Here is a 72,089-nt window from a genome sequence, read left to right as displayed (position 1 = left end):
TTTCTGTGTTTTATTGCCTGGGGTTGGGGAATGAATAGGGTGAGAAGTTCTATGGCCACCAGCACAGCAATGGTGGGTCAACCTGGAGCCCACAGTTTGCCAAAACCAGCACAGTGCTGAGGCAGGACTAAGGCCAACAATTTTGTGTGCTGCCTTCTCTAGGGGTAGATTCATGGCCCAAGGTCACAGCAGCAAGACATAGGTGATACTGGCTGAGTAGCAATACAATTGGCTGAGGTCACTGGCTCTGGGGCTGGTGCAGAGGTCCTTCTGCAGTCACTGGCCTGGGGACAAGGATAGTTAATATCTGCCTACTGTCAGGTTTCATTAGTCCCACACTGAGTTCTAAGCTACAGTACTGTCTTGCTTCTTTGTTCCAGTCCTCAGTGCGAGGAGTTCTGCTCCTCAGAGTCTTGTCCCTGGTTGAGAAAGGGGTGCTAGAGGCCATCCCTTGGCTGCCCAGGATGATGCTAAGCTGAGCCATTGGTGATTCCTGGGACATGACCGGCAGTGATACAGGCTGAAACATGAGTCCATTTCCCAGGGAATCAGGTTTCTCCCTGATGCAGAGGCAGGTCTAGAGGCTCCATCTATGAGCACTAGCCTCAGAATAGGGGATTTTGGGCTCTGACGCTGGGTCTCAGTATAGCAGGCCTGGCACTGAGCTCTCTGGCAAAGTCCTATGGTCAGTTTACTACATTATTTGCCAGCTGGTGGAGTCTTGCTCTTCACTCTGCTGTCCGAGGTTAAGGGATGGGTAGTGGTGGCAATTCCTCGGGTATCCAGTTAAAGAGGGTCCAGAGGCTCAATTCACAGTTTCTGGGGTTCAACCATGGCAGGCCTGGTACTGTTTTTCAGGCCGAAGGTCTGGATTTAATTCCTTCTTCCTGCCCCAAGCAGGAGGCAACTCTCTCCTTAATGCACTGCTTGATTCATTGCCACTTTTCTCATTATTTTGCTACAACCAGGCACAGTAGTCTCTCAGTTGGTTTTCTTAGCTTTTGTGAGACAAGAAATAGTTGAAGGAACATCTTACCCAACCACCTTGGATCCAGGGCAAGGTAGTTTTTACTTCCTCCTTTCCAATGTGGATGCTCTTCATTTCTCTAATTATTTCAGCTGGAATTTCCTGTGCAATGTTGAATAGCAGTAGTGAAGGTATCCATTTGTCTTCCTCATTAGGAACAAGACAAATCTGTCACCACTTCTATTGAATAAAGAACTGGAAATCCTAGTCAGAGCAATTAGGCAAGAGAAAGAAATAAAAGGCACTCAAATACTAAAGGAAGAAATTAAACATTCTCCAGAAAACATCATTTTATATATAAGAAACTCTAAGGACTCAAAACAAAAAAAATTTTGACAACTGATAAAGTTGTATAGGGTACAAAAATCAACATACAAAATCAATAGTATTTCAATACACTAAAACTATCTGAATAGATAGAGAAATCAGGAATGCAATCTGAATTACAACTACAAAAAAACCACTTCAGAATAAGTTTAACCAAGGAGGTGAAAGACCATTGTACAAAAAAACTTAAAACATTTGTAAAAAGAAATTAAGATAGACTAAAATAAATGGAATGATATGCTATATTCATTGATTGAAAAAGTTAATATTTTTAAATGTCCATTCTACCTAAAGTGATCTACAGATTTAGTATAATTCCTATCAAAATTCCAATGACAATTTCATAGAAACAGGAAAAAATCCTAAAATTTATATGGAACCATAACCTGCAAATAGTCAAAGCAAGCCTGAGCAAAAAGAACAAATCTGAAAGCATTAAACTGCCTGACTCCAAAATATACTATGAAACAATCATTATAAAACAACATGATACTGGCATAAGAACAGACATAGAGATCAATGAAACAGAACAGAGAGCCCAGAAGTAAATCCACACATTTATGATGAATTCATTTTCAACAAAGGTGGCAAATACAGAAAATGGGAAAAAGACAATTTGTTCAATAAATGTTGCTGGGAAAAAATGGGTATCTACAGGCAGGACAATGAAATTAGACCCTTATTATCACATCATATACACAAATAAAGATAGATTAAAGATATACAGAATATCTGAAATTGTAAAATAACCAGAAGAAAACAGGGGGAAAGCTCCATGATATTGACCTAGGCAATGATTTTTTTTAGTATCCCAAAAGCACAGGCAACAAAAGTGAATATAAGCCAGTTGGGTTTTTTTTTTAATTCAGATATATTGAACTTTGTTTTTTTCTTCTCCTTTCCAAATTTTATTTTTTAATTGTTTATTCATTTATTTATATGTGCATACATTGTTTGGGCCATCTCTTCCCTCTGCCCTCCGCCCAGGCCAGTTTTTTTTATCAAACTACAAAGCTTCTGTACAGCCAAGGAAATGATTATCAGTGAAGAGACAACCCACAGAACAAGAGAAAATATCTGTAGGCTATACATACATCTGTAAAAGGATTGATATTCAAAATATATTAAAAACTGAATTCAATATCAAGAAAACAGATTACTCAATTTAAAAATAGACAAAGGGCTTTAACAAGCATTTCTTAAAGGAAGACATATGATATTCACAGCTGGGATACATTGAGAAACTCCTTTGAACACTGACTTTGGAATTAAAAATGAAGGACAGAACTATAAAATAGGTCCTGTGGAGTGGTGGGAGGGAGGAGGGTGAATATGGTCGATGTGCTTTGTATACATATATAAAATAGAACAGTGAAATCTTTTGCAATTGTTTTAGGTGAGAGGAAGGGGGATAAGGGGGAGAGATGGTGCGGGTGAACCTAACCAATGTACAATGTAAGGATATTTAGAAATGTCACAATGAATTCCCCCCTGTACAGTTAATGTATGCTATTAAAAATGATTTGAGAAAAAAATATAAAGTATGCTCAGCATCACTAATCATCAGAGGAATGAAAAATAAAAACAGCAAGATATCACCTCATACTTGTTAGGATGGCTATCATCAAAGACTAAAAATAATACATGCTGGTAAGAATGTGGAGAAAAGGGAATCCTTGCACACTATTGGTGGGAAATATAAGTTAGTACAGGCATAATAGAGAGCAATATGGACATTTCACAAAAAATTAAAAATCTACCATATGATCCAACAATCCTGCTACTGGGTATATATCCAAAGGAAAATAAAATCAGTACATTGAAGAGCATTGTACCACTACTTATAATAACCATGAATGGAACTAAACTTTGTGCCCATCCACTGATGAATGGATAAAGAAAACGTGGTATGTCTGCACAGTGAAATACTATTCACCCATAAAAAAGAATTAAACCCTGTCACTTGTGACAACATGGATGGGACTGGAGATTACTGTCTTAAGTGAAATCATCCAGGAAGAGAAGGAAATACACATGATCTCACACATAGACTCTAAAAAGGCAAACACAGAGAAGTAAAGAGAAGAATGGTGGTTACTAGGGAATGGTAGATGTGGTAAAAATCTTTCCGCACGTGTGATAGATGTAGTTTGGCTGTTTTGTGAATACTTACATGCCTTCTCAAGCTGCTAGCTTCTAAAAACGTTTTCCCACATATGACACATATCAGTTTGGTCTTAGAATAATTCTGCTCTAGCTCTTTCCTGAATCTGTCCAGCTTGTAAGGATTCTTAACCCTAGCCATATAAGACACAGTTTCTTCCCTCAGCCATTTCACCATTATAGTTTTCACAGAGATCTCTTGTCCTGGGAACATATTTCCTACAAGTGACATCACCATGAGTATTGAATTATTTCTTTGCAACTTGTTCTGTTACAGGTGTGGACAATTGATATCTAGAAATATTTCAATATTTGCAACCTTTGAAATGTCATTAAGATCAAGCATTCTTATTCTGTGCGCTGGAAGTTGAAATTTTTCTTCAGTTTGAGATGCCTTTGTTAAAATCTCTTTTTGAGAACCAGCCTACTGACATAAATCTGACTTTAATTCTGTTTTTCAACTCTGGAATTAAGAGTAATTTACCTAGAGCTTTTTAAACTTTTAGGTGGCTTGATGTGTTCCAATAATTTGTAATTTAATGCCTTATACTCAGAAAAATGTGACCTCTTATAACTCTGTTTTAGAGAATGAGATTTTTCTTGATTGTTTAAATTTTGTAAATGGTGGACATTTGAAAAAGTACATTTAGTTGCTGTGAAGTATAAAGTTTCATTATATGATGATTTAACCAAGCTGATATTAATATTCACTATTTTGTATGTCAAAATCAAAGTTGTATTTGAGTAATATGCAAAAGTTTGGGAGAATTCTGATGTTACCTTTATTGTTTACCTTTGTGGGCAATATTTTTCAACCCTTCTGCCCCATTGCTTATATAGTCATGTATCCCTTAATGACAAGGATATATTCTGAGAAATGTGTTAGGTGATTTTGTTATCATGTGAACATCATAGAGTATACAAACATAAACTTAGATAGTCTCTTGATGCAGTAAACATTAGATATACAAAGCGGCTGCCAGTGTAACAGGGCATATTGCTTTTATAAGTAGAACTATGATAAAAAGTATAATATGGTAAAAATGAACCAGTAACATAGCTATTCATTATCATCAAATATGTACTGTACATAATTACCTGTGCTATGTCTTCATAAAAATCCCACAGATTTGTTTATGTTAGGATCATCATAAACATGTAAGAAATGCATTGTGGCATGACAGTTTGTATGCTGTGTTTATACTATAATGTATGTTATAATTATGTCACTAAGCAATAGGAGTTTTTCAGCTGGTCCATTATAGTCTTATGGGGCTGCCATCATACATACAGTAGGTCTGTTGTTGACTAAGGCCTTGTTATTTGGAGCATGACTGTATCGTTATTTGTTGCTGCTCTATTGTCTCCTGAATTTTATTGTTTGTTGCATTTGTTCTTCTGGTTTTCCTCACTGCATCTCCTGGCTCTAGAATTCACATTTCTTTTACTTTTATTTGAGATGGAGTCTCACTGAGTACTGCAAGGTGACCTTAAATTCAATATCCTCTGGCCTCTGCCTCCTGAGTGCTGGGATTATAGGCATTTACCACTATGCCTGACTTAGAATTCACATTTCTTATGTGTTAGCTGTTCATCTCCTTATCCCTCTCCTCTGAATTCTAACATTTCTCCATTGACTCAATTTTCTGTATTCATTATCTATACTTGTATTTTAAAATTTAGGAAAAAATTACTCTTCATTTGAATGCAACCTTTCCTGATCTGATTGTTCTCTTTTTGAGAAATAACAACACTGTTGCCCATTCTTTTGGAATTAAAATTAGAAGTAAAGTTTTCTTTTCTCCTTTGTATAGAATGAGATTCTATTTTCAGAATGCTACAATTTTGTATATGTTTGCTGATTTTAAAAGAATTTTTAAATGCCATGTGAGTCACACTGCACAAATCTTTTAATATCCAACAAAAATGAAAAGACTACTTCTATAATTTTATTTTTCTTGGTGGAAGTTACTAGATTATAAAATAGTAGAAAAGTTGGGAAGTTCAATGTTTTCCTAACCATTTGTATTTGGTCGCTCACTAAGTAGACAGCTGTGAGAAGTGTTTCAGGGTTGAGGGGTTGAAAACCCAATCCCTGGAATCCTCAGAAGGCCAAGCAAGTTTTTCTCCTGCATTCATTGTGGTTCCTTATACCCCTCAACTAGTGGCCAAATAATTCTCCATAAGTGCCTTCCTGATTTAATGAACCATGGTGCCAAATGAGCTGCAATCTACATGCTTCTGATCCAACACATAGACCCTTCCATTTGCTTACTGCTCAGAGTTTGGGGGTCTTCATGAGCTCTGTTGTCCCCAACAGACTTACTTCATAGGTTGACTTTTCATGATAGCTAGAGTTTTGACCTGGCTGACACTAGCTGCTAATGCCCTTAATATATCCCCATCTGCCTCCTGTCATTTCTGACCACATTAGAGCACCCCTCCCTGTTCTCCAACTCTTACAAAAGTTTTTGTTAGTAATGGCAGTGGCATTTGGGAAGAGAAACTGAAATTGTAATCTTGAAAAAATAGCCCCATGCCACATGTGACTATTTGATTCACTGCCAAATAGTGTATAGGGAATGCAAGCTATCTTAAAATGCTAACTCAGTTTTCTCCTCCTCCCCAACATCAATACCTTTCAAATAAATATCTTCGTTGAATCATACACAACCAATTCAAGACTACTGTATTCCTAGTGATTAAAAGAAAGCAAAGTTAGCCAGGCTGTGGTGGCTGAGATTGAGAGGATCCTTGAGGACAGACCCAGGCAGAAAAGTTTGTGAGACCCCATCTCAACCAATATCTGGGCATGGAGAAATAGGCCTATTATCCCAAGCTACAGAGAGGCTTGAGATCTGGAGGATCATGGTTCCTGGGCAGCCACAGAACCTCATCTCAGCAAAGGAGAAGCTGGATGTGGTGGTACACGCCTGTCATCCCAGCTATGGTGGGAAGAAAGACTAAAATAGGAGGATTGCAGTCCAGGCTGGCCAGCACAAGAAGCAAGACCCTATCTCCAAAATAACCTAAGCAAAAAGGGCTGGAGGCGTGGCTCAAGTGGTAGACCACCTTCCTGGCAAGTGCAGAGTCCTCAGTTCAAACCCTAGTACTGTCAATTTAAAAAAAAAGAACTAGGGGGGGATTTAGAAATGGCTATAAATGCTAGCAGTTTTCTTTTGTGGAACTGGGGTTTGAACTCAAGGCCTCATGCTTGCTAGACAGCCTCTGTACCATTTGAGCCACTCTACTAGCCATCATTTATGTTAGCAATTCTTGATCAAGGTAACAGAATTACCTGAAAACTATCTTGGTCCTTGTGAGAGTAAATGCACAAAATATAAAAGAAACCAAAGTAATATAGAATGTACTACCTATTTATTTCTAAACCACAATGCTAGGAAGGAAAGTAGGCTTTATTACTTAACATTCCTCCCACTACATATTTACCACTGTTATATCATGAAAAGTAGCCAAAAGTATATCTACCAATGTCCAAAAAGCATGACAAGTGATATGATTTCACTGCTCTAGAAACTAGAACTTGCAAAACAAAAATCTCACCCACAGGTGAGGGTTATAGCTCAATGATAGATCATCTGCTTAGCATGCTCAAGGACCTGGGTTCAATTTTCAGCACTGAAAAAATTCACACCCACATATTATATATACTATTTAGTATCTTTGAAATCTTCATCATAAACATTGTCTGGTCAATGTCCTAGAAAGAGGCCAATGGGGTTCTTTAGAAGAATGCAGGTGAAAGACCAACACTGAGCCATCCCTATACTTCACCCAACATTTGTCAGTGTTCTGTATGGAAACCTGAGCTGGTCAATACCTGAAGAGAAATCATGATGTGGATAATGAGATTATAGACAGGAAACATAGTCCACACTGGTATTGCTACAAAGAAGAGGACCATAGTGAACCAATGTTGTAGTAATCAAAAAGTCAATTATTTAAGAAAGACAACCTAGGATATGGAAATAATGAGAGTATGAAAAATATTCCACATTCTACGTTTTTTTATTAGTGTATGTTGTACAGAGTGGTTTTGTTGTGATACGTCCACAAATGCATTTAATGTGCTTTGATCAAATTCACCCCCTCCATTGGTCTTTGTGGTCCCCCTCCCTCTTTTTAACCAGTTGTAATGGGCTTCACAATACTATTTTCATACCTTCATATAAAGTACTTTGATCTTAATCCCCCCATCACCCTCTCCTTTCACCTTCCACCATTCCACTGGTTCCCCTCCACAAACAGTGCCCATTCTACAATCATGTAATTCTTTTTAGCCTACATTCCACATGTGAGAAAGAACATGTGATAGTTGTCCTTTTCCTTAACATGATGATCTCCATTTCCATCCATTTTCCTGCAAATGACCATCATTTCATTCTTCTGTATGGCTGAATAATATTCTAGTGTGTGTGTGTATCACATTTTCTTTATTCATTCATTGGTTAATAGGCATTTAGGCTGATTTCATAGTTTGGCTGTTGTAAATAGTGCTGATAATAAAACTGGGTATGCAGGTGTCTCTATTTTTTGCTGACTCACATTCCTTTGGATATATGCCCAGAGTGGTATAGCAGAAATTTATGGTAGTTGTATTTTTAGTTTTTCGTGGATCCTCCATACAGGTTTCCCTAGTAGCTGCACTAATTTACATTTCCACCAACAGTGTATGACGGTTCCTTTGTCCCCACATCCCCACTAGCATTTGTTGTTTCTTTTCTTGATTATTCTGTGGCTTTGGTGTAGACTATTCCATAGATGACTGTTATGTTCATTTTATCTATTGTATCATTTAATTCTGGTTTCCTTATTATTTTTTTTTGTTCAGCACTTTTGTTTAGCAGTGTTTACCTTATTGAATTGGGTATGCTGACATTCAGTGCATATGTTTACAATTATTATATCATCTTGATGGATTGTTTGCTTTGTCAATATGAAGTGACCCTCTTTGACTAATTTTGGGTTGAATCCTGCTTTCTAAGGGATGAGTATAGCTACTCCTGTTTGGTTTTGGCTTCCATTTGATTGTAAAATCATATCCTATCCTTTCACTTTAAGCCTGTTTTTGTCTTTGCCAGTGAGGTGCATTTGTTACAGGGAACAAAGAGTTGGATCTTGTTTTTTAAACAAATCTGCCAGTCTATTATGTCTTTGATTGGAGAAGTGGGACCATTAACTTTGAGTTATTATTGAAAGGTATGTAGTAGTCCTAGTCATCTTGTTATTTTTGTAGTGTTTAATTCTTGCTACTTCCTATTTGCTCCTTTATTCTTCTAGTCAGATTTATTCTTTCAAGTATCTTCATGGCTGCATTTATCTTCATATTCTGTATGTAGGATCTCTTTAAGTATCTCCTGCAATACTGATGTAGTGGTCATGAAGTGTGCCTTAGGGTTTTTTTTTTAATCATGGAAGGTTTTCATTTCTCCTTCAATTATGAAGAATAGCTTGGATGGATAGAGTAATCTACATTGGCAGTTGTTTTCTATCAGGGCTCAAAATACATCATTTCATGCTCACCTTGCTTTTAAAGTTTCTGTTGAGAAATGTTACTCTGATGAGTTTGCCTTCATTGGTGACTTGGCAACTTTCTCTTACAGCTTTCAATATCCTTCCTTTGTTCTGTATACCTAATTTTTAACTGTAATGTGCTTAGGAGTGGTTCTTTTCTGGTCTTATCTGTTTGGAGTCTTAAAAGTCTCCTGTATCTTAAGGACCACCTCTTCATAAATTTGGGAAGCATTTTACTATTGCTTTATTGGATATGTTTTCTGTGCCTTAAGCTTAATCCTCTTGTTTGTCTATTCCCATGACCCATAGGTTTGGTCTTTTAATTGTGTCACAGAGACCTTGCATGCTATGTTCATACTTTTTATCTTCATCAGAACATTCTAGTACATCTATCTTCAAGCCCTGATATTCTGTCCTCAATTTGATCAAGTCTATTGGAGAGACTTTCAACTCAGTTTTTTGACTTCAGCTTCATTTCCAGAATTTCAATTTGATTTTCTCAGAATTTCTTTATCTTTATTGAATTCATCTTTCATATCCTGCATTATCTGTTTTATTTCATTCCACTCTTTGAGTTTTCTGGAATTAATTCAGGCACTTTTTCATATTTTCTTTAATTTCATTGATCATTATTATTTTAAAGATTTTTTGAGATGTCATTCACTTCACTATCCTTGGTGATTGTTAATGTGGAGTTGTTGAGTTTTGGAGGAATCATGTTAAGAGTTTTTTGTTCCTATTTCTTGGCTTCTGCATTGGGATTTGTGTTATTTGAGGCCAAGCCACTGGTTGGAAGTTCTCTTTACCTGTAGTCTTTCAATTGAAGCATTCACAATGTTCAGGCAGGCAGTGCAGTGGCAGGGTTGAGGTGCCGTTTCTTACCACTAGACTGGGAATATGGTTCAGTAGCCAAGCATTCATCTTCATGCTCAGGGCTTTGGGCCTAATCCCAAGTCCTGTTCAGGTTGAGGTAAACTAGCTATATTCTTTTATAGTATGGTTCTGGGCTACTTTCATTATAGATGCTTCCCTTGTTTGCAAGGCACTATTGCCACAGGGAGCTCACAGCCTGTGTGCCCAGCACATTCCCATTTGTTCTACCAAAATCCCCCCAATTCCAAGCCTAGGGATGTACCCCAATGAGGGGGGATGAGGTGAGGCAAGAGCACTGACTTCACTGGCAGGATAAGAACTGAGACACTGCCTGCTGGTCTCAGTGGTTCTACTCCCTGCCCAGCAGTTTACTTACCATGGGGGAGGGGTAGGCGTCTGGAAATCATGTGATTTGGCAGGCCTGAGTTTGCAACTTTTAGTCTCACTTGGCAGCAAACATGCTGGGGTACATTTCTTGGAGGTTTCAGTGCTTCCACCCCCATCCCCAAATTTACCTCCTTTGGTACTTACTTGAGGAGGCTATTGAATTCACATGATTTAGAAGGCTTGCACTCTGGGCCTTCAGAGCTGCTTGGCAGCAAACACAGAGATGCAGGTAGCAGTGCTTTTAGACCCTGACTGGCAGTTCATCTTCAGTGCGGAGGATGAGGCTGTGGAAGTGTGATTCAGAGGATCTAGTGTTTAGGTCTTCTGACCTACCAGGCAGAAAACACACACTGGGGTGCAGTTCCTGGAAGGTGCTTTTGCACTCTGCCCAATGTGGGAGGCTGTGAAAATCACATGATTTGGGATCAACCTGGGCTCAGGGCACTCAGACACATCCCCCCATCCCAGAAAGGCTAGATACATAGCCATGAGAAAGGTCCTGTAGGCTGAGTACATCAGCAGGGAGCTTGATGTTACTTGATGTTACTTGGTGCTTTGTTTAGACATGACCGGCAAGTGATGGGACTCACAGGGAGCAGGAATGATTTCTGCTCACTGGTGAAGTTCCCTGCTATTTAACCTTTCCAGCAGGACCACAGCAGACCCTCTCCTTCTTCAGGACATCACACCTCTCACCCAGATTCAGTGGCAGGGTATCCCAAAACAATGATCCTTGCTTGTTTCTTTTTTACAAGGCCCCAGAGTAGCTCAGCCTTGATAGCCTGTCTCAAGATGGGTGTCTTGCTATAGCTGAGACAAGGGGAATACCTTTTTTTTTTTTTTTTTTTGCAGAAGCTAGCCTTCCACACTGGAATAGTCTTACCAAATCCTGCACTGGGTATAAGGCTTGTGGGGAGTGTGGAGCTTATCCAGTACTACAATCGCCAGCCTGTCACTAGGGCTGTTTGGCTTACCTTGTGATTGTGTGTGTGGGTCCTCACCCATAAGAGCTAACGTAGGAGCTTGGGACTGTTTTTCTTTTCTATTTTGCCTGTTTGTCTGGTTTTCAGCTGTCCTACCACCTCATGATCTCCAAAGCTCTTCCTCTCTTTAGAATGTATTTTCCTTTGTTACCTCTTTTTCATTCAGAGTTAAAACAGAGGGCACGTCTAATCTGCCATTTTGCCCCACTCCCTTCAATACTACTTTTAAAGACATTTTGATGCGTTTTTTTGGAAACAAATTTTGCTATGTAGCCCAGGCTGGCTTCAAACAACTCTGAACCCTCCTGCCTCAGGCCTCTCCAGTGCTGGATTACAGACTCCATGCATAGCCTGATGTTTTCTACTATGTAACTGTAAGATGTGGTGGAGAGTAAATAGTTGATGAGGAAGTTTCCTTATGAAGCTATCCAGGTTAATAAATGATCTGTGATAGGCAAGGAGGGAGAATGCAAGAATACATATATGTCCACAAAGACTTAACAGACATATTATGTTTCAAGTATCCCATTCAGATCCTAATTTGGAAAACTTTATTTTTTTTAAAGTCTAAGACTTACTGGGAAGACTTAATACTGGACATTCAGTATTTGGAAAGTGGTTTTGTAAGGTATGACACATATAATGTTGTGTTAAAAAGTTTATTTATAAATGAAATGAAAATGATATGTCTGGGATTAACTTCAAAAAAATCCAGGGAGATAGATGAAATAAGAATGCTTATATACACAATTTTAGAAGCTGAGTAGTAAGCAAATTGGGTATGCCTTCTGCATAACTGGGATGACAGGTGTTGATTGAGTTGGGGGTCTTGATAACTTTTTGCCCAGGCTGGCCCCAAATTGTGATCCTCCTAATTTCTGCCTCCTTAGTAGCTGGGATACAAGCATGAGCCACCGTGTTTGACATATTTTTTTAAAGAAAATTATTCTTTTGTAAATCATGTTAAATGTAATAAAAAGGAATTTTCTAATTTTTATATAATGGTGCTTACATGTGCACTTAATACCCAAAATCTGAAACTACTACATTTTCTAGTAAAGAATGTAAAATGTGTTAATTAGGTTTGTGAATCTATAAATGTTTGGAAATAGAGCTAGTTTGATACTCTAAAATATTTCTAACTACACAGAAAAGATGCAGAATGTAGTGCTTGTTTTTAGTTTATTAATTTATTTTGCAGAACTTTGACTTTCTAAATATGTACTGTTTGGAGGTACGATGCATGCATAGCTTTTAAAATGCCTTTGTACAACTTCATCTCAAAATAACTCATTCACAGCATACACAGAAATCTAAAGGACACATGGTATTTACAAGATTTAATAATTTCTTGCTGCTTTAATGAAGAAACTGATCAATTCTTTTACAGAAGGGAAAGAAACATGGACATTGGGTGTTGTTATAAATAAGAACTCAGAATTGTTCAGTCTCAAAGCAACTTTTCATGGCTTTAGAAATTAAAATTGAGTCATCATTCTATTAATCTCTGAATGCCCAAGCCATGCAAAATCTACTTGTATTAAATATTTGGGGAAGCAAATAATACAGAAGAAAATGGTGAATGTGAAAACATTATCAGAATTAACTTTCACAATAGGAAAATACTGTTAATTCTTTCAAAAAGATACAGTAGTGGTGCAACAAAGGCAGTGACCAATTTTGATTTTTTTAAAGTAACATTTCAATTGTCCTTTCTCTACAGATACACACACACTGTAACATGGACTCATTCAAGGTCTAACAATGGTACAATATTAAAATAATTCAATTTATAACTATAAAGGGTCATCTTCACATTCCAGGATACATCATTGATATTTTTAAAGAACAATTCTATGCTTTATATTCTTGCTTTCTGTTTATACTGTCAGAAGGACATTACAATAACCTTTTAAAAGACTATTTAAGCTTGAGTTGCCACAAAAGTTGGATATGAACCCTAGGTAACTGTGACAAAGCAATGACAAAAATTTAAGGAAACATTGATTTCTTTCATAATTAAAAGGTACTAAAGTTGAGACCAGCTCCTTAAAAATTAAACTGCTTTTCACACTTCCCATTTCTTTTAGGGAAATAAACAAAGTAGCAACACTTTCCCCCACCATCATTAATCTGCTCTAAAACTACATTTTTTTTACTATGCATTTCTTTAAAATCCCTCTACTTTCTCTCAAACTAGATCAATATGAACTTGAAACATTTTACAATGTTTAGAAGTTTCTGGCTCCTCTATTTCCACTTTAAACTTTTTCAGAACTCCAAAACTTATGGGGCAATGCTTTTTTAACAGAATGTCAAATGTGCTTTCTAAAAACCCAGTTTAAAAAACAGTGAAACGATGCAAAGTGTATAGTCAGGTCTATGTTACCAGATATATCAAACTAGGATTTTAAAGAAAGCCTCTTATAAGAAACGAGGAGTACACCACCTGATCCAAAGGGCATAGGCACCCCAGCAGTCAGGCATCCCCCAATTTCATAATCTGTTTATATGCCAACTGTTTATGCATACCATTCTGAATAGGAGATCCCTCTGTAAAGCACCTCAAAAGATGGGTGAATTCTTATTCAAACTGGTCTTAAGCAAGAAGCAGTCTATATACGGGACACAGTTAAATATATCAAATTTATCAGTGTCAAATTATTTTGCTCACTATTACAAACTGAATACAGCCAATGTTGGCATATGAAACTTGTACACAATTAAAAATTAACATGTTCAAAACTTCCATAAAGTCAATCTCTGATGTCTCATACCCCACTCTCCACACTTAGTAAATCAACTGTTTCCTCACTTCTCCTGGCAGGTGAAAGCAATGACTGATTAGATGTGTCATCAAAGGACTGAAACCATGCATTTACTGTATGATAACAGCATATTAACCTTGATGTATTTTCATGCAATAGTTTTAAGGTCATCTACATGGTTTTAATAAAGCATCAGATGGTTTTCAGACATGCTACTTTCATTTTCAACTGTCAACTGCCAAATTAACTGCTGCCATTTCAACATCACACTATGAATACTGGTAAACCTTTTAGCTACAACACCAAGCTGTGTGTGTGTATCCCCTACACTGTTTCCTAACATCAAGTAGGATTGACCATCACTAACGAGATATGGAACCATACGAGTGCAAGGCTGTTATTAGAGACTGACGGAGACCAGTGTTATAAAAGCCTTTGAAGAATGCTGTTTTCAAGCCCATGCTTTTAAGCCTGTCTACTTTCTCACCATTATTTTCACAGTTTTGCTGCAGTTGTATGAGAGATGCTTTATCAGTATAATTATGTAACCATGCTTACTTTGGGAAACGAGTGGATATAATATGGGGAGTTTTGCACATAAGGAAAATTTTTTGAATGCTCTAGGTAGCGTGTGAAATTCTGATTCTGATGGAAAACTATGATGAGTTATGCCTTTGGTTTCATTATGCTATTAAGTGCAGCTTGTTTTTCCAGGTCTGCCAGAGATTACTGCTAAATTACAATGACAGCACAAAGAGTGTGTTAGTGTACACAGGGGGACATCTGGTATTCCTAAGGCTACAACCTCAGGTAAAATCCTTCAGGACGGGAAAACCTACCAACTTTATTGCTGTTTATGTTCACCAAAATGGAAGGAGATTCCAAAACCCAAATCTGAGCCAAGAAGGAAATTCATCAATGGCAGAGAAATTATTTAAATGTGCTATTAATTTTCCAGTAATGAATTGTAAATCATGTGATTTTATCTCTTCACTTTATCCACACTCACAATTGTTTCATAAATAGTCCTGGAATATTATCTAAACTATCTTAACAAATTCAGTATTTCTGAAAAGTTGCTTTTCAATTTTTTTCTTCTTTGTGTGTGGGGGTGGCTGGTATTGGGGTTGAACTTTGGGCTTTGTGCTTACTAGGCAGGCATTCTATCTGAGCCACATCTTCAGCCCCTAGTAGTATTTCTTGACTAGCCTTCTCTTGCTAATCCTGTGCACTTTATGACATTGGCCAACTACAATTTCCTTCACTTCAGTTTATTGATGTGCAAACACATCTTTGTTGAACAGGTCATACTGACTTTTTTCAGCTAAATTAGGATTATGACACAAACTATTATCTGTGCTGTAAACATTATGAATTCATCACAAAGTTGGAAGGAGGTGGAGACAGGCCCTATGAGTTGCAAATATTTCTTAAGAAACACAGCTGAACTCAACATGTCCACATGGGTTTTGGAATGGACTTGCATTTGGCATACACTCACTGTGCTACTGGCAAAGCACAATTTTATGAGAATGTCATTTATTAAATCATACTTTATTTTTTAAACCAATGGTATAATAAAAACATACAGTAACTTAAAAAAATCTATCTCTTAGTTACCAGTGTTGATATAGCTTGATGAATCATTGTACAAGCCAAAGGGATCTTTACACCTCTGATTGTACTTTGCTACTAAGGGCCTGATAAGCCTAACTCCTGACTGCTACAAATCACATTTTAAAGTATATTGTTTGTGTATGTATGTGTGTTTGAAATTACCTCTGAAAAAAGCAGCAATTACAAATACCCTCATTATTTTGCCAAAAAAGAAAAAAATAATCCTGGGTGCTTTTTCCTGCCCTTCCCTTTACAGGAAGCAGCAGGAAGAAGCACAGAGAGCCTTGGTTTTCCAGAGAGCTGTGACCAGGTAAGTCTGCTCTGGAATTCACAGTTTGTCTGCATAAACTGTAACATTTCATACCATGATTCAAAGATTGACTTTAAACAATAAGGGCCACTCAGCAGTAACTTAATAATTGGGATTCTACAGAAGACCTCTTGACTTCTCTGTGTACATTCTTTCAGGAGTGAATCCTTTCCCAGTTTCAAGTATCCCCTTCTACTTCACACTCTGCAATGAGTTAAGAAAGGAAAAAAGAAAGACCTCCCTATTTTTCCTTTTGTGAGCAGTGGTCATAGTGCTGTTCCTCCCCCCCCCCATGCAATCAGAAATGAAAAGGCTGGGCAGATGAACAGATTCCCAAGGTTTCCTTTTCTTCTGGTGGGTGCTTAAAGTTTCACTCTCAACCTGGTGCCAACTTTTCTGAATTCATGTGTACCGTGGCATTTCGCACTGCTCACAGCGATTCAGCGCTGGGTGGTTGAGAAAGGTACAGCTGTCACAATTCCATGGAGCTCCTTCATAGTCTTCATCTCGAGGTTGTGTGTGAGGACTCTGTTTGGAGCCACTTAGATGCTCTAAGGGAAATGAGGATTAAAGGAAAAGGGAAAATAGATTAAAAATGTTCCCAAATATAATGGGAACAAATATAATGAAAAACTACCAGCAAAGGGAGGTGTAATTTTCTACCTTATCTAATGGGGTAAGCCAATTAGTAAATCTACCTACTGGAAAAGCATAGCTAAACAGAAATTTTATAATATGTGAATTCTCTTTATCCTAAACAGTTTGACTTTCTTGCTGTAAGAAGATGGACAGAAGTCAAGAACAGGTTGCCTTCCTAGTTCACTATCCATACACAGCTCTATTCTAGCCAAGTGAAAAAAATGAATTCTGTCTCCTCCACAGGTTTTCCCTAACAACTGCAGCCTACTTTGGCTTTTCCTTTCTATATATTCACAGTATAATAAACACCTTATGCAATGTGTGCCATCTTCCATGATATACATGTGTTTTACATTAATGGTTCATAAATGTCAGGGGCAGTTGATAACAAACTTGTTCCCAGAATAGTGAAAAAAAGATTCTAGTCATTCATAAAGCTAAAATTCATTCAATATAAGAGACTTTTATTCCCAGATTCTTTCTTACCTCTTTGGCACTCAAGTGTCCTTCATGTATCAACTGATCATCAGGATTTAAAAACTCAAAATTTGTATTTCTGATAGACACTTATTCTCTCTGGCCTTGTGTTCAAAAACAGCTCTGCTGCAGTTAATTAGTAAATCCCACCTTTTAGGTTCTTATTGAGAATGGAATCAGTAAATAGAAGTCTAAAGATCTGCAGATGGAATTTACCCTAGAATACGGGGCAAGGTCAGGAGACTGAGAGAATCCACTGGAAACCCTGACTGTGAACTGGAAATGAGATGAAGATCTAAGGTAAACAACCTTTCCAAGTAGATAACAAAAGAAACTGAGGTCTGGGGAAGCTTTGTCAGTTACTGTTTTCAGCTGAGCATATCTTCCACTGAAAATTAACTAGCTGACTTCTGGCTTATCAATTTGTCTTTAGTGGTGAATGCCTCCCAAAAGGTAAAGGCCTTGAACTTTACCCTATGATAAGATTCAACCTCAATCAGGAAAGACATTTTAGTTTTACAATAGGACAGAAAATTACTAGGTTTCTTTAGTCTAGTCCTCTGACTACAAACAGAAGATGAGCTGTTTCAATTGCCACTTTTAGTTGCCATCATCACCCATCTTCTGTCTTATGACTCCAAAATATGTAGATTAATTCAGTTTCTTTTGGGTCTGATAAAGAAGAAAAAGCACACTGTGAAAGTCTTCTGTAATAGGAAAAAATGTTTACCACGCCATTTCCAGAAAAGATCCTCCCTTATACAGTAGACTATCTTTCAGAAGAAAAATATGCCTGAAAACCTAACATTTAAAAAAATTAATACATTTCTGTTACTAGTTTTTATGCAACAGGCTCTAAAAACTCAATTTTATCCTTTCCTATGACAGGTGACTTGTTATTTTATGAAGAAGTTAATTCCCAATGTAGTCTTCAACTTTAGATTGTGGCAGTGCAAATATTTAATATGAAAAGGATTTCCAAAGTAAAATTTATAACTGAACTAACTAATCCAGGGTATCTGGGAACTGTCTTATCTGTTTAGTACCGTGACTATTTAATTTGGAATAATACATCATTCTGAAGTAACTTACCAAATATAAATACATACAAGCAGTACTGCAGTTTGAACTCAGGGCTTTGTGCTTGCTAGGCAGGCATTCTACCACTTGAACCACTCCTCCCCAAAAGTTTACCTTTTGTTTGTAAAAAAGGTATGTTAAAATAGTACTTCTCTATGATAAAATTAGTCATGTCTGTCTCATTTGATTTTCCAGGGCAGAGGGGCTCAATCTTTTATTTTTCATGGCATGAAAAACTTTCATGGCATATATAAAAACAATTCAGTAGGTTAAATTTCTATGAAAAGCCTCACAAACAACTTTTTAAAAATGTTAAAGTACTTGTGTTTATTAAAGAAAAATTTAAAAATCAAGTAAGTCTAATACTCAATTATATATCAAAAATACTAACATCTATTTTCTATTTACCTTTTCAATTAAAAAATGTTTCCCTGAAACAAACCGTAACAGAACAAAGTCCAGTACTGACTACTTATATCAAAGCAGGGTGAAAATCAACTCCTGGTATTTTATTCAATTAGTTTCTTATCCATAGACTTCTCTTGGCATTATATATTTTCCTACTTGCCTGCACTAAAATAGAGAAATAAATTTACTCTTACAAGACAGGGATGGCCACAGTAGCTGATGGTGACTGGTCTGAGGTGTGGCCCTTCCTCACAAACAAATTTTATCAATATTGCTTATATAGTAATTAGAATGCAGTAGACGAATTGCTCAAAAATACAGAACACAATTTTTTTAATTCTATTTTCTACCTAAGTTTCAAAGATAAGTGAAAAGCTCTTAAGAAACTTACTTTTCCACATATGCCAATGGTAAAGGAGAAAGGAATTTTTAAAGTAGTTTCATATGGCTTTTTTAAGGAGGGGATCTTTGCACATTAAGGGAATTTAAGTAGAATATTTACCCAAATGCCACGAGGAAGCATTAGAAACTAGAGAGAGAAGTTTACAAAATCCAGAGCTTTCAAATCATTCAAAAATTTGGCTTTCTTTTCTATATACTATTACCAGAGAACTGATCTATCCAATATATACTTTTTTTTTTTTGCAGTACTGGGGCTTCAACTCAGAGCCTTCACTTTGAGCCACTCCACCAGCCCAATTTTTTGTGATAGGGTCTCGCAAATTATTTCCCCGGGCTGGCTTCACACTCTGATCCTCCTGATCTCTGCCTCCTGAGTAGCTAGGATTACAGGCGTGAGCCATCAGTGCCTGGCCCAATATATACTTGAAATGTGGTCAGTCTAAATTGATATGCTCGAGGTATACAAAATATTTCAGTAATTTTTTTCCATTTTTATTAGGGGGATTCACTGTGACAGTTTTGAATAGCCTTACACTGTGTATCAGTTAGATCCCCCTCACTAATAATTGCATAGCGTTTTCATATATACTGGGTTAAAATACATTACAAATAATCTCATCTTTTTTAGTGTGACTACTAGAACATGTTGAATAAAGGTCTGGTTTTGCTTACAATAACTATGTAGGTTAACACAAACTCTGGACACACAAGTACAAACCATCTGCGGCTGCTGCCTGGGTGTCATGGACATCTGCCTGTACTTTGGAAGTCACGCTAATTCTTCGGGCTTTTCTCTCAATTGTGCAGGGGTCTGAGGAGTCTGCGTAAGAAGAAGCAAAGCCAGTAAGAAAGGATCAAGTGATTCTTCAGCAAGAGTGAACAGGCTCACAAGGATTGCTGACGCAACCCACGGCCATGTGTGTTTATTCTTCCTATTGCTTCATGTTACCTTCAGTTCTCCTGTGAGGGCAAGTGCTACATTTAACACTGCTTTACAACCTATGCAGAGAAGTGGCTCTTACAACTTTTTCCACTCTTTCCAATTAGTTGGAACAAATGCCCTATTTCACGAGATTCCCACTTTTTAGTGGATTAGGGGTATAAACTTAGCAATTAAATGTTGATGTGAAAGCAAAATTTGGGAGATTATATATCAATTCTCTGAATAGATGACAGTTAAATAGTTTATGGGGTGAAAATACACAATGAATTACAACAAGAAATTTAATAATCAAAAGAGTAAAAAAAGTATTGAAAAATCAGAAATGACTCAAAATAATGCTATGTACTGGTGGGCACAGTGGCTGAAGCCTGTAATCCTAGTTACTTGGGAGGACTGTGGTTTGAGGATTGCGTGGGTGAAAAGTTCAGGACCCCCATCACATCAAAAGCTGGCATCATGGTCCAGGCTGGCTTAGGCGTAAACGTGATATCCTATCTCAAAATAACCAAAGTCACAAAGGGCTGGGAGCTCAAGAGGTTAGAGTGCCTGACTAACAAGCATGAACCTTAGGTGAGTACAAACATGTGTTCCCAAATCATTTCATGAATTCTAATTGCCTAAGTATGCAGAAGCTCAGCAGATACTGTGCAACACAGATAAGAACTGTACGCATCCCAGTTTTTTATTTTTCCAGTGGAACTGGTGTTTCAACCCAGGGCTTTCTGCTTGCAAAGCAGGTGCTGTACTGCTTGAATCACACCTCTAGTCCATTTTCCTCATGAAGTCTCTCAAACTATTTGCCTGGTCTAGCCTCAAAGTCTCCCAAGAAGCTAGGATTACAGGCATGAGCCATGAGCCACTGGTGCCTGCCACATCCTGTTTCTATGAATTCATAAGTTATTATGTAAAAATGGCAGACTAGTTATTCCAATCGGTTCTGAGCCCATATGCAATCCCCTACTACAATCCACCTTTGGAAATTATTGCTCCAGAATTCTAAGCATAATGCTTAGGCATTTAAACTTAACTCCATTATCAGAGTAAATAAGAGCAGAGTAAATGTTTCCTTAGGTTCCAAAGAGTAAGATAAAGCTCTAGATTTGTAAAGCACTTTTATAGCATCACATGCCTTCATCTCACTCACTCTTACAAAATCCTTCTAAGATACACAGGTCAGTATTTGAGGAGATCACCTTTGTGTGGTAATTGATTAGATCTGAACAAGGTCAGGTGGCCAAGATGTCAAGGAACAGTGTTCAGGTCTTGTGACACCAAGGTCAGTGCTCTTGCCCCTGTGTGATTTTCCAATGAGGGTTTGGGGAGACTTACTCACTTGAGGAGCTCCCACATGCATTGTATTGCTAAGCTGCAAAGTCCAATTAGATAAAACGTTCCACTATATATCTATAATAATGCCAAGACATTTATTCAACCCAATAAAATTAGTCCTACTTGTTTATATTAGCATTGTACTGATTTTTGTTGTTGACTGGTATTGCAAGTCAATATGCACTAAATTAGATGTACTTCTTTTTAAAAGGCCCATTTAGTTTAAGAAACAAATGAAGCTAGATGTGGTGGCTCACATCTGCAAACTCAGGAGGCAGAAGGTTTATGAGTTCTAGGCCAGCCTGGGCTATGCAGAGACCCGGTCTCCAAAATAAAAGAAAAAAAGAATATACAAGCACTTAACAGAAAACAAATCTGACTTCACAGACACAACTGAACAGCTTTTTATAAATCTGTGATGCATTTGATACATGTTTAAGAAATGGCAGCCAGGCACAGTTGCTCATGCCTGTAATCCCACTTGTACAGGAGGATCCTGCCCAGGCAAAAATGGGGAGACCCTATCTGAAAAATAACTAAAGCAAGAAAGAGCTTGGGGGCATGGGTCAAGTGGTGGAACACCAAAAAAGAAAAGACAAAACTATCAGTTTTAAAAAATAAAACTGAGCCATTGAACACAGCCTTTTGACACATTGTATACATTTTATTAAGGATTTTTGTTATTGTTTTTATGCTCATGAGAAGTTGGACTATAATTTTGTATTTTTTGTGGGGAATGGGTATATAATGTCTTTATCAATAAGGGTTCTGCTAGCTCTGTTAAAGGATGGGGCTGGAGGTATGGGCTCAAGCAGAATGCCTGCCCCAAAGCCCTGAGTTCAAACCCAAGAGCCACTAAAAAATAAAATAAAAAGATGGGGTACAACACTAACAATGACCCCTAAGGAAAACTATGACTTTGGGTATGGTGTCAATGTAAATTATTCAATTATAACAAATGCACTACTCTGATGGGGGATGTTGGTACAACGGGAGACCATATGTGTAGGGGCAGGGGGTTGTGGAAATGTTTTGCTACAAACATAAATCTTTAGGAGGGATTAGGGGCATGGTTCAAATATTCAAACACTTGCAAATATATTTTAGGGAAAAAGATGGGAAGCATGCCCTTCTCTTTTTTGAAAGAATGTAAGTAAGACTGATAGAATTCACTCACTAGCAAACCAAAATTTTGATAATGGACTCAATTTCTTTAGTATATAGCTACTACCATTTCAGAGTTCACTTTGTTTTCAATGTTGGTAGTTTATATTTTTCAACAAATGTGTCCACTTTATGTAAGGTGTTATCTATCATTCCTGATTGTGGTGACTTAAATTTCTTTCTCCTTTTTTTTTTTAAGATCAGTCTGCTTTGGAGGTCATTGATTTTTAGATCTTCTTATCTTATATAGGCATTTAAAGCTGTAAGTTTCCTTAAGCACTGCTTTACCCTTGGCATAGTAAAGAATTTGGCCTTGCCCAAAGAGATGTATAGCTTTATCTTCTGCTACTGGGAGATAAGTTATGTGTCGTGGGCTCACAGGAGACAGACTGTCCACAATTCTGATCAGTTCCTCCACGATAGCCCTAGAATCAATTAACTGAAGTTCACCTGCCTGATTACTGGTAATTGATACTTCCTGATGCTCAGATAAAATCAAACCTAGACTCATTTTTGAACCTTAAAGGCTAAAGTAATCATGATATGTATATATACATATATAGTATATGCAGGGCAGTGTCCTTTAGCATGAAAGCACATGTAATAGTGCCAACTTTAGTACTTGGCAGTCATCCTCTAAGACTACTTTTTATGCTAAGTTTAGAAATCAGGCTATTTCAAATGCAGATCAAATGAAACATCCATTGGTAGTATTAAACAACGGGTCTTGTGTTGCAATCCTTAAATGAAATATAAACACTGTACTGAGCTTAATATACACATAGGTCAGGTTACATTATTTAGATAGAATCTATTTATTCCCTAATGAAAAATGTTACATATTCAAATAAAGCTTTGGCATTACTGGGGTTTAAACTCAGGGCCTCATGCTGCCTAGGCAGGTACCGTTTATGCTTTAGTTATTATTCCAGATAGAGTCTCATATAAAACAAGTAATAAGAATGGGGCAAAGCCCTACATTCAATGGCTCAACATTTAAATAAAAGTACTAGAATGCCAATTACACATTTACCTAAGACCTGGGAGAACAGATTAGATATCTTTAACATCTTTAATGTCTTTAATAGTTGTTTAGTAACAACTATCTGAAAATAATTCCTCCAAAACTTGGATATGCAGGATTTATACCTAGTTCCTATCTAATTGTCAGGCTCACCTTTTGAATATACAAAGATTCTTTTGTTGTCTGAAATTGAACTTTGTATTTTAACATTAGACCTTTAAAATCTTCATTGTTTTATGAGTTATCTCTTAGGATTATAGTTTTAACCTTAAAATGAGTAACTCTTAAAAATTATTATGAGATAATTTTTACTGTGTTTTTAATACTTTGGGCACATTTCATTATTGCCACAGTAACATCAATACAGCAACCTTGTTTATGCTGAACAAGTCAATGAATCTCTCAAATGAAAATTTCTTCAGATATTTGTGAAATCCTAGAGGTTTTTTTTTTTTTTCTTTTTGGTAGTGCTGAGGTTTGAACTCAGGGCCTCATGTTTGCTAGACAGTTGCTCTACTGCTTGAGCCATGCCCCAGTCATCCTATTTATTTTCTCTAATGCTTGTGTCACATTCCCTACTCACCTTTTTTAGATGGTTTTGGTGGTACAATTGGGCCAGGTTCTATGTTGTCATAAAAATTATTCATGGCTTTGGGATCAAAGTTTCCTATAAAGAAAATCAAATCACAGGCAGTTAGGACTTTTGATTTTTTTCAAAAGAAATAAATGAAACATGTGAGAAAATGTTTTCCAGAGTTTCAAACCTCATTCTACTATTCCTATCCTCCTCCCACTGAAGTTGTGTTTTATCACTGTGACAAAATATAGAAAAAAATAACCACACCAATATTTGTATATAATATGTTATCTGAGGGAATGCTTCTAATTGAAAAGCTAGTCTCTTTAGGCAGAATTAAAGCTTGTGGGACATTTGAGGAAGTAAATGAAGAAGAGAAATAAAAGGGTGCCTGACTTGTTTGCTCTTTTATAATTTATCTTAAAATTTTATGTATAGAAGCCAAATATATAAAGATTAATCAAATTATATTTTGAGATATCTGAGCACCCTGGATAAATATGAAACATCAGTAGCTCATGGATTCCTATTTTCAATGAAAAGAGAATCTGAAATTCAATGTTAGATGTTGCCTGCAAGATTATTATATGAGAAGATTACACAGTACCAATTTCCAAATAGAACAATTTTTTCACCTCTTAAAATGTTCACTCCCTGATGTAGTATATGTTAGCCACATCTACTGTGACTCTTCCAAGGTCAGTTTGGATCTACTATCAGTTTTGGGGCCTCCCTTCACTTCCATGAACCTATCTGTACTATGTTCATTGTATACAAATCCAGTTAAGCTTTGTAACTGTACCCATGTATATTTAGACAGGATACCATATAGTACTAACAGTTTAACAATAATGAATCTCTTGTTTATCTAGACTTTTTTCCCAGCAAAAATTTTCTTTACCAAAACCAACAATTAAGCTGTTTTTCATCAGTTCATGTACCACTGACTTATATCTAGTCTAAATGTTGAACCTACCCCACCCCCAACAAAAAAAGTTTAGATTTCCACTGTAGCTTAAAAGTTTTCTAGAGTGTGGAAAAGTAGAATTTCATATTAAATAGTTATGTCTGGTCCCCTTAAGATGCCAAAAAGAACTTATTGTAAGTTTGTCATCATCAAATGCAGACCAAAACACAACTCTTGGCTTATAAAACTTTAATAATGGGTTTTTTTGTGCAGGTTTTATTAAAAATATTTTGAGTTGGATATGTCATTTGCTTTTAAGAGAATTTTCTAAAAACAATTCCTACAATAGCTTGTAAAAGTCACAGTGCTATTTGGTATATTAGAAGATGCCATGGATCTATTTCTTCAATTACTTAAGTTACAATTGATCCCATAAGGCTTAACAGAAACATCCTAACCAAATATTTCAGTTAGTACTTCTTATTTTGCTTCACAAACCAGAGAAGTAAAAAAACTTGACACGTAGTGACTCTTTCATTGCTTAAAACTAGTAGGCTATACAGTGACTAGGCTTCTGAAAATAAAAGGGTATCTGACTAGATAGGTCACTTTTAAATCTGCCTGTTTATTGTTCAGATAGTTCTGTAACTTTTGAGTTCACCTACCTGTACTGTTTAATCTTGCCTAAAAATGTGTTATATAAAGTACCATAGACACTTTCTTACCTGCCATAATTAAAAATAGTATGTGTGGGGGTAAGGCTGATTAAAACACAGAATTAGTAATAAAAATTATATATCAACTTTAATGTAACAAAACATGAATATAGCAGTCTTTTCTTTGCAGTGCTAGGGATCAAGCTCAGGGCCTTGTGCACACTAGGCAACCGCTCTGCCACTGAGCTATATCTCCCTAGTCAACATAGCATTATTTTAACGTTTGCCAAAGATCTTTTCTTTATGACTCAGTTCCACATTGTCTTACATAAGCCACATTCATGATGACCTAAAGTAGAAGTCAGTAAACTTTCTGTCAAAGGCCAGATAATAAATATTAGACTTTGTGGACCTGTAATATGATCTCTGTTGCAAGCACTCAACTGTGCCCTTGAAACACAAAAGTAGCCAGGGACAATATGTATGGGTGTGGCTACTATTTAACTAAAACTTTTATTTACAAAAACAGGCAGCAGTGGCCCTAGTTTGCTGAACCCTGATCTGTATGTTCTGATTTCTTCAGAATGTAACACGAAAGATACCAATAATGCTTGTAAATCACTCTGACCTTTTGGATTCTTATGATTTTCTCCCTCGACCCTTTTTGTTTATATCTGATTTATAATCCTTATATTTTGACCAATTTGCCTTTGAGTCTTAAAAACAATTTTCTTTGGGTTTTATATAAAGAGAAGCTTTCTCCTGCATTCAGGGTAGTTAGTGAAATATTAAAATTGCAGAAATACAGTAACTGCCATAAACAGTGTTGGGGACATAACTGACATAGTAGGCAGTGATTTCAACCAATGGAAGCAACATTATATGGGTATGTGAAAATGTTGCCTATTAGTCAAGAGTGTATAGCAGCTTTGTACACCAGTCGGTGTATTTTTCCAGAGAAAATGGAGACCATCTCTAATCTGGTGAGCTGGATGAATGAAAGTCAGTTAGAGAACTTCTACTGTAAGAAATTCAAAGATCTACACCATGATTATACACTTCCCATGACAAAACATAAAATGCCATATAGAATTTATTTTAAAACTGAGAACTTTTGATACTCTAATTTGGGATCCCTACTTTTTTACAAACATTTTAGATGACTATCATAATATAAACTCTATTGTGTCATTGAATTAAAACCACCAACTTATAAAATATTGAAACTGAATGACTAAAAGAAGGTAAATGCAAAGTAACAACATAAAACAGTCTAAATCACTGCCAAAGTAAAACTATTTTTGATCCCCCCAATCTGGCCCATGACTATGGGGGCATGGGAATCTCTTAAATCTACAAAACCAAAGTTATTGCTATTTAAGTAGCTTAAAATACCACACTATTACTTATGGGATTTAACCAAATAATCAAGTCTATACCTCTAGATTGAAGGAGGTCAACTTCTTTCAGTGTACAGTCAACATTTATCTGGAGTTGTCTGTTCGTGCTTCTCAATCTTGTCATTTCCTCAGGCTAGTAAGAAAGGACCCAAAACAGCAATTGTGGGAAAGTCATTAATTATCAAGCCCAACATTTAAGAATTGTGTTTCATGTTAATCGTTCTGATTGGGTATTACCAAGAATACGGCCTTAGTCCATAGGAAGGAGGGCATGTTTAAGAAGTCCTTATGTGTTTTTAATGGAATAGTCAGATAAAATAGGGACATCAAAATGGCCGCATATAAACAAAAGTTGCATATAGTGGCTGGCTATAATGCTGGATTGTGTTTTATCATATAAGATACTATCATTTTAATCACAGAGAACATTGTATGTTTCCATGGTAAGAGAAATTCTAAGAACCAACATTTTGATGATTTTAGTCTTGTCTACCTTAGTAAAAATTACCAAAATACGAATTTCAATTGGTGCTTACTGAGTGTCAGGCACTCTCATTTCTTCTTCTACACAATTCATTAAGGTAGACAGCAATGTCACGCCAATTTACTGATGAGAAAACTAAGGCATAGAGGTTAATTTCCTCAAAGTTATAAAAGCCAGTAATTGGTAAAGCCAGGGCTTACATACAAGTCTTCCACATGGATTCCTAAATCTTTTCTTTAGATTAAAGGAAGTACTTAATCTAGTACATAAACATTTCAGGCACAGTGGACTCCTTTGTTTCCTCTTCTGCCTCAACCTTTCCAGCCCAACTAACTCCTTAACCCACTCAGTGCCAAGAGTCACTAAAATGGGAACAGAACCAAATCTAAAGTTTTCTGGAAGCCTTTGATTCCCATGCTATTCTTTGTCCATATACATAAACAGTAAAATCAGTGTTTGAACTCAAGAAGCATGATTACTGAAACAAAACTTTCAGTACAGCCCAGGTATTAACTCAATTACTGGGATTATTTTAACTACATAAAAAGTTACATATCTACTACTATAGGAAAAGAGAAAATCCTACTCTGCTAAAAATGAATTTTGCAGAAAGGACATCTTAACAAAAATGCAAGATCTTATGCCCTTAGGTGGTACCATCAGAATGTTAAATTAGGGCTCAAAATTTCAAAATAAATGATAACTTGCTATGAACTACAATCCCTTGGAATGCTAGAACAACAAAAATCACTTGTAAATACTTATTAGGAATTGTTTTTTCCTCCTCATTCCTGAGCAAGTTATGTGATATTAATGTGTAAAATGCTTACATACCTTGCCTACCAAGCAATATTGACAGTTTAAAACATATACTTAAGCATTTACATTTAAAGAAAGCACTTAGTTAAGAGATCCAAATCATGATTCTATATTCCTAGGGACATGTAAAAAGATGTGACATGGTTGATATATTTGGGGGAGGGGTGAAGAAAGAGGTTTCAGCTATGGCGGCCCAGAATAGTGGGGCCACTATGTAACTAAGTATGGAAATACAATAATATACACTACAGTCAAGAGGCTACTACACTTGTTTATAACAAGCTCATTTCCAAAGATGATAGAGCCACTGGAACTCACTCAACTCAGGGTTTGTAAGATTCCTATGTCTTTTTTTCATTGCTTCTGATTAAATTGAGAAGGGAAAAAAGACTTTCTCAAAAGTTACTACCATTTATCAAAAGTACAGTGTGTTTTCATTAAAAAAAGTTTTCACAATTCACCATGCATATTTTAGGTTTGCTTATAACAGGATGTGTGCCACCATGCTAGGCTCTGTTTTGGCACTTTAAAACAGTTCTCTCGTGGGACCAACCTTAAAGATCACTGATGTTCTTTGTTAGCTTGGCCTCAATTATATATCTGGGATCTAAGCTGTGGAATAGTCCAAAAATTCAATGAGAACAGGATGAGGGGGAAGGGGCAATCAGTAACTCTCTGCTTATTAAAATCTTACTTATCCTTCAAGGTAAAACTTATATTCCCTCTCCTCCATGAAACTATCTCATGTCTGGATCTTATTAGCAACTGGCTAATATTGCTTTCTCTGAGCTCGGAAAGTGCATGCATCATTATCATTTAGCTGGTCAACACTTCTGATTTACTATAATACATTACCTTTTCTCTTTTTGTAAGGACATTTTAAATAGCAATTTGAAGGAAAATGACACTACTGTTCATCTCACACTTCTCTCCTTAGAAAAGGATTACTTCACTGCCAAAGTTTCTGCATCCGCACATATAGCCAGTTACAAATATACATTCCAGTTTCATTAGGCAAGAACTTCTAACCAATTTTTTATACACTGCTTGATAAGAAATTAATTTGTTTGAAAATTTAAAGGTGGAAGTATGTACTTATTAGCAGAAATGTCAATTCTCTATTGGGTATTCCTATAGACAAGTGGGACAATGATAAGAATAGTCATTTTCTAAGTACTTACTCTACCCCAGGCACATTACATACGTTGTTTCTTTATATTGAATGTACTTGTACTTGTTATAATTCCCTTTGATAGGGAAAATCAAATGCAGGGAAGTTAGGTATAGCCAGTGAGTACCAGAGCTATTTTGTGGATACTCAAATGAGCCTTGATGAACAAAAAGAAAATTATGAGTAAATTATTTATTTCCCTCATTAGTATACCCTATGCCAGAAATGTTCTTAAAAGGAAATCAAAGTTTTGAAAAATGCTTCAGGTTTGTGTTATGTGTGTATGCATATGTGTATATATGTATACACATATGCATACACACATATATATCTTAAGCAAAATCTAGTGTTTTGTAATCAAGCTATTTTATAAGAACATTTACTATTTGCTGGTTATTGTGCACACAAGCTTTATACATAAGAAAATAAGCACAGAACAGAACAAGATAGGAACTATTATATACTCTTACACTTACTGGACACAATTTGTAGGACTGGTATTATTTCTAACTGAACTTTGCATTTATGCTTTGGCATGTGTCAAGAATGTCCTTTCTTCCCTACTTCTTTGGAAAGCTTTTGTACTGTCAAGACATAATTCCTAAGTCACATGCTCCACTGATGCCTCCATTCTTTACCTGCACACTGCTAATATAGTACAATGCTTTACATGTGTAAAAAAGCAGCACAGAGAATGTTATTTATCCAAGGATGTATGAGTGACACAAGTAGTGCACCTCACTTGAAAGTCCACTCACTGTCTTAACACCATGTTCAAGTGTTCCTCAGCTATGTACTACCAATCATCCTCCATTTTACTCTAGTCTGGCAGCAAAAACACAAGGCAATCATATTCTGACTTCTTATCTCTTATTACCCACATGAATTATCAATATCTAAAGCTGGGGGAATGGCTACACCAGGGCTTATTATACTATTTTGCTTACTTTATTTCTCTATAATAAATGTTAAAAATAAACTAGATAGTCCTTGGCAAGCATGGACTATTATAGGTTCACTAACTTCTTTTTCCTTTCTAAAAATGACTTATCAATCTTGGTGCTTTTTTCTGAAGCACTGGACAGTTTTCTACTTCCAATCTTAAAAAATCAGGGTTTTATTAAGCAGTGATTATCATGCAGCAAGTAGTTGCTAACAAAGCCTATATGGTTATTTTAAAGAAAATTATTTCTAAGCTAAAAGATTTATTTATGGTCTACAGGTACCTGAGACTACAAAGTGCCCAACCCCCATAAGTGGATTTCCATATGGGTCATAAACTTCAGTATCTTCTCTAAACAGAGCATTCAATTAAGATCTCAAATGGAAAAAATAAGGTACAGATTTGATTTACATTAACATGACCTTTCAATTAGCTTTGTAATTTTCCAAGTGTTTTACGTAATTAAAACTTTTTCTTCTGGGCTGGCGGAGTGGCTTATGTGGTAAAGCACCTGCCTAATAGGCATGAGGCTCTGAGTTCAAACCCCAATACTGCAAAAAAAAAAAAAAACCCTCTTCTTTCACTAAACTGGGGAATACTGCCAACAGAAAAAAATGAATATACTGTTTCTCAAGAATATCTTCTTTCAAAAACTTCCACTAGTTCTGTTACCAGCAGAATAAAGTTCAAACACCTTGATGTAGTGTCCAAGGTCTAAGCCCTGTTTGACCTCATGCACATTAACTTTTGTAAACTCCTCAGAAATTTTACTGCCTCCCAAAAGTAGGACTCTGTCTTTACTCCAAGCCTTTATTAATTATCTCATGTTCTTTTCCCTTCGAAAATGTCTTTCCCTTTGCTCGCTGCCTGTAGCAGTACTATCTAGCCTGTAAGGTAGTGGCTCCTCATCCCTACTTCTATCCTTCAAGCCAATAACCTTATAAAAGTTACATATGCAGCTCCCATATAATCCCACATATGAAGCTGCATATAATTTCAGGGAATGCACAGATCCCCTCTGAAGCCAGGAACCTCAAGCAAAAACTTCTCTGAGAGAAAAAAGCTGCAGCCGTGCTGACTGCAAGAATTCTAACTTAAATGCTCACTTCTCTGAGAGAGATTATCCTGTTTTTAGAGAGGGGAGGAAAAGCTACATGGATAAAGTAGAGGGTAAGCCTTGAAGAACAACATGATTTGTATGTGTAGAGCTTTAGAGGGGCATTCCAGGAGGATCATGTGAGACAGCAGAAAAGTGCACTGAGTATATGCACGTGTTTTCTCATTACCCGTGAGCATATACAACACTTACCACACTGGAGTATAATATAATTAGCTACTGATGTATCTATTTTTCCCATTGGCAGGTATATACTAAACTATATGCAAAAAATGCTTCTTGAATACATTAGTGTTAAAAGGTGATATAGTAGGTTGGAGCATAGAAAGTTTGTGAAATCTCAAGATTTTAGGAGAAATGTTTCAGAATTTTCAGAGTTGTTTCAGATTATTATAACTCACATACATTAACAAACATGTTAAAAATATCCAAATCTTTTCACCAGAGCAGTTCCCTTTAGGATCACTATCAGACAATATTTTCATCTTAGTTTCTACAATCACACTTAACAAAACTGCTTTGCTTTAAGATATTCTAGTCAATAGTCTCACAATTAGTATTTATTTTGTTTGAACTCATATGAATTAAAGTACTTAGGATATACATGTTTTTCAAGGTTTAGAAGAATGAGTACATGGAAAACAAAATTTTTGGTCAAGGGTTCACTTTTTATTTCTGTTTTGACGATGCTATGCTTTATCAGTTTTTGAAAATATTAACGAGCCTGTGTAACTTGCACATGTAAAAAGCATCACATTATTTTGACCAGAACTACTGAAGGCAAAAGTCCTGCATCCATTAGTAAAAAAAAAAAAAAAAAACCAGAACTGCCAGGAATAGAACCTAACAGAAAAACAAACGACCTGGACAGCCAATGTCCTCACATTCCTATCAATGCACCCCAACAAATCACTTACCGTGGGGATTGCAGTAGTGCAGCTGACCCTTCTAAGCCGTCTCTGCATCAGGTCATGCTCCATACCATTAACTTCAGCCTTCAGCCGCTCTAGCTCCTCTTTTTCAAGTTTCAATTGCTTTGCTAACCTCTCCATCCTTGCTCGCTGATGTAACAGCAAAGCTACAGCATTACAGATAAAGTCATAGCAGAGAATAACATTGAAAACGTGACTGGAAATTTTCTATATACATTGGTTGGCATTTACTCTAAGGTTTTTCTAATGCCATCCTGATAACTATTTATCACCAGTACAGCACTCTTGTTCTGTCATCTTCAGTTTCCCTAAAATTCTCTTTAACTGTACTTACATGTGTTTTAAAAGGCTCAGTATCAGACATACTGAGTTATAATCACTTTCCCTTTTATATTTTGAAAGAATGCCAAATTCTCAAGATATCTTGAAACAATCTAAAATAATCTAAATAGACTTTCTTAAATCTCCTTTTCTCCTTTTGATTTAGTGAGGTCTACTATTAGCTATTCTGACAATGGTCTTCATTACTAATTTCACTACTTATAAATATCACTATGCCTTTCAGGCCATCCTCTTTAGAAAAGATACAAATTCTTTGGTGAACTGTAGTCCATCCTGTATGAATCTTTTTCCCCCAGTCTACAGTTTGTACTTTTGACAATATCCATTTCATTTGTACGTATTTTTCCCAATGGATGATGTTCCCCCACGCAAGAGAGTCTGATTAGGTCATAATTATCATGCTTGCAACTTCATATTTTAAAACAAAATCTGCAGATGACTCTGAAGCACTAATCTTCTTTCTTTTAATAGCAATGCTATTGTTCTATACTTAATAACTAAATATTCAATTAAAAATGGCTAATATAGTCTGCTTTGTTTTGAGTAAGAGATTGCTACTTTGCCACAAAGATAAAATTTCATAAAAGGACTAAAATTTACCTTGTGTATAGGCATAGTCATCTGATCCAGAACTAGAACTTCTCTGATATTTATGGCTTCCCTTTTCTCCTCCAGAGCCTGGTATCACTGAAATGGGCTGAATAGGTTCTGGTGCTGCAGAGCGCTCTTCTTGGTCCACTAAATTTAAAAGGTTTTCGGTCGTTGCTCGGCCTACGGTAATTTTAAAAACCGTAGTTGGGTTTGGTATCACCCGAGGAGATGGCGACGGAGGTCCAGTTGGCTGTGTATATGTAATATACACAGGATTAACACTAAATGGTGGTTTTGGTTGATTGCATATCCCTCTTGAAGGAGAACTTGAAGGTGGTGTGGTAGCTGTGTACAGTGAATGCTGATTCCGTGGAGATGGCTGATTACTGATGGGTGATGGACTCCTAGTAATTGCTGTCCCAGGTCTTTGAGAAGGTTCAACTGTAATTTCTATCTTCTTCATGGAACCTTTGGGTAAGCTAGATGCTGTGTATGGGAGATAAGCTACTGAATGGCTTCCTTGTTTCTGATAGCTAGGAGCTCCTTGTTGATATACATGGGGTGGAGTAGTGGAAGGACTAGGTGGCATAAACACGTGGGAGCTTGGGTGGCCCAACTGGGAAGGTTGCACTTGATGCTGTGGAGAGCTGAAAGGTGAAGGACACTGAGAAGGAGGTGGTGAATGGTAAGCTGACTGTGGGATCTGCTGCTGTTTGGGAGAATACTGAGAAGGTTGATAGTTCTGTTGGTGTGGATACACAGGTAAAGGACGTTGACTGTAATGAGGCACTGGGCCCTGTGGTGAGGACTGCCATGGCGTACTCTGAGGAGTTTGTCTTCCTGATGAGCTTTGAGATGTCTGTCTAATATAAATAGAACCAGGAGACCCATAGAGATTGCTTGGAATTTGTGGAAGAATCTGTAAAGCTCTTGGTACAGTCTGTCCAGAAGGGAGATTCTGGGATACTGTAACAGTAATTGGATTTGTACTATACCGAGGTATGTGCATGTATGATGGAGGTGGTGGTGGTGAAGGCCCTTGCATAGCAGGATTTATTCCTGTTTGCATGGAAGATGGTTGCTGAGGTGGCTGTGAAGGAGGAGTAGCTGCACTTCTGTTCTGTTCATTCATAAAAAATGGATTGTAGTTGGGAGTAGCAGCCACAACAGCTGGAGCTGAGTGTGGTTCCTGAACTAAACAGATCAGCTGTTTACCTGCTGTATGCTGTGGATCAATATGTCCATCACTTGAGCTATGTACCAGTGTTCGACCACCATTAAGTTGAGCTCCATCTCCTGGGTGGTAGCTACTAGGAGAATGGATACCCAGGTTAATATGCAAAAGGCGATTTCTATTCATTCTATTGTCATCTGGACTATGGTACTCCATATATAAGTATTTGCTACTCTCCTGGGAAAGGGCTCGGCAACAGGCTTCAAGATTGTTGTTATTCTAGGGGAGAAAAATGGTAAAAGCAACATTGGCAAAATTAACAAAGCTTAATTGGTGGAATTTGGGCTCTGCCAGAGAATTATGCAAATACTATTGTCACAGAATAAATAGAGAACACTACAAAAACCTTCATGGTCATCTATCCTGAAAAGGAGATCCCAAACAATTTATATTATTTTATAAACACTTAACTCACATTACTAGGACTACCACTACTGCTACTGCTACAGAAATGTAAAGTACCTACTAATGAACATGTGACTCAACCCCAAGTTTTCTGACTCCAAATCCAGGACTCATTTTATACTTGTTGCATCTCAACAAATTAAAATGTTGGGCTAGTCTTGGATTCACCACAATTGCTGCAATATATAAGTAATATCCATCATTAATATTTAAACTGATAAACATGAAAGTAACGATGCTTTAGTTTTCAAAACGCACTGAAACCACAAAAGGAGAAAAAAATGATAAAATTCCTGAAGAGTTAAAACAATGAAAATTCTAAAGCAGCCTTTACTTTTCTTTCACCCCAACATATTCCTATATAACTTCAATCTATAGCAGTATGAAAGACTTAAACAAAACAAATCAGTAAAAACAAACCAACAAAAAACCCAACTCCATATTTTGAGCTATGGCTCTTTGACTTTGCCAGAGTTAATGATAATATAACAACAACCCCCCCCCCCAAAATCTGGACTACCTTAATGAATTCAGTCCCAGTCTCAAAATTTTTATCAGCTGAAAAGTGACTTAATATACTTTCAAAACCACTGAGGGATCTAAATTTTTTTTAGTTATACATACAAAGATAGTAATAGCAAACTGTCATTTTAGAAGTTCCAATCAATAGTAATCAAAGAAAGGTTCCCTCTTTTAAGAAAGTATATAAACAGTTTCCTATTAAAATACAGAATATTTAACTATTTTGAGTAAAACGTATTTTTCTCTGCCTTTGAAACAATCCATAAATTTCTTAATTACCATGACTATCTATTTAACTTATAACAGATATGCACATGTATATTAACATACAATTATTGCAGGGAGAAGTACATTTTAAATAAAAATGAAAGAAAACACTTTATTTCTACTGATCACCAAGTAAGTTAAGGTTAAACCTAAAACAGGATATAAACTGCAGTCATTTTTGAGTTGAGACAACTCACATTTAGAGATGCAAAAAGAGAAGTCTGAGAAGTGATATGACTTGACAATAGGCATGGAACTAGTTAACTGGAGAGCCAGTTCTGGATTCCTGGTCTCCTGCGTCCCAGTACTTTTTTCCACACAGTAATTTCAAGGGATAGGATGTTTGGCCAAAAGGAGATTACTAAACCAGAGTGTTAGGAAGTAAGCAATTACATTCAGTTAAGCAAAGCTTTGCAAAATGAAATCTAAGGAATTTAAAGAATTGGCTTTATCAACATTCCAACAGGTAATTTTTATTTTCCTTGTATAAAGCTTTGACAATAAAATCCAAATACTTAAAGTTTAGGAAGAAAATAATTAAGGTGCAAAGATCTGATCTCTTCCTATTACCCTGCTTGAAAATTATGCTGAGCTAGCAAGAGAAGGTATATATTAAAAGCAAATTTGGAGCCAAAGGATTCAGACTGATTGACAACTAGAATATATCACTGACAGATATTTCAAGTAAGTAAGTATGAAAAATGAAAATAAATCCTTGATGTTTTTTAATAAACCTATGGAAAGGATTACTATTTGATGTTTTTGTTAATAATCTTGAAATTTCATGCTTTCTCTACTGACTTATGGAGTCTAACTAGTATCCTCACTAAAAGGATCCTAATTCAAAATGATAAAAAATTGGATATCAGCCTATCCAAATGCATATTTACAGTGATAAGTTGAGTAAGCTTTCCTATGAAGAAAAATTTTAAATCACCAAGTCTTCATCCTCATACCTCCCTAAGTATGTGCCATGTCCATCTAAATATTATCTTTATGGAAGTATTGTAAAAAGAATACCACCAAAATAGTCAAATGTCTTTAAAAAAAGAAACTAAAATTGTTCAGTTGGATAAAGCAAGCTGAATTTTTAAGAGGCATACTCTTGAAAGGACTGAAAGAAAAAAGCATCATACTCTCAAAAAGTGATCCTAAACTAAGAAATAACAGCCCAGAGGAAAAAAGTCAAAGACTCAGGGCAAGGTAAGTATAAACGAATGTTCACTGAATTGAATTTTAAGTTCTAGTCCTTCAGTTAAGTGGCATCTAATTAGAGGCCAAATTAAACAAGGTCAGAGCTAGGTGGGGCCATAGGATAGGTGAGGAAAGTAATTGTTAGGAAGTGGTTTCAAGTTAAAGACTCATCCTGTTTGGTTTCACTATAGTACCTTTGCTCTACCAGAAACTAAATTGGGGCTAAAGTAAAGAGCTGAGATTCAGATTGATAATACATTAGAAAAAAACAAAGGCAAGCTGTAACACAAAAACCTTAAACCCAAAGACCCAGTAGTGGGTTTCCAAAGGAAATACCTCTGTTACCACCATTGTTCTGTGAGTCTCTACTGTAATAAACCTCCCTTGTATATAGGTTTATAGTATATTCTCAGGAGTTCACACTGCAGTTAAGGTAGTGTGAACATGAATACTGACTGTGTATAAGGAAGACCAGTAGGGAGGGTAGAAGTGCTGCTCCTATAAATCAGCCACATAGGGAGTACCATAACCCAAACAACACTGAGATCCTGTGAAGGATGATACAAAACACAACAGGGAGAGCAGTAGGTCTGTTTCTCTGTAACCCCTGGGGGGGAGATACATTTTATATAAGAAACAAAAGATTTATTTCAGTTTAAGAGAACAAGACAAAGGGAATGATTCTGAACTAAAGAAATGTGGTTTTACACTAAAAAGTAGCTATTAGTAAGGATTTACCTACTAGAAACAGTAAGAAAAAGAGCTCAAAAAGCATACAGTCCATTTCTAAAGAAGTTAACATAAATTTGAAATTCAAAATTCAACTCTGGAGGTACAGTTCTATAGTAGAGCTCTTGCCTAGCATGCATGAGGCCCTGGGTTCCATCTCCAGGACCACAACAAAGAGAAAAAATTCAGCTCTAAGGATTTGGGGACTGATGACAATCCCAAAAGTTCATAAAGTTAAATGTAAGAAGATTCTTTTTTTTTCTAAATGCCTTTACTTTTCTCAGTATCAGTGGTTCTGAATGGGGAGAGACTATGCCTTTCATGGGACATTTGGCAACATCTAGAGACATTTTCCATTGTCACAACTATGCAGATACTACTGGTTGTGTGGCTGCTAAACATCCTACCAAACACAAGCAGAGCCCCACAGCAAAGAATTATTTAGCACAAAATAACAATGACAACATACCTGAGAAATACTGCTCTAAATGTCCCCCTACAAATATACAGCTAAAAATTTGAGTTCTATTCACCACAATACAAAGCTAACTCAAAGAAAACTTTAACTTAGTAGTATCACTGGCACTGGTAGGAAATTTACCTGTAACATGCACTGAGACACCACACCCTCTGGAATTTCAGGGAAACGTTGTCGGAGGTCATGAAGAACCTGAATATCAAGCTGTGGACTGCTTTGCGCCATGCCAGAGCAAATGGTGGTCAACTCTCTCGCAGGAAATGGATGTTAACCAGCCTTCCAAAAGTAATGATCGTCCAACATCACAGACATTTTCTATTAAAAGAAATTAAACTATGGTAAAGCCTAATTACATATTTTACTTTATTCAAACAAATACCATCAATATATCGAAACTGAGAAACCTAAAATAAGTATTCCTAACTTCAAGGCTAGAAAATGGACAAGTTCAACTTTGACAGGATTCTTCTGATATAATGTAGCCAAGCAGTGGTTCAAAATTAAAACAAAAACCTAAATGTTGTTTCTTTTAATTCTAAGAAAAATCAGTAGACAGATTAAAAGTAGAATATTATTATTTGTTAACCCTATTTTTCTAGCCTTGAGAAACCCTACTTGTGCATTATCACTCATGTTTACCCAAGGGCTATCACATCACTCCTCTAAAGCACAGTAATCATCTTTGAAGTCTAGAATAATGAAATAAGAGTCAGGTGCCACTGGCTCATGGTACAATCCTACCTACTCTTGGGAGGCAGAGATCAGGAGGATCATGGTTTGAGAGATCCTATTTTGAAAATACCCAACACAAAACAGGGCTGGTGGAGTGGAAGTGGCAGAGCATCTGCCTAGCAAGCATGAGGCCCTGAGTTCAAACTCTATTACCACAAAAAAAAAAAAAAAAAAAGAAAAATCACACTAGATTTTAAATACAAATCTTTTGGCTTCAAAATACAGGTAGAATGTAAGGCAAATAAGTATACTTTGTGGTATTATTGGTGAATCCTTCTTTCTTTTGTGGTACTGGGGTTTGAACGCAGGGCCTCACGCTTGCAAGGCAGGTGCTCTACTACTTGAGCCATTCTGCTAGTCCGATTTTAAAATCTAAGTAAAGGAAACCTTATGTCTAAATGAAACAACTGGGCAAACAAAAAAAGGAAATGTACTATCTTTTTTTCAAAAATTATGCTGGGGTTTGTTATTAGGCACACATGCCTAGCTAGGCCTTCTTTTACTTCTGGTGCCACTGGCACAAGCACTAAGCCTGCCTAGCAAGCAACAGGCCCTGAGTTCAACCCCCCCAGTACCACCCCATCTGCAAATGTCAAGGTCATAAAAGACAAAGGTTAGAAAAATGTCCCACATTAAAGGAGACACAGTCATAACAACTAAACTAATATCTGATCCTATACTAAAGAGGAAAAATTTTATGAAAGAAACTAATGGATCAACTGACAGATCTGAAATGTGGACAGTACATTAAAAGTATTCTATATATGTGAAATGTGTTGAATTTATTGTTTATTGAAACCATAACTGTGCTATAAAGTTTCATGTAATAATATTCCTAATTTTAGGAATTAGATAATAAAGCCTTCAGGGGTAAAAGGCATACAAGCTATTCTCAAATAGGAAAAAATAATATATGTGTGTATATATACAAGATCTGCACAATGTTCACACCTAGAGTAGGAACAAACTAAAACAAACAGAAAAATGTTAAGAGACGAATCTGGGTAAAGTTTACACAGGATTTTTTATGTAAGTTTGAAAAAAAAATGAAAACGAAAACAGTTTAACTCTTCTATCTATGCCTCATTCACTACATTTCCAGAGACTGACCCAACGTCTGTTCAAATATCTGTTAAATAATGAATAAATTTTACTATACTCAAATTCAAAGAAATATGGATGCATCTTGTACCCTTGCCTCTTCTCTCCCTCCCACAAATGTTGGGAGAGTAGAGATCACCCATACAGAGCAATTTGTGAATGCTAAGGGAAAAAATAGGCTTAGGCTACCAAATCCATGGGTACCTTTTGTCAGTTTGCCGCTTTCAAAATGTCCCAAATTTTAAAAACTAAGAGATTCTGCTATATTAACAATTTAGGCTTTTACTTAGAAAGTGTTAATGTAACTATTTCCTGAAACAAGGCTCGAATTATCCATTACCTGCTATTTTTCACAGCAAAGCCATCTATAATTTGTACTAGCCAAAAGACTCACAGCTAGAATAAACTTGTCAAGTGACTAAGGTGCTAAGGCAGCTCACTATAATAAAAATATAAAACAGGATATATGTACGATTTAAAATTTTCTAATGGCCCTATTAAAAAAGGAAAAAAGAAACAGGTAAACTTAATTGTAACACTTTTAACCCAGAAAATAGTTTTAATATGTAACCACACTAAAAATTATTGCTATTTTACATTATTATTTTCAAGCCAAATCCTTGAAATCTGGTACTTTATACTTATAGCAAATCTCAATTCAGGCTGGCCAATTTTCAATGCTCAGTAGCTACCTGGGGTTACTGACTAGTAGACAGTGCAACTCTAAAACTTTAGGATCCTCATTTAAGTAATGGGCTAAGACAACTTAGATTCCTGAATTCATTATACATGGAGAAACCCTAATATAAAAATCCAAAACCTGAATCTGTTTTGAGCACAAACAATTTCTGGTTTGGGAACATTTTAGATTAGGAATGCTGTACAAATATTCCAAAATCTGAACTCTGAAATATTTGTTTCCAAGCATTTTGGGTAAGAGATACTTAACCTGTATCTCCTTTAAGGGTATACCACTGACTCAGCACAACTAGGTATTCCATAGTTAGCTATTGCGTGAAGTGGAAAATGAATGAGTCAAATTTAATGGTAAGTGACTTTAATCAAATCTGTCAGTATTTATAGAAATAACAGCTTTCCTACCAGGAAATGACCCCTCAATATTTGAGGCTGGGGCTGACCACATTCAGAACAACTCATGACTACTCAATCAAAAACTTCAATGAAGGGCTCTGAAGCATTCAAATGCTTGACTTGAGATTTCATGGTGGCTCTTTTTTCCTTCATTTCCCAAACCTTAATTAAGAAGTCTTTAAGCAAATACACTTGTCTTTTTATGAGAAAGAAGAAAAGACTAGAGTCAACAAGAACAGATAGGCTTCAGGTGCAAGAGCATATATTTGACTCCATATACTTGAGAGGACTTTGGAGCTGCCAGCTCTCAACTAGCTTTGTCACTCTCCAGAACAAAGTTATCATTAATTTTATCACTATTATCAGCAACCATTTACTAAATAACTATGCCCTCAAAGGTAACTCTAATTTATTTCCATTTTACAAATAAAAAAATGATCTCAGAACGAGCATATGGCAGAATCATGACTCAAATTCAAGCCTGCCTTGTCCAAAGTTTGTGACCTTTCTATATGTCACTGTCCTTTATATCTAAAGGACATCCCTAGGACACATTTCCAATGATTAGCATCTTACAGTTTATCATCCAAATAAGGAGGCAGAGATTTATGGGGAAGTGCATAGCTGAGAGGAGAGGAAACAATTCTTGTACAAATTAGTTAGCTGTTTTAGGCTGCATAAAAGGCAGTGCTTAAAGAAGTTGCTTTTTAAAAAAATGGTTACAAATACTTGCCTTTGAAGAATCTTATTAAAGCACTTTTCAAATTTTTACATACTTACAAAAATTGCTATCATCTAAATAAATTAATAGTAGACTGACTTTTCACAACAAATAGGAATATAAACTGATAAAAAAACCATATTTTCCTTAAAGGATTATGCATGTAATCTTAATATTGATTAGCATTCTGCCTTTTGCAAATAATAGCCACATAAACACTTACTGATAAGGATAATCACTTAGTATTTCACAGTACTATATAACAATCTCAAATAAATGTAGTAATTTCTTGAAGATTATAGAAAGTTAAAACACTTATTTAAAAAATAATTTCCCTTTTGTTCCCTAAGAGGTTAAGCCAACAGTTTAAAGAGAAAACATTCCTGCTAATAGTCATCTTCCTTTAAAAACACTTTAAAGTTTTACAATAAAGTACTATATTTTTTTATTTAGTGCCATCACAAACAACTAAAATGAAAATGTCATATAGTGTCAAATTATATTATAGCTTTGGCTAATATATATATATATATATATATATATATATATATATATATACACATATATATATACACATATATATGTGTATATATATATATATATATACACATATATATGTATATATATATTATATCTCAATATATGAGCCAACTACTAAGATGCAGAAGACATACTGACTTTGTTTACTAACATTATAATGGAGTGCTACTTCTTATACAATATCAAAAGTAATAAATGATGACTTGACATTTTAAAACCAGGCAGAGGACACAAAGCAGTTTCTGAGCTGTAGAGACTAGGGTCAGATCTGACCAAGTTCCTGGGACACCCTTGAAACACTCGCACTGAAGCCCAGGTGGCCACAGCTGTGGTTTGTTGAGTTGTGTGGGCAGTAATCCTAAATCAAGAAAGAAGAAATACTTACAGTATCACATAGCTCAGGAGTCACATGAACCAGGAGATTCTACAGGGGTAACCTTTACCGCCTGTTGGTTTTGTGGGGACTCCGCATTTTTGAAAGCAAGAAAAGAATGGGGGCCCAAATACTTTACTTAGCAGTGGCATCATGGAGGCTTCCACTGTTTGTACAGCCACCTCCCTAATTTAGGAATACTGGCACCACGAGGCACAGCAGGTTCTGTTCCTGGAAAAGTAGCTGCTAGGACTTCTCCAAAAAAAAAAAAAAATTCCTCCTCATAATCAGAGGAAGCGCTCCCAGAGCTCTGCTCTGATACCACAATTCTCCATGCTCCAGAAAATGATGTGAACACTTTAGTACTGTGTTTCCACAGCCTTTTCTGAGCTCAGCAAATACATAGGGTGGTGCCATTATAGATCAGAGTATTTTACCTCTATCAGAATTTTAGCTCACTTTCTAAAATAATATCAGAGGTTGCCTAATCCAGCCCACAGAACTGCCTGGTTTGTCCATGTGTTTGAAAAAAGTTGAGCTACATTTTAAAATAGGAAGACTTCATATAAAAATTAGACATCTAGCTTTTCTCTGAAAAATCAGATTATCTAGCAACTGCAGGCAACTGACTGAAGCTGCAGTACCATCCCTTTACTTAAAAAGGTCAATCTGGTTCTATTTCCCTAGTTCCTACATTCTGTAGAGGTCCTAGATACTGAAGTCAGACCTTGTTTCACTTACTTATGCACCTGCTGGGTTTGTGGCACCTGAAATGGGTTCTATACAGATGTTTAAATATACTACTGTACACAACAGTTTAGGGTGTCTAATGGCAATAATTTAGGCACAATAATTCTTCATTGTGTAAGACTGTCCCAGGAAAGGAAAGGTATTTAATATCCTGACCCCTTCCATAAAATCTCAGTAGCAGCTGTCAGGCTTCAGAGAAGCAATAATACGCTGGCTGGCAACCACTGCTACCATGTTAAGATTGGTGATGTAAGCATATCCAGGTTTGAAGAAAGGTTCTCATTGTCTGGAGAGGACTTTTAAGATTGAAAAAATGAAGGAATCACTCATTTGAGTAATTGGTCTAATCCAGTAATAACTGTTAGGCCAAAACAAGAATATATAAAGCTTTGAAACTTTCATCCATTGTCTTGCTGCTTTGGAGGTTGTGATTTTAATTATTTACTGGACCACATCTATGAACTAGGCACGGTGCTAAGTACCTTACCTCATTTAATCCACAAAATAATCCCATAAGAGAGGCAATAATATCCACATTTTACTAATGAGGAAACTTGAAGCTCAGAGAAGGTAAATAATTTGTCATGTCACCATTATAATGTTAATAAGTAATAAAGTTAGGATACAAACTTGAAGTCTATGATGATGTCATAACCCTTAAGGGCAGGTTAAAAGCAAACCTTGCTTTTAAAACAGCAGGGTATTCGTCTTAGAACAACATTTTTCAAGTTAAACAGCAACAAGAAATGACTGATACTGGAGCATAACAAATGATCTTTTACTGCCAAAGGTAAGAGTTCCAATTTTAGAATTCTTTGTGCATATATGTAAAAGGTACTACAAATAACAAGAAATAGGAAAACAGTAATTATTTTCCCTAAATGGACCTTCCAAATAATTTCTAAAACATTATACGATAGGATTTTCATTAAAGTAGAAACCATTTTGAAATAATCACATATTCACTGCATCTATCTCATATTCTGTTATATTCTCAAAACACATATAGCACCAAAATAACATATTAAAATGACCATCAAAAACATTTTTAAGGGCTGGGGGTGTAGTTCAATTAATAGACCACTTGTCTAGCATGTGCGAGGCCCTGGTTCAATCCCCAGTACCACAAAATATTTTTTCCAAGTTAAATATAGCCCCCAGAAACTAACAGGAGCATATTCAGATTTAATTTAAACTTAACAGCCCCCAAATGACTGTTTGTTATCTATGACCTATACACAGACATATGCCTGAACATATAGAGTATATGCATGGAATTTCAGTCAAGAGATCCCAAAATGAACAACACCCAAGCATCAATGAGTATATCTAGCACCATGATCTTGATTTCTAATAGCATTCTCTAACAAAAGGAACCACAGCCCTACAGAGAAATGGCTGATTCTAGAACTGGGTCAGTGACTATAAAAGATAAGCCTGGAGCATCTTGTAGTGCCAGAAAGTAAGGAAGTACTCAAACACCACCCTCCCCACCAAAAAAAATCCCACAATGATGAGGATATGTCAAAACAACACAAGAGTCAACTAAAAGAGTTCCCCTGGTCAAAGCTAGAAAAATTGTAACATCAAAAATAAAGCCCAAAGTAAAAATAAATATCCACGAGTCCACATTAATAAAAAGAAGTGGTTAAGTGGAGAAGGAAGACAAATCTCCCATGCCCATGAATTCCAAATAATTTATGCAGATTATTTACCCACAAGGAGATGCAACATAACTTTCCACTCCTTAAGTATGGACTGCACACTGTTTGACTTCTTTCCAAAGAGCGCAATACAGAAAAGGATGAAAAGAAAAGACTGACTTACATTGGAGAAACCTGGCACTTTTTCAGTCAGGTAGATCAAGATCATCATAAACAATAAGTCCTATTGACAGGACTGGATAAGATGTGATGAGAATGTCAAATGGCACTTTGTATTTGTGGTCATTCTTTTAAAAAATCTATAACCCCAGTGTATCCATTAGAAAAACACCTGACAAATCCCAACTGAGGGATCTTCTAGAAAATACCTGATCAGCATTCCTCAAAACTGTCAAGGTCTTCAAAAAGAAGGAAAGTCTGAGAAACTGTCACAGCCAAGAGGAGCCTAAGGAGACATAATAGCCAAATGTGATGTGGTTTCCTGAAACAGAAGAAAAAACACTAAGTTAAAAACTAAGGAAATCTAAATATAATATGGACTTCAGTTAGTAATAATAGTTCAATATTGATTCATTAATTGTAACAAATGTACCATGTTAACATAAACCGTTCACAGTAGGGGAAACTGGGTGTGGGATTATTGGGAACTTTCTGTACTTCCTAATTTTTCTATACAATTAAAACTGTTCTAAAAAGTCAAGTGTATTTAAAATTAGAGAAAAAATTACCTCAATGTGGTCTATGAGCCCTGGCACAGGAGTTATTAATTCATATCTGCAGATCTGAAAGCACATTTTCAGTAGTCTATAAATCTGGTAAAATGAAAAGACAGTTATCCTGCTAACTTCCCAACACAATATAGAAAATGACAAAAACTAACAGACCTCTGGTGTCTTAAAGTAACAGCAGACAGGATGCTAGACCATACTTTTAGGGCAGGTGGCTCTTTCCCAAGTATCATCACAAGCTGAATCATCTCCTTTTCTTTCAGATCAAAAATATCTACTATAGTAATTAAATTCTACATTATTCCACAGAAGAAAGTTGTGGTTCAAAAAGACAAAAACAGAATCCACTGATTATTTTCTTAAGGCTTTTGTGGTGCACCTGGTTGTAACTTACCATCCAGAGCCTTTCGTTCTATTTAGAAAAGAAAGGATTAAGTCTGGGCCTATGACGCAGGCATATAATTTTTAATTGCATAGCTGAAATAGTATATAACTTTTTAAAAAATGACTTATACAAACTATTTCTGTCTACAAAGAGCAATTTATATACAGAATAAAATAACAAAAACCCTTATTCATTTATTTTGACAGATGAGCATTCTCTCTCCATCGTTTAGAGATTATCTGAATTCTCAGTAAATCTAATAATCCAATGTTAACATCATCATTTTAGGAGAAGTACTGGCTTATACCAGAGCTATCATGCATACAAGTTTCTATTTAACTTTCTGAGTAAACTTCATTTTACAACCACAGTAGAGCTACAATAATATACCCTGTTTACATCATGTTTTCCACACTTTACCATACTTTTTGTATTTGTTTCTCACTTTACCTTGAATATTATCCAAACAATGAACTTCAAATACAAGTAGTACTGTTCACCTACCTGATGTTGTTTCTACTATGCATAATAATAGCTTTCTCTACTCTCTGCTATGACAGTGCAAAATCTACCCCACAATCACATTAATTTTCTATCACAAACTTCAATCAGCACAGCTCTCTCCCATTTTTGAATGGCTATAATAGTCACTGTTACTATTAACAGTGAAGTGAAGTTACTACCTTCAGCACTTGAAATAAACATGCTCTTTTGGCTATCATTCTTTGTATGTACAACTCAGCATAAACACAAAATATAGGACTTCAGAATAAATGGAAATCTAATTTGCTCTGGTTAAGACGTTCTAATGTCTTTGTTGGGGTCAAGTCCTAAATGATATTATTTAAAAAGAAAGATAGGACAACCTATTAGTGACATATGCCAGAGGCAGATCATCACCACATTTTATTGCTAAATAGTGTTTTTCAAGTGCAGTGTTGTGACTGACTGCTGAATTATATATTTACTAAGTGGTGGCCATTCTTAAAAAAAATCAGAAAATATCAAAGTGCTTAATACATATTAATTCGAAAATTTGTTTCAGGTATGAATGTAATAGATAATGATTAAGATGTATTTCTTACTATGGTTTGCTTTTAGAAATACTGACTTAGAATATGTTGAAGTATTCTAGGTTATGTAAGAAAAACATTTTTACCCTTCCTGTTTATGTTTTTCTGAATAGACTGAAGCTTTCTAATTGATTAATAAACAAAGTGGAGTTATTTGAGATACCTTTGGATATGAAAACTGAAATAGCTTAACTATGTTATGAATTTCTATGTGACTCTCTCTCAAAAGCAGCCTATTTGTGTTTGTGTAGTTCTTGCTCAAACATAAGGGAAGCTCCTATTTTCTGATATACCAAAAAGATTAAAGTCTCATTAATCCAGAAATTCCAGTTCTATAGGAGTTTCCTAGTGGGACGGTTTGGAAAGGCTAACACACTTAAATTCATTTAACAATTTCTAATACGATGATCTTGACTCCATTGTTCTTTCACTTAACAAAATGTGAGCTTAGAGATACAGAAGGCCCATGCCCTCAAAGTGCAAGAAACACAGTGGTAGTTATGACTGAATGGGCAGTCAAAACAGAGAAGGAGAGAGTTGAGGAAAGCTTCATTGATGGGATGACATTTAAGATGAATTGCAAAGAGTGGGCTTTACTTTATTTTAAACAAAAAAATAACAGAATCATAAACCTAGAAGGGACTCTAACACACCTTCTAACCCAGTGATTCTCAACCAGGAACAATTCTGCCCTATAAGGGACATTTAGCAATGTCTGGAGCCACTTCTGGTTGTCCTATTGGGGAGGAATGCTATTGGTATCTGGTGGGCAGAGGCCAGAGATGCTCCTAAACATCTCGCAATGCACAGGACAGCCCCTCACAACAAAGAATCACTGACCCCAAGATACCAATTGTGCTAAAGCTGAGAAACCCTGAACCCAATCCCAAAACAAACTCTTGTTTTACACAAGAAGATAACTGAAGGAGAGGTTTAAAAACATGCTAAAAGGAATCAGGCCTCACAGCTTCTTGTCCATGTTTAATTCACAGCAGACATCCATGTGTGTTATTATACTAGGAAAATAATGTTAAAAAGAGCAGGAACATTTCATAAGGTAAAAATATAAACTACCTAGAAACCAAAGCTAATACTGTTACATAGTCTTTCTTGATACAGATCTACCAATAGCTCAAAGCAACAACTATGGCTACACCAGTAATAATTTTTACCCTTATTTGTTAATAATACCATTTGTTCAATTCAGTTACTGAACATGGATTTGAGAGTAAGAAAAATGACAATAAAGACTAGGAAGCTGAGTATTTTTCTTATTATCTCTTATGTATTCTCTTTAGCGAACAAGAGGGCAGAACAGGTTCTGCCTGGAAGCTGGCTGGGGGAGGTGGCCCAAATAATGTATACGCATGTTAAATAAATGTAAAAACGATAAAATAAAATTAAAAAAACACTAGGAAGCTGAAAAATCTGCATATCTACACATATTTAGTTATTCCTTGGGACGGGGCTTCCAAATGCTACCAGCTCTAATCAATGGGAATCTGGGACCTGGGAAGGATTAATCCCTTTTATTCAGGATCAACTGCTAGGGCTGGGGACATGGCTCAAGTGGCAGAGCATCTGCCTACAAAGTGTAAGGTCCCAAGTTCAAACCCCAGTACTGTTAAAAAAAAACCCTGCAATTCAGAATCAACTGCTAAAATCTATTTGCTGGTGAGGTATCTAATACCAAAGGAACGTGTAAAGAACTTCTGGCTGCTTAGGGTCCTGATTTAAGACCTAAATCTAAGTATATGAAATCACATGGAGATCATTTTTTTTACCCCTGCTATTCAGGTTTTTGGTTGTTTGTTTTGAGACAGTATTTCAATGTGTGGGCTCAAGTGATCCTCCTGAGTCAGTTTCCTAAATAGCTGGGACTACAGGCATGGGCCACCATGCCCAACCATCCTTGCTGTTGAATATATAAAGGGGAAGAGATTATACATGAGGAGAGATGTAAACAAGAAACATGTTAACAGCAATGTAGATGCATTTTCAAAAGATATACACTCCTTACCTCCAATTTTTCAATTGGTCAAAGTTCAACTAAGATACATTGTGCAATTTAACACACTACAATTTACAGTGAAAAACATGAAGGCTGAAAACACTGTCCTAAAAAATGAAAGGCCAAAGAGGTAAGATTCAGTGAAAGAGTTAAAGAGTATAAGCAAGTGATACAGTGAATAAAGGGTCATGAAAAATGTAACAGCCATTCTACTATATAAGAAATTTCAGTGAATGAAGCTTATGGTTTTTTTTGTTTGTTTGTTTGGTGGTGGTAACTGGGGTTTTCTAAGGGCCTCATGCTTGCTAGGCAGGCACTCTATCACCTGAGCCACTCCGACAGCCCTGAAATTTATTTTTAATCAATGGAAAGAGAAATTCTCCAGGCTGCCTGAGCCACACTATGACCCCCTCTGTCACCTCTAGTGTTTGATGCAGAACTCCAAATGGCAGAAGCACAAAGTTTTGCTGCTGTTTTGGCTTCAGAGAAAGCTAGCAAGAGAAGCAAATCATCAGGGGTCCCTGAAGGTTTGCAAGATAAACTAGTCATTAATTTAATGTGTTTGCTTACAAAACTGTGCTAGGGCCCTTTTAGGGCCAAAGATCTTTAAAATTTAAATAACTCTACAGTGAGTCTGATTTATTTTCTGGTAAAGTATAAGACTCGGTAAATTCCCATACCTCAAGTGAGCACCACACCCTTAATAGCAAGCCAGCGGCAGTGAAGCAGGTATATGGCCCTTTTTTTCCTGGTTTTTCCCTTTGCTACCCTAGGTCTCCTCAGAAAATTAGAACTACTCACTCAGGACTGAATGACACTCCCCATAACCCAACCCAGGAAACCACTAATCCACCATTCAGAAGTGACTTTAACTTCTTCAAGAAGGAAAATTACATTATCATATGCCTTAGAAAAATAATACAATGAATTTTAGTTAAAGCACCAAGTAGTCATCAGTTCCCCAACTGAGGATTTAACAACTCAAGAATACATAAGATATTTCGGGTTAACCAAACAATCCTAGAGAATGAGGAAAAAGTTCAACCGAGAGAAATTTTAGTTAATAATGGAAGTGACCAAATTAGAATAATCACAGTTTTCCAACCTTTAATTAAATAACTAATTCATGTACTGGTAATAAATATATGGTAAAAGGAGTAAGTGAAAACTTGGGGTTCAAGGAAAGATCAAGCTGTCTACCTGGATGAACTCTCTGATTAGTTATAACAATATTTAAATTGAAATGACCAGACATGTGCTTCCGGATGTGATGTAATATAAAGTGACAACAAAAAAAGTTAAATTTGAACCTATAGATTTAACTGAACTACAAAGGATAAAAGAAAGACCAAGCTACTGCTCTACCAAAATAGGACATGAATGAAATGAGAGAGGGCTGTTAAAAAAGAATTAAGAGACTAAACTGGGGAAATGTGTGTATGGACTAAGGCTCATCTATGCTATTAAAGACTCATTATTAGGTGTGTGATATATGATAATGTTTATGTACATGCCATTGCAACTGAGTAAAAAATGTGTTGTTTTAGAGGCATATTAATTTAGGGGTAAAATTATGTCTTGGATATGCTTCAAATTCTTGACAAAAAACTAAAGTAGGAGAAGATGAAACAAGTACAGTAAAATATTAACTATAGCATCGGTTCATTGGATTTTTTATTTCTGTACATTTGAAAATGTTAAAAAATTAAGTTAAAATAATCAACTAGAAGTCACTATAGTCTTTTGTTAAACTATAATTTTTTAAGGAAAAAAAGAATAATACTTGAAAGATGATGATTTCAGTCAGGTAGGGTGGTACAAGCCTGTAATCCCATTAAATGGAGGCCAGCCTGAGCTACTTAGCAAGTCTTCCACTCCCCCAAAAAAAGGTAGAACAATGATTTTAATTATTTCATACAGATTGTAGAAAAAAGCAGTCAGAAATATAAAACAAAACCATTACATTTACTGAAAACTGCAATAAGTGTTAAAGCACAAATGTGTGAAACCCACACCCAGTGCTCAAGCTTCTCTAGAGCTACTGAAAATGTGTATATTTTGTATCCTGCTAAGAAGTTCAGATAAGGGAGAAACGGGCTTAGCAAATCAAGTTCAATAAAGAAAAATAAAGTAGATCACAGAAAAGGTGCAGGATTAGGGCTGGGAATCCTGGAAGAGTACCTACCTAGCAAGCATGAGGCCCTGAATTCAAACTAATACTTAAAAATAAATAAATAAAAAGAAGATAAAAAAATAAAAGCAGGATTAAAAGAGAAAAATGAGGTGGAGGGCTGGGATGTATCTCAGTGGTAGAGTGCTTGCTTAAAAGTTAAAAAAAAAAAAAAAGATTCCTTACATAGGGATAAAGAAAAATAGTTCTGGAAAGAAGATGGAATTAATACTAAATTTGGGGAGGTGGTATCCTCATCCCCTGAAACTGTAGCAACTGAACATCACGTGATTGAAAATGCTCCAAATAAACAAGGATGACTGCCGTTCACAGGCCTAATGTAACATAACTATTTCAAGGCTATCATTCAAGGGAGCAGCAAGAATGTTGAGAATGAGTATGAGGGGCATTCAGAAGCAGAAGCACCACCAGAAGTTCAGTGGTAGTACTGACTCTTCCTGGGAAAGGGGACTGAGGCAGGTCAGCTTTTGCCTTAAGACTCAGAAGGATACAGCAAACAAGATTTTGACTAGAATTTCATCAAGAGTGATTGGAGAAACAAAAAAGAAAGCCTTACAGGAGATATTCAGGAAGGGAGTGAATAGGGAGTTTAACCACAAGAGTGACAAGAAAGATGGCAAACGTAGTAGAAAGACACAACTTTTTTAGAACTGGAAAAATGGGAAGGGACTATATATGTAGGGATGAGAGAGGACTAGTGACACAGCAATCTTTCCAACAGGGCAGAGAGGCTGGCAAATTCCAGAGCAGGCTGAACCATATTCTAGAAATGGGGTGGGGTAGGTGGCAGTGAGGATAGGATACCAAGAAATAATCTCCCAACTGTCTCTAACTTTAGGACATGAGTCATGGGGTCATGATAATATATGGTTTACAGAAAGAAGACAAAAGCTGGGTGTGGTGGTTCATGCCTGTAATCCCAGCCCCTGGGAGACTAAGCCAGGAGGACCATGAGTTCGAGGCCAATCTAAACTGCTCAATGAGACCATGTCTAAATAAAAACAGATAAAGAAGACAGAAGAAAGCACAAAATGATAAAACGTCACTATGCATCTACAGGCTGTAATAGTTGAAATAAAATGTGTTGGACCACAGGCAAGTTACTTAAGTTCTCTTGGGCTCTGTTTTCTAATCCTTTGCTTAATACCACACTTAATTAATTATCACATACTAACCTGAAAGGCTGCTGTGGGAATTAATTTATATAGAAGGAAAAAGTTTGTAATGCACGGTATTTATTTGTTAGGTTGAGAGCTCTCATGTGGCCTCTTTTCTATTTCACAAGAACCGATGTATATTATGTATGTTATACCCATATACAGGTATACCAAGACAGAAGTCATGCTGGTGAAAGTGTTAACTAGGAAAGTGTTCTCCATGAGGGGAAAAAACTCAGTTGATATGATGCATCCGAATTTTAATAGCAGTTAAGAGGAATTTCATGTTCTGAGAGTCATTCAAGACACTATGGTTAGCTGAAATTTAAGTACAATAAATTTATTCATTGCCAATGCCTAGAAATTGTCCAAGGTTGAAGAGACTCAAAATGTTGCTGCATACTCAGGAAATACTTATATTCATACGTAAACACATACACTGAATATGCAACCTTTGAATAAAACATTATGTAATCATATGAGTACAGCTATTTACAACAAAACTTATATAGAATAAGGGAAGGAGTCCGAGGTGTTATAGAAAAGTAACAAATTTGGCCAGTGCAGTGGTTCAAGCCTGTAATCCTAGCTACTTGGGAGGCAGACACTGGGAAGACGGAGGTTCAAGGCCAGCCCAGGCAAAAAAGTATGAGAGACCCCCATCTTAATAGATAAAAGCTGAGTTTGGTAGTACACTCTTAGGAAGCATAACTATAAGGATCCCAGTCCAGACTTAGTAGGGCATAAAGCTTCCTAGCTCAAAAATAACCAAAACAAAAAGGGCTGGGGGCATGGCTCAAGAGGTACAGCACTTGCCTAGTAAGAAATTCATTGCCATTTTAAAGTAAATTTTGCCCAATAAAGAGCCAACAGGTAACCTCTGTATCTTGGTTATAGAACATTAGGTAATTTGAAACAATCCTCCCACTGAAGACAAGTTGGGCAAAATATAAAATAAGGCTTTCTTAAAAGAGGCAAAGAGCTAACAGGATAGTACTTTGACATCTATTAGAGGACTGGAATTCAGAGAAGTAATCCCAGCAATCCAGAAAAGGAAGCTAGAGCCTCATATGCCAGGGAGACAAAAGGGAAAAGCCTCTTCCCCCACCTTTAGGTTAGGACCCTTAAGGGCTGCAACTTAGAAATAAGGGTAAACAAGAAATGAGTCAGTCCATACATTGAATGCAATGTGGCCTTGAGTCATCTGGGTGACCCAGGAAAACCTCAAAAACTGAGATTTGATTAAGCAATTCTAGAGTCTCTCAAGCAGATGAAAACACACGTGCATGCACGCACACACGTAAACCACTCCTTTCTGAATTATATCACCTTTGTTCTCAAATGATTTTTCAAATACAATGCCCAGAATACAACTAAAGAAAACCAGGCACATGAGGAGACAGGAGATGTCCAACAGTCATAGAAACAACAAAAACATCATCACAGGAGCTCCACATATTGGAAATATCAGACACAGATTTTAAATTATGGTTGCAATGCTCAAGAAGAAAAAAGCCACACTGAAAAATCTCAGCAACAAACTATAAGCCATAAAAAATGACCAAATACAGTCACGCATCCCTCAATGATGAGGAAACACTGTGAGAAACGTATCACTGTGCAAACATCATAGAGTGTGCAAAGTAAGATTCCTATGACAACACTAGGTAATACAATCTTATGATACCACCATGGTATATGCATTGTATATGTGTACATGGTTGACAGGAATGTCATTATGCACCTCATGACTGTAGATTTTTATAAGAAGAGTAATTGTTACTAAAAATGCAAAAATTGCAATTAATTCATGGAAGAGAGAACAAAGAGTAAGAAACATATAGGATACAGTGAGATAGTCTAATATCCAAGAGTTAATTGGAGACCCTAAGAAATCCTAAAGCAAAAGAAAACTGACCCAAGATAGAATGTCACAGATGCAGAAAGGAAAGCAAAACCATGAAGTGTAACTGAGCATGTGAAAAATCTAAGAGAACATTGACTGTGCAAAATGAAAATATCTTATGGAGTCTAAAATATAGAGAAAATTAAATTACAAGGAAAAAAACCTGTATATATGTCAGGAGGTAGATAAACAGAACTAAGGTGTTTTGATGTACATTACTTACTTCAACCGGGAGGAAGGTAAAACTATCACTTAACACTAGATTTTAATAAGTGAAGAACACATGCTAGAAATTCTACGGTAATCACAAAAAGAATAAAAATGAATATGTGATATCTAAACTAACAAAGGAAACAATATAAAGACCAAAGGAAGGTAAAAATAGCAGGAAAAGAAATACAGAGCTGGAGGAACAAATGTAATTCTGTACTTAATCCCCAAATACCAACAATTACATTAAATTTAAATGGATTAAATGTCCAAAAAAGAGAATGATTATCAGACTAGATTAACAAAAGAACTACAAATATATGCTGTTTTCAAGAGACCCAGATAAAACATAAGAATACAGAAAGGTTAAAAGTAATAGAAAAAAATATATTGTGCACAGAACCAAAAAAAATGATGGTATCACTAGGTTAAAGATAAAATGGACATCAAAGAAAAAGCATCACTAGAGTTAAAAACATTCACTCCATAAAAATAAGCAATTTAATTTACCATAATAATATAACAAACTAACTGCATACACTTACTTGATAACATGGCCTCAAATTAAGCATAAAGCAAAAGTTGACAAAATTACTAAGAGAAACAGACATATCAGTATCATATTGGCAGATTTTTTTTTTTTTGGTGGTACTGGGCTTTGAACTCAAGGCCTCACGTTTGCTAGGCAGGCATTCTACCACTTGAGCCACTCTACCAGCCCTTGTTTTGTTGGATATTTTCAAGACTTGGTCTTGCAAACTATTTGTCTAGGCTGGCCTTGAACCTCAACTCTGCTTCCCAAGTAGCTAGGATTACAGGCATGAACTACCGGCACCCAGCATGGCAATTTTTTTTTTGAGACATGGTCTTGGTATGTAGCCCAGGCTGGCCTGGAATTCAAGATCCTCCCTGCCTCAGCCTCCTGAGTCCTGGGATTACAGATGTGCGTCACTATACCTGGCTATCTTGGCATATTTTAATATATCTCTGTAAGTAGTTATAAGAACAAGCAGACTACAAATCAGTAGGATAGATAACACAATTACAAACTTGATTAATAGGTATACATAGAATGTTATATTTAAAAGCTGTAGAATATATGCTTTTCAAGTGCTTACATATTTACCAAAACTGTCTGATAGGCTGAGCTAAAAGTAAATCTCAAGAATTGTATTTTTTCCTTTTGTTTTGTTTTTTGAGACAAACTCTCTCTATTTAGCCCAGACTGGCTTTGAACTCATGACCCCCCAGTCTCATTCTCCAGAATGCTGGGATTATAAAAAACATTTTAGAAGACCTAAATCACTCAAAGTTCTCTAAGGAAAATATGATGAAGACACAAATCAATTACTAAAGATACATAGAAAATTCTCATGTTACTAGAAATTAAGAAAAAATGTTTTTAAATAACCCATGAATCAAAAAAATTAGTGGACAGTAGAAAGTACTGTGAAGTTAATAATGAAAACATTACTTATCAAAAATACAGGATGCTGGTAAAGGAATACTTGAAAGTGAAACAAATGTATAATTTTAAATGTGTATGTTAGGATGGAAATAAGGGTACAAATTAGTATCTACCTACACATCTCAGTAAGTTAGACAAAGAAGAGCAAAATAATCCCCAGAGGTAAAAGAAAAATAATATAACAACACATTAACAAAATAGAAAAACACACACACAGAAGGAAGAATCAACAATGTTGAAAGTTGGTTTGTTGGAAAAGCCACTAAAAACTGCTAAACCTCTAGTGAAATTATTCATTAAAAAGAGAGGGAAAAGATCCATATATCCAGTATCAAGAATAAGAAAGGCCCAAGAGTAATGGAAATAAGTGTCTGGATGAAAACTTGTACATAAAAGTTCATGGTTGCATTATTTCTAACAGGGAAAAAGGTAAACAACCCAAATGTCAATCAACTAATAAATACATAAAACATGATACATGCATATAATGGGATATTATTTGTCAAAAAACTAAAGTACTGATACATGCTGTCTACCACGTAGGTGAACCTTGAAAACATTAGGATAAGTGAAAGAGGCTGGTTGCAAAAGACTGCATATTATATAATTACCACTTACATGAAAATTTCTGAGTAGGCATATCTTTTTGTCTTTTGAGATAGGGTCTGATTAGTAGTCCTGGCTAGCCTCAAGCTCACAATCCCCCCGCATCAGCCTCCCCTGAAATAACAAGTGTGCACCACCAGTTAGAGTAGGCAAATTTAAGAGATGTAAGTATTGTAGTTCCTTAAGGCTGATGAGGGAAGGTAAAAGGTGGGAGTAACTTGTAATAGGTGTAGTGTTTCTTTTTAGTGTGATTGAAAATAATATTGACTGTGGTGATAGTTGCAAATATTAAAAAATTATGAAAATATTAAAAACTACTGAATAGTACACTTTAACTGGGTGACCTGTATGAATGAAAAGGGAGACTATCGATTCTGTATACATTAAAAGTCTAAATATAATACCCATGCATTTGAAAATTCAGATGAAATGGACAAACTTTAAAAAAAAAACATAATTTGCCAAAATAGTGGTAAGAAGAAATAAGCCTGGAGAATACTATTACTGCTTTAAAAACTGAACCTATAAGTAAAAGTTTCCCACAAAGAAAACTCTAGGCCTACATGGCTTCACTGCTGAATTCTATCACGTATGTAAGGGAAAAAACCAATCTTAACATAAACTCTTCCAGAGAATAAGACAGTTATGCTCCTTAACACATTTTATAAGACTAGCAAAACCTGACATGGATACAAGAAAACAAAATTAGAGACCAATCTTATTCATGAACAAAGATCCAAAATTCTAAAGTAAAATAAAAGAAAAAATCAATACTGATTAAAGCTGGCTTAAAAATTAATTCAGCAATAGGAAATCAATCAATATAATTTGATTTGAGGAAGAAAATCAGATGGTGATTTTAACATTAGGAAAAGTGTCTGATAAAATCCAATATCCATTCACAATATAAGCTCTTATCAAAGTAAGAAGAGAATGAAACCTTAATCTTATAACATCTAGGGAAAAATTAAAGCAAACATATTTAGTGCAGCAATGCTGAAGGTTTTCCTTTGAGAAAGGGAATAAGACAATGATGCCCACGAATACCACTTCCATTCAAAATTATAACTGAAGTACTAGCCAGCAGAGTAAGATAAGAATCAAATAAAAGTATGCCAATTTGAAAGGAAGAAACAAAATCTGCTTTACTGCAGGTAGGAAGACTGAATACCAATAAAAGGTTCTAAAGATGAATACCAAAAGTAATAAAAATTTAACACACTGGCTATATACAAGGTCAACATAAAAACATAAAAAAGATTATGTCTATAAATACTTATAACATGAAAAATGTCAAATATCCAAGAATAAAACTCTTAAAGTCTGAGTAACTTTCTGAAGAAAATTGTAAACATTACTGAAGTAGAAAACATTATGAAGATGTTAATTCTCCCTAAATTGCTCTATAGATTCCACACAATTCCAATCAAAACAACAATAGATTTTGTGTGTGTGCATATAAAAAGTGACATACTGATATAAAAATTCATATAAATGTGCAAAGGGTCAAGAATAGCCAAGATGTTCTCCATGGACAAGTAGATAGAAGAATTTGGCCTACTGACTATTGAGACTTAAAGCTATGATAAACAAGGTATCAGAACAAGCAGATACAAACAGGCCAACAGAACAGAGTACAGAAATAGGATCTTAATACATATGGACATCTGTTCCTTTCAACAGTATGGGAAAGAAAGTGCAGTGGGACAATTAGCTATCCATATGGAAAAAGACAGTATTTTCTCTTACCACTCAGGTTACACAAAAATCAGTTTTGGGTAGATGCTGGATCTATATGTGAAAGCCAAAACCATAAAGCTTCTGGAGGATGACAGAAAATATCCTCAATGCCATAGGCTAGAAAAAGTTTACACTGAACTTGATTCCTAGTGTAAATATACAGAAAATACTGACTACATTAAAAATGAAAACTTGGTTTATGAAAAGACACATGAAAAGTGAAAAAGCATGCCACACAATGAGAGATACATTTGCAACCAGCAAGGGCTCATTTCCAGCATATAATAAAGAACTCATACAAATCAACATGTCAAAAAAGGTTAGGATGCACATGACATATTTTTTTAAGGAATTCTATCCAAAAAAGTTATAAAAGCACATATCTCTACCTGGAACATTTACTAAAAATATGGATACATTCCCTGAGATTTAGAGTAAAAACTTTTAGCTATATACTAACATTTTTAAAACTTTTTAAATGCTGGTATCTCAATAAACTAATTTTCATATTTCTCCTCTAATCTAAGTATTAAGAGAAATGAGTATCACTGAAGAGTCTTATCTAGGAAATCTTTGTGCAATCTAAGTTAACAGACATTCTCCAAAAACGGAGAGCTACTTCAATAACAATATCCATCAAAAACATATGCAGTGATATAGTCACACAATAGTATACAGTAATGAGAATGAATAGAATACAACTACACATAAATCAGATACATCTTACAATCACAATTTTGCACAAAAGAAGCAAAAAACACAAGGGTAGAGTAGAATCCATTTACATAAAGTACAAAAGTAGACAAAAGTAATCTGTGGAGTTAAAAATCAGAAAAATGATGGGAGAAGGGTGTGATAAGCAGTTGCTGATGATATTCAATCTTTTTATCTGGGTGTCAGTACAAAAGCACCCAGTTTTGGGGCTCAGCTGATGAAAATTTATTCAGTTGTTCACTATTGATGATGTATACTTTCTGTATATTAAAGTTCAATAAAGTTCTTTTGGTTCTTTTTAAGTGTGAAGGAGTACATCTTTCAAAATTGTTTGGGGAATATGAGAGCAAAAACCTAAAGTCCATTGCTTCAGGTCAACACACAAAAATTTAAAAAGCAATATACTAGTTAACAAAAAATATTCATAGTCACCAACTAGTGACTCTCAAACTTCTAGTAATGTCATGAAACTATCTCCAATAGGAGAAATTAACTCAAGTCTAGATTTAGTGACAAGTATTGATTCATAGAGATCTGAGACAAACAACTTCATCTTGCACTTTTTTGTTAAATAAAGAGTTTTAAATCTTAAAAATTAACTAATGAATAGATTGACACATCTAGTCCCCTAATTTCACAAATAAAGAAACGAAGGTCCTTTAAAGTTGGATAATTTGTTCAAGGACCTAAAAAACTCTAAGTATAAACAATTATTTAAGTTCACCCCCTCCCAAATTTCTAAGTTAGAGGGGATTTCCATCCACCAAGAGAGTTTATTTACCAGTAGCATCCGTCAATACACACTGTATTCATCTGAAACATTTTCATCCAAACAACTCAAAATTAATTTCTTTGCCATCCATGACTAATAGCCAAAAGCTATTTCTGTGGCAGAAAAGATAAGACTTTCTAAAAGTAAAGTACATGATGTGAAACCTACAGATAACTTTCTTGTTTATACTACATGACTATGACATCAAACTTACGGCATAAGTGACAATCTAGAATAATGGCACCTCTGCAAATGGCATGTTATCCCAAAAAAAAGACTTCAAAAATCAATCATGGCCACAAATCAAAACCAAGGATCGTTTTTAAAAAGCTCATATAAACAAATATGCTAACTTACACAAAATTATTATACTAGCTTAATACTAACAATCATAATTATGAGTCCTAGAAAATTAAATTCTCCAATTCATCCCAACTTAATTCTATAATCCAAAAATAAGAAGTACGCTTAACATTTTTTTAAAGAATTACTTGTCATTTTGAGGCTAAATTTGTCAAAAGTGAACAATACATAAAATAAGCCGCCACAGGGGTCTTTCCACTATCATAGGACTCACCCTGTATTTCAAACTATAAAGCCACGATGAATCCCTGCCCTTGCCATCCCCAGAGGAAAGACCTGGCCTTTGAGTACCTGCATAAAGCATAAAGCTGAAAAATAAATCAGAAAATGGCTTTGCAGCCACAGAAACTTATTCACTAAAGAACTGGAGGTTTCAGTAACATAAATACAAACAATTAAAAATGACAACTAAAAACACCATAGCATCCTGAAACAGAAAAAGGACATAAATGATAAAAAAAAAAAAAAGAAAAACCTGAATAAATTCTGCAGATCAGGTAACATCAACATAGAATGACTTTTCACAAATGTACCAAGGCTAGGTGAAGAGTATCTGGGAAATCTATACTGTCCTTGCAACTTTATTTTAAGTTTAAAATTATCCCAAAGTAAAATGCTTATTTAAAAATGAATGACTGCAAAAACTGCCACAAGCTGAGAAATTTATACCTCAATTTGGACCTAAGCAAATGTCTATAGTCAGTCTCTACCTTCACGTAAGGCCTCAATGGAGGGTGACTTGAGTTCACAGAAAGGACTCTTTAAATGCTACCTATTTCTCCAGCTTTATAAAATAAAATTAACCCCAAAAAATGCCTCCCCCAAAAAGTCTACTTCTGGCAGGAATGAAAAGTCTGAAACCATTCCTCAGTGGAAAGTGAAGAATCCTATTTAAGGTATAGAATTAGGGAGTGGACAGCCAAGTAGAAAAGGGTAATCTAGAGATTCTAAAACAGTAGAGGCTTAATAAAAATAAGTACATAACATTTCTTAGGCACTCACCTACAGATCAAAAGCATTAATCCTCTCAAGAACCCTGTAAGGAGGACACTATTTTATCTTATTTTATAGGTGAAAAAGTTCTGTAAATAATGGAACAGAGATTTGAAGGCAGGTACTCTGGGCAGACAGTCCATACTCTTAAGCCAAGCCAGGTAAAAACTTCTACCCTGGACTGGTGGTATGGCTTAATCCACAGAGTGCCTGCCTAGCAAGCATGAGGGCCTCAGTTCAAACCCCTGTAACTGCCAAAAAAAAAAAAACCCACCTGCTTTTTAGAGATTAGTCCTCACTATTCACCCTATCCTCAGTCTCAGTCTCCACCAGGTAAGAAAGCCCTCTTCCCAAGGTATGGGGAATCCTTCCTAAGTCCATGCAAAAAAGAGGACCTCACAGCCCAATTAGCAAGACTTCATTCATAATCTTTCAGAATGGTGCATATTCTTGCTGAAACTGTTATACATAAAAGTTACTTTTCATACTACTATCAGTATTCAAATTCTGGTATGTCAGACTGGCCTGGGAATCTGAACACCATATGTGACATTGCTTTATGTGGGAAAATGGTGATGTTCAAAATAAAACAAAAAATGTCTTTATAGACCATTTAGAAATTGAGTCTCCCTCTACATAGACTCTAGTCTCATGGATGCCAAAATGATTAAATTTTAATAAAGGCACTGCAGTTACTCAATCCTGTTCTGCTTATACATCAAAGAGGCATAGTTCCTTATACTCAACATGGCAGAAATGTTACTGAAAAAATTAGCTTAATATTCCATGAATTTTCTGTACTGTGTCTTATTACAGATCTAGCGGTTAATATACTATTCTCCCTGGCCTCCTCAAGAAGCTTTTCTGTAAAAATTAATGCCAAGTAAGCAAATACAACTTTCACACCTACCCCCACACCAGAACAGAAAGGGTATCATCTCAGAAGATAATTAAAAGTAACAGTAGTAATAACGATGACAATGGTAATAATAGCAAGAATAACTTTTTGAGTATTTATCATTGCAAGGCATGTTTTAAATACAATACATCCTCTGGCTCATATAATCCTCACATGAGGTAAATACCACATTATCCCCATTTCGAAAATGAGGAAACAGGTCAGAGATTAAGCAATTTGCACAAGAACACAGAGCTAGTTAAGTGTCAGAAGATTTGACCATTTGAGCATTTTATCCCTAGAGATCACGTTTTTAATCACCATACTGTGTAAATGAAGAAGTTGATAAACTTAAAATAAACAGAGGATAATACCCAATTCATTTTTCAAGTAAAAGAGTGGTTTGGAGACCCCCCAGAAAGGGCTCATCTTGCCTTTTAAGAATATTTCCCTCAACTAAGCTAAGATTAAACGCATTTATGGAGAACACATTTAAAATGTATTTGGCTGTGCTTTTATCAGTCTGAAACCTCTCAATTGTTTGAACACCACAAACAGTGGTAACAGTATGCAAGTGAACAGACTAATAAAACTTTATTTTAAGATCTTCAGGTAAAACACAATGTCCATGTTTACCACAAAATAAACTAGGCTAATATAACTATAAGAGGTCCAATACCTTTGAAAAGTTTCAAAACATAAGCAAAAAATAGTGGGAACAAGATATTCCTTTTATGATAAATTAAAAAGCTGTTCGTGCAACAATATTGTAGACCTGCTTTAACAACTAACATTAAACTGAGATGGACTGAACATAAATTTTATTTCAAGATGTGCCTAAATTCAGAAGTTCTTTATAGATAATCTAAAAAGTCTGTTTGTTTCCTAGACAAGCCACTGGATCCACACAGCAAGCTTAATTTTGATTAAACATATGCCACCTGCTATCTCACTAGTTAATAATAAGCAAGCAACCTCCAACAACTTCAGGAGCACAAGCTGATTTTAAAAATCACCTATTTGAACCTCAGATCTTAGCTTCCCAGGAAACAACAATTAGTGTGCTAGGTTTCCAAGCCAGGCCACCATAGCTTAAACATCCATAAGGTTACAGAAGTATAACAAAACACCAAATCTGTGTAGTCAAGGTTTCAATGGGAAAACCCATTTAACATTCCAAGTTAAGATAAAAACAACTACCCTTGGCCCACTGAGTCTTAGAAGTAGAAAAAGGAAATCTTCCCTCCCAAACTGGGAGTTTGAGTTTCCCTAACATCACTGCCTCAACCTCCCTGGATCAAGGTAAAGCAGGAGGAAAGGCATGAAGGAGGGAAAAAGGCAAAGCTGAAGTAGGAAGAGATCCAGGGATGAGGAAATTTACAAAAACCTACTTGAGAAAGATGAAGGGTGGGATGCTAGCTGAAAGAAAGGAAAAAAGAAGAATGGATGGGGTGGGCTGGTGAAGATGAGGGAACAGTGCACACAGACTTTCACAAACTTTCCTCTTTCACACTTAAGGAGAGCAAAAAAGTCTTCACACTGCTTCCCTCACTCTGGTTATTCTCATTCTCTTTTTTTCAAGAAAGAATGACATCAGTAAAGGGGTCTTATCCATGTCCCTCTTGACCTGCTGGAGCACAGGAATTCAAAAAGGAAGTTTTAGAGCCCTCTCTGTCATCATTCACCCTGTCAAAGACTTCAGTGTCAACTAAGAACTAAGGGAAGGATCTAGGTAATAGCAGGAATAGCATCAGAAAGAGTAAAGAAAATAAGGGAAGAAATTTTAAGCAGGAAGGCAGGTGGGATGTTAGAGAGTTGAACAAACAACAGAGCTGTCAATGAATTAAATTATAATAAATACCATTAAATATTTAAGATTCAGTCCACTTCACTTTTAAATAAATATCTGGGGCCATGGTAATAATTTGAGGATTATGCAGAAGGTATAAAAATAAACTGCTTGATACTTAAACAATTTCCTGGTTTCTCTTCTTTATACAGTGATGAAATAAATCATTTCAGAAAAGCTTTTTTATTTATGTGGTAGATACTCAGTTACATTATCATTGTCAATTTTTTTAACCCCAATAGCCAAAATACCATGAGTAATTACCTTCACAAGTAAAGTATATCTAACTCTTTCTTGGGAATATAATTAAAAACTTGCTCATTTAGCCCAAAGATTGTCTTGTCAAGTCTCCAAGGTATTACTTAAAACACAGTGTTCCACACTCCCTATAACACACACACACACAGTGATGATGTATGTGTACTGAAGAACAAAAGTAACTCTTTTTCCATTTCCATAAGACATTATTAGTATCGTTAGTTCCCTGAATGCTCCTTAACAATTTACTTCTTAAAAGATGGAGCTGCAAATCCCAAACTGGATAACAACTTTTCTAGAATTTCCAGTCAAAGATAATTACATAAGTAAACCTGACCAAATGAACTTCTGGAAGATGAGAGCCATTTAAGTATCATCTTTTTCCCCTGATTTCTATGGTTATTCTTCCAGTTGAACTCCACCCAAATATGGGGCCTCTCTCTTAAACAGAGATAAGGGCCAGGATGGCAGGCTCAACAGCACATCAAAATGCAATACAGTAGCACACACCAGTGAGAGACAAAGGTGACACCCACACCCTCACCCCACAAAATATTCCTACTACTTCACCAACTTCTCAGATACTGTCCCAAATCTCAAAGGTAAGTCAATCCCTAGCCCTGTAAGGGATGATACTGGTTTTCTAATACCCACTGTATTTTCTTCAAACTATAACCTAACTCTAAAACCTTTGTACTACATTAAAGAGAAGCATGGTCAGCTATCAAGTACTCTACTTGCTGGAGAAGGTAGGGGTGTATGTGTGTACACCTCCATGTTCCTATTAAGCAAATTCAAACCCCTATAAATAGCTGCTATTTTACTTTAGTAACATAAATTTAAATACTATTCAGGATCAGAATAAACAAAATACTAAACCTCTGAAGTATCTTAAGTATGCTGAAACAGGAGGCAAAGTTATTGAAAACATCTGAATTTCAGATAGGTCATTACCAGCTATTTAGAAATTCTGCAGATCAGAATTCTGCTCAAATGTTACCTCTGGCTAGAAAACAGACACATCTGAAAGGAAAAAAACATTAAAAAATCCTTTGGAATTATCTTGAGTCAAGAACACTGAAAGTTTTCAAGATTACCAACAGAACAATTTTCATAAAATTTGTATCAATCAGCACATAAACTTCTGCAGAGTATGGTAGGAAGAAAACATACTCTAGAATTAGACACTCAAGTTTGAGTACTAGCTCTGCAATTTACCAGCTATATGACCTCCTCAGCTATGTAAGCTGTAGAATACTGGAGGTAAGCGTCCTTATCTGGGCAATGGGGCAACATTATCTTTAGTAAGTATTAAATTGAAATGCAAATTACCCAGAGCCCAGTTCCTGCAATATATTCAATGTTAGCTCTATTTGCTCCAACACAAACTGTACAGTGTGGTCTATAATTAGGGAAAAGAATGTGTCAAATAAACATAAGGAAGAAAATTCAGGGTGACTGAACATAGATTATGTGCTGTCAGATGTAAAGATGGAACACACATATTTAATATTTACCTTCACTGAATTCCAACTTTCCCTTAGCCATCACAAAACTTACCATGGGTGATGATACCCTTCATAATTTAACACTGTGCAAAATTAAACTCTCATCTCAAAAATCATTTCTTGATCAAATTTTTCTTTTTACACATGTTCTTGTATTCTATTGCAAATGATTCCCAAAGCAAAGAAAAAAGTAAACTCGCCTTTCCTTCCCAAATGAGTAAGAGTGCAACATAACCTCTGTTCGTCAAATAGTTCATTCCTGCTCTTTACAAAGCGTAAGTAAATATATATCAAAATTACTGTCTAATAAACAAACGTCACTGAAGAACTGAAAAGCCCTGTCTAGACCAAAGATAGCAAACTTTCTTAAAGAATTTAAATCTTATGTTTCAGTAAAGACTGAAAATACTTTATATGTTAACACATCAACCAGTAGAACTTTGGCGTTTTAACGCAGTTTACTTTATACTTCACTTTGTTCCCCTCCTCACCGCCCCCCCCATCCTGCTTTAATTTTAATGTACTTTTAGCAGCAGACAGAAGGTACTAAACTTACAGAACTCCCACTGGGAACAAGTCTAATCTGTTCCTGGACCTCTCATCTAGTTTAATGAGATCTCCTTTAAATGAACGTAAACAATGTTTTTTCTCGTTACTCAACACCTGCCAACAATTGTCTGCAAGCCTCTTCTACAACAATCACTACTATTACTACTAACCTTTCCTACGTCTCAACACCTTCAACAGAGCCAACCTTAGCACTGCTAGTCATTCCCAAACACTTTGCTGGGGAGTGAAGCCTGTCCACTGGTTTACTCTTCACAATGTCCAGTAACCTGCAAGGAAGGGCATCATCCCCTCTTACCTCAGGGACGAACGCTAATCAAGCTGCCGCACACAGAGAGAGAGAGAGAGAGAGAGAGAGAGACAGACAGACAGACAGAAACAGATAGGAGAGACACACACAACGCACCGCGGCCACTCCCTCTCCCCTTGGCCTCTCGGTGCGTTCGGGGCGTCTGGGGCGGGCGCGGACGCGCCAGGCCCTGCGTAGATCACCCACAGCCCTGTAGTTCCCTGTAGCTACCACAGCCGGAGGCCGAGCCGAGCCCCCTTGGACACCCGCAGTCGCGCACACGCTCACTATCCTGAGAACCGGGTCACCAAGACGACCCCGGAGCACCCCCGACGCTCTGGCCCGGGCAGGTGCCGGGCCTCTTCGTGGACACTAACCCGGCAGTCGCTGCACCCCGACAGCCGCCGCCTCGCCCTCAAGCCCGTCGTCTGCTCCCGCGGGTCGGGGGGGGGGGCCCGGGCCGGCACCACTCCCCTGCCCGACCCCCCTCGGGTGCGCGCCGCGCGGAGCCCAGATCCGGTGTGAGCCGCCGCTGCCGCCGCCCCCTTCAATCCCTCCTCCCTCAATGCGTCCCTCCCACCGAGGCCCGCCTTGTATTTCCTGGATCCGGTCTCGGTGAGAGCTTGGCAGAAGTGCCACTGGCTTCAGAGCTTCCGTCGGGCGCCGTGGCTCGCCAGGCACAAAGATGGCGCCGCCGGGGACTGCCGTAAGCGATCTCGCGAGGCTTCCCCCAAAGGAACCGGAGGGCGGGTGCCCCACAGGAAAGGTGATAAATTAGCCTGAGTAAAAACTCCCCCATATCGGAAATGGGCAGTACTAGTTACGGGGAAAGTTTATTGCGCCTGCGCAAGAACGCTGGCATGACGCATGCCCAGAATGCCCCTAAAGTGGGACGTAATTCTTCGAGTTTTACCTGTTTCCCCCATAGAGGTAAGGGGCGGAGAAACTCGAGTGCAACCCGGTGAAGGGCTTGGCAGGACCAGGTGCCAAAGTGAGAGGCGTTCTTTATGGCTTATTCATCCCCCAGAACCTCAAACAGCCAACATGCTTTTGCGTCCCCAGGAGTCCTCTAGCACTTTGCTCCTTCTTGGTCTCTGACAGTATTCTTTGCAGTCTGAGATGCCCCTTCATCCTGTTGGTTCACGTTAGAGTTTCTTCATGGCTAGGATCACAGCCAGCAGCCACAACTCGGTTTCTTACGTCACCATCTAACTTTCTTTTCCATTTGGTACTACATGAGCCTTCCAGACCTCAAATAACTCCCTTTCCAGTTTTATTTTTCCTCGCTTATTCATTTATTCAAACGTATGTTCGGTGTCCTATATGCCAGGTATGGAGGAAACAAATATGTTCTGACTACAGACAGCTATCGGCCTTAGATGGAAATGAGTGATTAAACAGCAATGGTGACAGTTAAGCATAGTAAGTTCTGTGACAGAAATGAGTAGAGAAAGGAGTGACAGAAAAGGCCTGAGAAGAACTCAACGTATCACTTAACACTTAGCAAGTACAGGAAGTAACTACAATGTCTGGAACGAGGAGGACAAAGGGAAAAGATGAGGATTATCACAATTTAGATGTTTACAGGGCTTGTGGAAGCAATACTCATCTCTGAAGAGATAGCAACATCTCCTGGTGCTGGTGTTTCCAAATGGAGGCTCACAACACTAGACTTGCAAGTGTGGGGAAATCACAAACTGAATACAGTTGTTGCTATGGGAAGGATGTAAGCCTCTGCCTGTAGTAACTTCCAGTCTGCTTTCAGCCTGGGGATGAGAACGAGAGATGGAGTCTAGAGCTGAAATTCATTCATATGTTGAAGCAGAAGCAGCTCCGGCATCAGGAGTCACTCATTTTGGAGGCTGTATGTGGTCAGAAAGGGAGAGAGCCATGCACTCCCATCATAAACACATAGTGAAAACCATCATGTTAAAACACTCGTAGGAAGTCTGCTTCAATATCAGAATTTCAGGCCAAGCAGGACAGTCTCAACCAAATTACAGAGCCATGAGGAAGAAATAAATGCTTATTGTAGTATGCCACTGAGGCTTTTGCTTGTTTCATAGCAAAAGCAGACTAACACAGCACCTCTGCTCCACATGGTAAACTGATAGTGTTCCTCTGTCTTCTTGCTCCACCATCTCATTTTATTCTACGTGGTCTAGACTGGCTCAGCATGACATTACATTCTAGTCATCAAGAAAAAGAAGGCTACCCATTTCCTTAAACATATGACCCAGAATTTGTGAACATTTCTTCACATTCACAATCCACTGGCCAGAACTTAATCATGTTGCTGCATCTACCTGCAAGAAAGTCTGGAAAATGTGGTCTTATTGTAAGGAGCCCTGTACTTGGTTAAAAATTCTATGACCTTGGAAAAAAGATTTGGGAAGGGAAATGATAACATCCAGCACCCCTCCAAAATAATAAAAACTCAGAACTTGGTTTAAAATTAGATCTTGTCCTCTTTCTCGGTTGGGTCCTGCCACCAGTGAGAAACTTAGAATCAAGCAAACAGAGAACCTTTCTCTTTATATCCCTTAGGATAGAAACTACTTCACTACCCACCCACCCCCCTTCTAGCTAACCATAGCTGCTTCTTCCAGGGGTGAAGAGGAGGGCAGGAATAGAGTTGGCCAAATTATTGCTGTACTGATACTGTCATAAAATGACTTTGTCCTCCCTAGACATGATAGATATCTAAAATTGGCTCTTTTTTGAGACAAGTTCTCACTATGTAGCTCAGGCTGGCCTATAACTCACTATGCAACCCAGACTAGCCTCAAACTCGCTATCCTCCATTCTTCACCTCCTGAGTGCTGGGATTACAGACGTGTGCCTCCACACCTGGCTTGGCTCTTTCTTGATTTGTTTTTTGGGTTCTTCTCAGGCTCCCATTGGGAAAATTCAATAGCATATCTCATGACACAAGTGATGCTCTTTCCTCTGTCTGGCCTCTCTCTCCTCAGCCTCTGGTCTCTTACTTCTCAGTGCTGCTATAAGTCCTGTCTTGGTTGTCAGTGCCTTGTGTGTAACTGGCATCCAGTTGCTGGACCTGTCATAGACAAGCAGGATTCTTCACAACCCTCTTTACTGTACAGTCCGTAGATAAGGACTCAATCTTTTCTAACTTATTCTCTGCCCATGTCTCTTGTGGAATAGCCAGAGCTTCTTCCTTCCAGGATCCCCTCACCTATTAGCAGGGCCTCAGGCAAAGTATAAACATAGATCTGAAGCTTTTTTTCTTTCTGAAACTCATTTGAACCATGAAAAACTCATATATCCTTGCCATGCTGAGCAACAGATATTCTGCCTTGTCACTGGTGTTTGAGCAAGTTTCCTACCTTCAGACTTCTGAAAACAGGCAAGCAGCACTATCTATTTTGATACAGGCCTCCAGATTCCAAAGATACATTGTAGGCTCCCCATAAAACTCTCCAGATGTGATCTACAGATAGCTACAGTTCAACATCCAACCAGCTGGTGGTTGATATTGTCTCAAAGACATGTTTAATTCAGCTCTCAGAGGCCCCCTCACTTGGATTCTTCTTCCACACTGGGAAAGAAAATCTGCAGTGTTCCTTCAGAGATGATAACTAATAAACATTTCCCTTATAGTCTTCTTTTATTTAAGCTGGAAGAAGTGTTTGAGTGATAGTCACAGAACCAGTTTTGCCACCTCTTGGTGAAGCCTATGGAGAAGTACTTGGAATCTCTCTTTAGAATGTGATAGAATTTAGAGTGTATACTCTTTGCTTGTATGAGACACATCTTACATACCATTTCAGATATTGGCTTATGTATTATATCAATAATATACTGTCAAAGCTGCCCCACAGTCGCACACACCCTGTGGAAGGGATCCAAAGTAATCAATCTGCCAAAGTGGTTGGCAGAGAAATGGTGCTATGCTGTGGGTTCCATGTTGGTCTCTGCTGCTGGTAAGAAGCTAATTGAGTCTTGGTGAGAGGGAGCCCTTGCTGCTGGGCCTGAAGGGTGACTCCATGTTTCATTGAGAGGGTCCCTTGATCCATTACTCTTCAGACTTATGGCACAAACCTAAGAAGAAGCTTGTCAGTGATGGACTACTCAGGCTGCTTGATGCTAGATAGTCTGAATTTGGGGTGCCAGCTGTTTAGAGATCTTGTCTGGGGCTTTGGGGTTAATGGAATGTTACAGTCCTCCTGTGAGGGGAAGAAGTCCCATGGGAAGTTGAGTTTGAGTGTACCCAAGTCCTCCCTCTGGGAGAAGGGCAAATCCCCTGTTTCTTTTTTGCCTGCAACCCAGTATGGGTTCTAAAAATCACAATCAGACAGATCTGTTCTTTGTACTAAAATGCACTATTTAAATTATGTTAATTGTTTACTCCAAGTGCTGGTATTGCCTGGTTACAAATAGATTTTTTAACAACAACTCCTCTAATGGTCCAGCAAGGTAGACTTGCTACAGATGCCGTGAGGGGACAATAGTGGTAGAGGAAGACAAGAGAGGAAAACATTTTCTAGTGAGGCAAGAAGAAACTAACAGTGGAAGAGGAATTAGGAAGAGTTCCTATGGACTGACCTCACTAAAATTATAGCAATGGTAGAGAACATGTGCAATGGATAATGTGGTGCTACCAGGATCTGTGTTCTAGGATCCTGGTCCAGGATGACAGAATGGGACAAAGAAAGAGACCAACCCATGATGTGGTCTCATCCAAAGCTTCAGCCTATGTTACATGGAGCTCTGAAGCTGAATGGTGCTTCAGAGATGTTCTAAATTAAAACAAAGGTGACTGACTTTTGTATTTCCACATCAGTCATTGGCTATGGGCCACCCACTGTGAGAGTGCATAACCGTTGTGAAGCAGTTCCTTGAAGGCAAAGACAATTCTTTGTAAGAGACATAGATATAAACTGTCAGAAACCAGTGGTAGGGATAGTAAGAAGGATCCCACTTCCATACAGGTGTATTTCCTAAGAGAATTTCTCAGTAAACCCTCTGTACTCAGTTATCTCAAAATCTACTTCCAGGGAAACCAATCTGACTTATGTACAGTGAATGCTATGATTTGAATATTCCTTCCCAAACCCATGTTGAAATTTAATTATTATAACAGTATTAAAAGATTAGGCCATGAGAGCTCAACTCTTATGATTGCATTAATGCCATTACCATGGAAGTGGATTCATTATTTAAAAAAGCTAGTTGGCCCCCCTCC

The 72,089-nt window shown here is 36.7% G+C and overlaps 1 protein-coding gene across 8 annotated transcripts; it reads right to left on the bottom strand.

The window, feature by feature from the left end:
- Window positions 1–12,620: 12,620 nt before the first annotated feature.
- On the bottom strand, window positions 12,621–67,460 carry Tab3 (TGF-beta activated kinase 1 (MAP3K7) binding protein 3). 8 transcript variants are annotated; one of them, XM_020185244.2, is made up of 10 exons: window positions 67,261–67,460; window positions 45,926–46,009; window positions 45,566–45,678; window positions 38,348–38,539; window positions 33,405–34,848; window positions 32,448–32,608; window positions 27,036–27,129; window positions 24,040–24,123; window positions 19,715–19,816; window positions 12,621–16,541 (listed from the first exon to the last, which is right to left on the bottom strand). In XM_020185244.2, the coding sequence occupies exons 4-10, from the start codon at window positions 38,447–38,449 to the stop codon at window positions 16,393–16,395; spliced, it is 2,136 nt and encodes a 711-aa protein (XP_020040833.1). In that variant the 5' UTR covers window positions 38,450–38,539; window positions 45,566–45,678; window positions 45,926–46,009; window positions 67,261–67,460; the 3' UTR covers window positions 12,621–16,392. The 8 variants fall into 8 exon arrangements, with proteins under 8 accessions (XP_020040833.1, XP_073919518.1, XP_073919519.1 ...); XM_074063417.1 differs by having other exon boundaries at window positions 45,566–45,642; XM_074063418.1 differs by having other exon boundaries at window positions 45,566–45,642; window positions 45,926–45,979.
- Window positions 67,461–72,089: the final 4,629 nt, after the last annotated feature.

The sequence above is a fragment of the Castor canadensis genome, chromosome X, assembly GCF_047511655.1.
Source record: "Castor canadensis chromosome X, mCasCan1.hap1v2, whole genome shotgun sequence".
Taxonomy (NCBI): Eukaryota; Metazoa; Chordata; class Mammalia; order Rodentia; family Castoridae; genus Castor; species Castor canadensis.
Note: the sequence above shows the minus strand (reverse complement) of the source record. Positions and strands in the feature narration are given on the sequence as shown.

What these genes read in the sequence shown, in the direction of transcription:
- Tab3 (XM_020185244.2), bottom strand. Translation starts at nt 38,449, where the DNA reads ATGGCGCAAAGCAGTCCACAGCTTGATATTCAGGTTCTTCATGACCTC. An exon ending in TGACTATGCCTATACACAAG is followed by an intron (nt 32,609 to 33,404) that starts GTAAATTTTAGT and finishes GTAATGCTGTAG; the next exon opens with CTTTGCTGTTACATCAGCGA. An exon ending in GCACTACTGCAATCCCCACG is followed by an intron (nt 27,130 to 32,447) that starts GTAAGTGATTTG and finishes CTTTCTTACTAG; the next exon opens with CCTGAGGAAATGACAAGATT.